Genomic DNA, 71,854 nt, shown 5'->3' with positions numbered 1-71,854 from the left:
TGTCATATTTTTTCTCACTCAGCTCCTAATATTTCAGTTATTATAGATTTAAATGGATTTTAATGGTAATTTTGGCATCAATAACTATTAATTTTAGTTATTTAGGAATCATAAAGATCAAAATTCTCAATATTATTATCCTTTATTGTTGTTACAATCAAATTATTATTGTATTTCCTTGTATTTTGTTATTAGTGATTATTAGTATTGTTATATTTTGTTATTTTCAATCAAATTATATTACTTAAATATGATCGGTTTGATTCTGGGTTGATCCCGATTGGATCCACTGACCCTTGAATCACTATTCTAACCAATTTAGTGTTCAGTCCAGTTTTTTGTTCCTTGTAATGAACAATTGAGTATTGTTTATATTTTTTCAAAAAGAAAAAAATAACTAGAGATGTTACTTTCTTCTGTTCTTATTATAAGTTTCAAATAACTAATTTATAAATAGTAAACAATTAGTAAAAATTAGTTAAAAATAATAAATAAGTTAAAAATAGATTTTTGTTTTCAAATATGTCTTTATAATAAACAAGAAAAAAGATTAAAAAAAATATATAAAAAATATGATAGGAGAAAAATAATTAAAGATAATATTTAAAAAAATATATTAAATATTAAAATAAATTAAAATTAAAATTTATAAAATTCATCATAGAATATTTGCTGGGATAAAGTGTGAGTATTATGAGACGGGGCCAGTACCGTCTGACAAAAAAGGTTGAGTACTCGTTTTGGCAAAGCAGTAGTACAAACAAGAAGAAATCAGTTATAGCAAGCACTGAGCAGGTAGGTGCCGGCAGTGGAGGTGACATTTGGACTTTTGTTGATGTGCTTATGATGAGAAGGCGGGAGTAACGCATTGTACTGCCATAAATTGGCTCTAAATGCTTGTTTGCTGGTAATGGACCGAAATTTGCCATTGCCTCTCTTTTTAAATATAAAACTTTATACCTTATAGTGTGCATTATAAACTATAAAATTTTATTTTATTTTGATCCTAAATATAAGACTCTGATCCACTTTGTCTTTTATATTTATATATTCTTTTTTCAAAGTAGTCTTCTTAATAATGGTAGTTCTAGCTAATATACTTGATTAGCAATGATATTTTAGTAAAGACAACACTTATTTATTACAAATAACTAACTTAACTTATTTCTTTAATCTCATTAAATTAGTCAACTAGCTCTTATATTTAGGATCGAAGGTAGTACATTTTATACAAACTAAATTTCATAATTAGGATATTATTAGTAGGACCATTAGGTCTAATTAGGTCTTCAGGGGCTGGTCCGCCGCATGCTGGTCCTCATAATAATATCTTAATGATGTAAATTTAATTTCAATTAGGCACTAAAAAACCGGATTGTTTAGGAGACCTATTGAGATAGTGGTTTAAATTAGGGTCAAGTTAAGCTAGTCATAATTGAAATAATACAATTTAATTAAAATATATAAAATACTCATCTATAATCATGAAAGAATTGATAATTAAATAAAAAAATATCAATTCATTACTAAATAGAACATTCGTGAATAAAATTGCACACAATCTACTGAGACTAAGTTACTACAGCATAAATGTGATGAGCTGCTATTTTTTCTTCTTCTTTTTTTAAACTCTAAACGTTGTGGTTTGAGGCTCCATGAGAAATAAGAAAATATATATATATAAAAATAAACTCGGTTAGTTTGTTTAAAACTCTTAACTACACCGGATTACTAGCTCACTGTCGGACGACATGGGTTGAGTTTTAATATCATAAATTTAAATGATTTATGATTAAATTTTTAAAAAACATCTTATTATAAAAAGTAAAAGTTATATACTACCTTCAGTCTTTAATATAAGAGCTGGTTAACTAATTTGAATGGATTAAAAAAACTAGTTAAATTAGTTATTTATCATAAATATATGCTGTCTTTTCTAAAATATCCTTGTTAATTAAGTATTTTTTGTTAAAACTACCATTGGTACAAGGATTATTTTGAAAAAAAATAGATTAAATATGGGAGCTAAAGTGAGTTAAGATCTTATATTTAAGATCAAAATAAAAGTCAAATGAACTCTTATAATAAAAGAGGAGATAAAACATAAGATGAAATTAGACTAAACATAAACCGTCCAAATGATGATGTATATATATATTATTAAAAAAAAAGAAGGTAAAATTAAGTCAAACTTGGTCTTGCGTTATTATGCATCGAAAAGCAGTATTCCGAACTTACAGTTGAGAGGTGGTTGGTGAGGCCGAGACACTCTCTGTAAAGTGCTCTGCGGTTCTTCAGGCGTTTACACGTGGTGGTAGATGGACCTACTCAGATGACTCCCTCTGTACAGTTTGTTCATAATGTTATATAGCTTCCTGCCTGCCTTCCTTTATTGGAGCTATAATACCTCATTGCCTCACCTGCCTTCATTAACTTTTCTTCCTCTTCCCGGTTGGTTGTCAAGTCTTTCCTCCAATTTTATTGTCTGATATATTGTCATTGCTATAATTCCGATTCCGCTATTTGTTTGACTGTGCAGAGTAACATTTGATTCGAAATGGCGGTTAATGCTGCGAATCCTGATGAACAGGCAAGTGTTTATTGATTTCTGTTATTACCGATATGTGATGCTTTTTGGGGGTAAATTTGTAATGAGGTTCTGCGATTAGTGGGAGTGATGGATGACTGATCGGAAATTTCTGCTTTTGTTGTTAAGGTTGTTCTTGGTGAAGAGATTGATCATGTGAGGTTGATCACCTTAAACCGTCCTCGTCAATTAAATGCTATTTCACCTGAACTTGTAAGTCAAGCGAGTAAATTCCTTTCCTGGTTTTTCTCTGAAACGAAATTCTTCTAACGAACTTTTCTAGTGAATAAATTCCCTTCAGGGGTGATTTTCAGAGATATGCTAATTTTTAGTTGCTACGGCTGCTGAGTCTTCTTCTTTCTAATGTTATCAGGTTTCGCTGGCGGCGGCATATCTAGAAAAGTGGGAGAAAGATGATAAAGCAGAGCTTGTTATCATCAAGGTTTTTCTGATTCACATGGCTTCTTCAAATATTGTGCAATGTCACTGTTGATTAATCAATTATAAGTACCTATATGATTCGAACAGATTGTGATTATCTTTCTCTGGGCTGTGTTGCTCATTTACTATCACTAAATTGTTCCCTAAAACTTGCTCAGGGTGCTGGTCGAGCTTTTTCTGCTGGTGGGGATTTGAAAGTGTTTTATGATGGGAAAAAAACAAGTAAGTATGTTGTTATGCTGGCTTTTTCATGTTTCTTTATGGGGCACTAGCTTCTTCCTAGTTCACAGACTTTCCCTCTTTCTTTTGGAAGCGAATATCTAGGAGTTATTCAGAGGGAAACCAGTTAGAGCGCATATCTGGATTCCCTAACCTGCATCGTAGCTGCTGGTACTAATGAGTTTCTTCTGAACAGAGGATTCCTGCCTTGAAGTGGTCTACAGAATGTACTGGCTCTGCTATCACATTCATACGTATAAGAAAACCCAGGTTCCTCTTAGAATCTTTGACTTCATCCCACTCTGGTCCTCAAAAATTTGAAGAAGTTTATGCTTGCAAAGTCTTATGTCTTGTAGAATGGTGCTGTTATGTTATAACAGGTTGCTCTTGTTCACGGAATTTCAATGGGTGGAGGCGCATCATTCATGGTGCCAATGAAATTTTCAGTTGTTACGGAAAGAACTGTGGGTGCTTAATCCGTATTATACATTATTCTAAAGCCATGCCCAGGCTAGTTTTATGATTTAATTCTCAAATGCTGACATCTTTAAATCAATTCTTTTATATAGGTGTTTGCCACTCCAGAAGCAAGTTTTGGGTTTCATACTGATTGTAGCTTCTCTTACGTGCATTCTCATCTACCTGGACGATTGGGTAATTTCTAAAGGCTAATAATTCCTTTATCTTGTTCTTCCCTTTCACTATTTTGAATGACTTTTCTCACGCTTCCGTCTCACATGCTGTATAATCTTCATGCGAGCAAAAGTGTCTAGCTTTTGTTGGATTAGTATCAACCATCTGTACAATAAGACTAAGGCTTTGTTTGGTTCAACCGAAGGGAGGGGAGGGGAAGTTAATTAAAGGAAGGGGAGAGGAGGGGAAGGGAGGTCATGATTTTGTTTGGTTGGAAGGGAGGGGAAGGGAGGGGAGATTTCTTGTTTGGTTCATAAGAGGAGGGGAGGGGAGGGGAGGGGAGGTAATTATAAATTGACAAATATGTCATTATCTCTATATTTAGACCTATTTATTTTTTTTATTACAATATTTATATCAAAATTATTATTTCTTACTATATCAATTTCAAAAAAAAAAAAACCAATTACCTCACTTACATGTAAATATGCAGGGGAATTCTTGGCATTGACCGGAGGACGGTTGAATGGGAAGGAATTAGTCGCAGCTGGACTGGCAACCCATTTTGTCCCTTCTGAGGTTAGTTTATCTTTAATATGTGCTCCTCTTTCATGTAATTATGCTAGTTGATGTACAACAGCCACATGGGATCTCTCTCAAATCCTGTTTCACGTTTGTTCAGTATCTAAGAATAGATTCACACATGGGCTTCGGTGCTAAACAGTTCAACCAATTTAGGAAGAATTGATTTCTTTCTTTTTTCTTGATGGATGAAGAAGTTCCTGACAGCTGAATATATATATATATTTATATATATATGTCTATATAGCTATGGTCAATGGTGGGAACGTATTAGTCCAAGTCCATAAATAATTTAAACAGATCTGCAAAATAGATAATGTTAATTGCATTTTATCATAAAGTTATTGGTTTGTCATGAAATTGGTTTAAATATAAGTTGATCGCTATAATCTCCTCGTATCAGAAACTTGCTGAGTTAGAGAAGCGCCTGATTACCTTAAATTCTGGTGATGAGAATGCTGTAAGATCAGTGATTGAAGAATTTTCTTCAGAAGTTAAGCTTGACGAAGACAGCATCTTAAACAAGTAATAATTTTTTATTGATAATGTGTAACTTTTTTCCCATTTGATTTTGTTGTTAGTGCCAGCACAGTGCATCGCACTCATGCCAGTAACATTTTGAGATTTTCAGGCAGTCGATGATTGACGAGTGCTTCTCAAAGGATACTGTGGAAGAAATTATAAAATCATTAGTAAGTTTCTTCCCCGCTCATCTCCTGGTTTCTCTAATTATATAGGAGCTTTATGGCATTATTACGCACCCTTGTTCATTATATAGAATATTTGTGCTTTCTGAAGGAAGCTGAAGCAAGCAAAGAAGGAAATGGATGGATTGGCGCAATACTTAAAGGAATGAAAAGGTCATCACCCACTGCATTGAAAATAACTCTAAGATCGGTAAGGATTTGGGGGTTAAAATAATAAGATCCTAGACTTACGTTCCTGGACTACATTGTTTTGTAAATTATGAACAACGGGAAGCTTCAAATTGTGAATTCAGTTTTTGCGTTTTTGAATGAGCATACTGTTTCTTCAACTCATGCTGCTATTGCCCAACTTCCATGAACGCAGATTCGTGAAGGAAGAAATCAGACACTATCAGAATGTCTAAAAAAGGAATTTAGACTGACGATGAATATACTCCGAACCACGATATCTGAGGATATGTATGAGGTAATTCTTGTTTTCACTGCTCACTAAAACTGGCAAAAGGCAGCTCTGCTCAGTTTATTTTCATGAAACAGCTCTGCTAATTCTTGTTTTCACTGCTCAATAAAATTGGCCCAAGGCAGCTCTTCTCAGTTTATTTTCAAGAAAAAAAAAATTGCCTACTAAAAGCGATGCAAACTTGTCTCTTGATGAACAGGGTATTAGAGCTCTTACCATTGACAAGGACAATGCTCCAAAGGTATTCTCTCCTCCCTCTTCCAGTCTGACTGTGTATCCTTCCCCTTCTAAAAACCATATATATGGTACCTAGACGCTTTTTGGTTTCAGCTTAAGTTGAGATACTTGGTGCTGAAACTGGGGGAAAACTGGTTTTTCATCTCACAGTTTGTATGTTAATACTAATAATCTCACATAGACAAACTTATTAGCATTCAACTCATCATATGATACATCAAAGATAGCAAGGCCGTTATGTCCTATTCTTACTATTTGATCACAAATTATCAACTTCTTTCAGTGGCAACCTCCAGCACTTGACAAAGTAGATGATGGAAAGGTGGACTTGGTCTTTCAGCCATTTGAAAAGGATTTTGAGCTGCAGATTCCGGAGAAGGAGGAATGCAGGTTGGGAATATTTTGAATGATGTGATTCACTGGATATGATTCTGTAGCTTTTATTCAGCAACATAATCAAATGCCTTTCTCTGATTTGAAACAGGTGGGAAGGCAAATATGAGAATTCTGCTTATGCAGCCTAAGATAAGAGGAGCGAACAGGAAGAATATCTGGTTAGATGCTGTTTCTTCCTTGAAGAGTAAGATTACTACGGATATTTGGCTCAGGTTCTTATGCTTAGTGGTGGATATCCATGCCTCGTTTATGGTTGATGCTTTCATGTAATTTAGAATTAGAATAAAATGAGAGGGTTCATGAGTTATGAAGAACTGTCAACCTTGAAGTTCTTAAAAGAGTCAAGATTTGCAATTAATCATTTTAATCTCAATGAAGCAAATAGATAAATCACACTATGGAGTGTCTAACTAACTTAATGGGAAGACTTTTCAATGAACTGACTGGTTGTGTGACAGATAAAATTAATTGGTCAAGCCAGTGAGCTGACTGGTGACGATAATTTTTTGTTTTTTTTAATGATGAAGAGGCAATCATATTGCAAATGATGTGAAGACAATATTTTCACGGAATCCTTTCCGCTTGGCTTCGAGCTGCACAACCGAAATCAAACTGGATTCAAAACTTCCCCGTAACTGTAAGAAAAACTAGAAATAATCCTACCAATATCAAAGCCAAGGATGCAGTTAGGAAGACGGCCATTTCACTAATTTATTTTACTTCCGAAAGATCATTTGCAGTGTTTTCAAACGACCTTTGGTAAAAGCTATTGTAGGATTCTTTTTTGAAGTTAATGTCATGGCATAAAAATCCAATCTAATTTGACAAGTCAGACTATTTAATCAGTTCTTTGACCACTTTAGTTAAGTGTTTTGAATCAGCTAATCAGGTTGGATCACATATATTTTTCTTCCATTATTAAATTTAAAATGGCATCAGTTTTAGTTTTACCAAAAAAAAATGGAAATTGGTTCGAGTTTAAGTTGTACACATAAAAAAAATTGGTTCAAGTTTTCCAAATCTCTTTCAACTTACAAAATTGGCCTTTTTAAAATATATTTAAACATAAATTCCATCATAATAATTCATTTTCACCCACTTTCTGCTTCATGCACGGACTTCTGATAAACAGCAAACGGAAAACCCCTCGCAAGGTCCTTTCGAAAATTAAAAAACAAAAACAAAAAAACAAAAATAAAAAAAGAACATCAAGATGCCATGGAGCAACAAGCCAGTAGCCAATTGCCAAGAGCGAGGGCCAACCTTATCCATAGCAAATATTTGACAGACAAATCTCCAAAAACTTAACACAAATTGATAATTTACAATAACCAAACTCAACTGCCAAGAGCGAGGGCCAACCTTATCCATAGCAAATATTTGACAGACAAATCTCCAAAAACTTAACACAAATTGATAATTTACAATAACCAAACTCAACTGTTATCACTTCTCATTCACAAAATGCATTGATTGTTAGGCTGCCGGTAAACGAAGCAGGGAAAAAAAATTACAGAATGGATTCTTGGAACATCAAGAGGATAAGAAAATATAGAGCATCTCACCTCATCTGCCTCTCACTACTGTCAGATGATTTCATTTTCAAAGGGAATATACACACACTGAGACTCAAACCGAAGGCTGGAACAGAAAAACCTGAGAAAAGAAAATTATGAGGCGCCTTGAAAAGACAACCGATCTCGGAGAGTATCAAAGATTGATGACGCTGCCGCATTTTGTGAAAAAGTCAATTTCAAACGACCGAGTAATTCACCATCTTTAGCCTGAGAAGCAGCGTCCGCGGCTTCCTTTGCCATGCCAATTCGTGCATATGACTGTCCAAGATTGCAGAAAGGATTAAGCAAAACTGCTGTGAGTACAAAAATTGCATAGGGGCAAAATTATAACAAAGCTCTATATCATTGCAAGCAAAGGCTCTAATATTTGTTCCCAAATCTCTCCTTCCATGGTGTTCCTGAACTAGAGTCTGGACCATAACAATGCAAAGGGGCAAAAATTAGTTTTCTTTTATCTGGGGTAATTTGCTGTGGCCTTGTAAGACTAGTAATGTTGTTTGATAGTGAATATTGGGCAATGACAGAACAAGAGCAAACAAAATGTAGCAAAAATAAGAATGTTAAGATGAATGTGTAATCGTATAAAAAGAAAGCCCAAGAAAACTCATAATGATTGCATATTAAGAAAAATAAGCATCGCATCTGTTGAGGGAAAAAAGGTTTAAAAAAAAAAAAATCAGAGTGGCTGATCCTGTTTCCAGGCAATGGGTTTAACGCAATAAAGAAGATGCTTCAGCAAAGGTGTGATAAATGGGATGAACATAAGCAGAGCATAGTTCTCAACTCTCATGATTATGCCATTCAAAGAGAAATTGCAACACATTGGCATTAACATTAGAGTGAGTAGCAAATGATAAAGGATGATGAAGAAAAGGGAAGAAATATAATAATGATAATTGACAAACAGAGAGTTTTATATGCCTCGGTGATCATATTTGTGGTATTGGTAAAAGTTTTGCTTTTCCCTACTTCACCAATCTGGTAATAATACTAGTTGACCTCATGTTTGATTAACATTTTCTTCTACCATTTCTGCGCAGTGCACATATAATGGATTTAACAACTAAGGCACATCATTATTGAAAGAAGGAATTGAGTTTATTGAAATTCAAAGGTAGGTAAAGGTGCAAAAATATGAAACCAGCAACTCCACTTCTGGTTAGCACAACAGTCAAACCTTTGACTAGAATATAGAAGGAGCATCTTGTGGTATGCAAAATTAGGAGTTGAATCTCATATTTATTGTGTCCATAAAATACCTAGGCTCTCAATGATAATCTTAAGCAATAGAGTTGCACTCCATGCATCTATAAAAACATACCTCAGCTCTTTCTCGAGGATCTGCAAGTTTTGGGATATATTTCAAAGCTTCTGCCTTTTCATCTGCTTCAATGCATGCCTCCACAAATGGCCTGTAACCTACAGATCCCACATCATGTGAGCTTTAGAGCAGCAATCACGTATTATCCAGTAGCAAAAATACATGCAACAATTATTTTAACACGATTCTGAAGAAAAGACGCTGCAAACAAGAGACCTTTTAAAACTAAAGCAATATAAATATAATACATAAAAAGTTAGAAAATCTACCATCAGATCTTTTTTTGTTCACTTGTTATGCTCTATCAATTTTCCAACGGCCATGGATTATGGCAAAGTAGAGAAAAATTTTGCTTTGTTCACTTTAGCATTCAGTACATTAAGATATTCGCACTTGGGAACAGAGGATGGGGAACAGAAACGGGAGTCAGAATAATGATTTTTAGCACTGGATAAGATATCCTCCAAGAGGTAATGATCAATATGGATGTGTCATTGATTGATGATCCTCACAATCTGTCCCATTAAAATTAAGAAAATCTCACACCATTAGTATGAATCTAGAGTTGATGCTCACAAATTAACTAGGAGGACAAGCTTACCAATTGGTGGTTTCTTCTCCTTTGAAAATTTTTCCAGTGCAGCCCAATCTTTGATGGTAGCTAAAGCAAAGACTTTCAGCCAATACCATCTCTTTTCAGACACCTAAGGTAATATAACAACAGAAGTTCAATAAGTGTCTCAGAAACCAAAAGTTTAGCTCCACAAGGTATAAGAAAAATATTTATTGCTTAAATTGTATTAACATTATTCAATTGGTTTAAAATGCAGATGAAAAGAACCACTTAAGGCTAGCTCAAGTGATAAGGATCGAATGAGGCATGTATAATGTTGATAATTCAAAAATTCTTGACATAACAAGCAAAACATAGGTGGAAAGGCACAAAAGAAACCTTGCTTTCCATTCAAGAAAAGAAGGTGAAGAAACTAGTTAAAAACTCACCTTAAATTCTGTTTTCACTTTCATTGCGGCTCGGTGATTTCCCAATACAATACACGTACGGATTGTATCACTTATACTTGAATCTACAAAAATGGCTTGCTTTGTGCTCACTTCTAATTCATGCTGTATTCTGCAGCGCAGTAACAGCATCAGAATGTCAATTTTTTTATTCCATGATATTTATAGCCATGTAACAAGAACACATACCCTAGTAAAATCTGAATCCCTGTCTAATAATAAAATATGAATTATCACATAAATACACCAGACTATGCAGTGCATTGCAGCCTAATACAAATGCAGATGTTGCGAAGATTTATAGTATAGTCTAAAGATATAACCAAAATAAAAGTAATATTCACACCTTAACAGTTTTGCATGCTCTTCAGCTGCCTTTGATTCAAAAACATGTTCCTTTGTTTCTGCAAAGAGATTCTGTGCCTTGTCAATAAGTTTTATACGAGGGCCATGAAGTGGAGACCCTTTGCTTGCCATGGGGTTTTTCTCTAGCTCCCATGATTCTTTCCACAGCAGAAAAGCCACATCCTACGAGAATTAACTTCTAGATAAATTTGTAGTATCTAAATGGAAATCTTGTGGTCAACTAGATATTGTGATAGAAGGATAAGCTTCACTAGCGATGCACACATTTAACAAGACAAAAAACAATGACGATAAAACTTATGACAGAATAATTAATCAATAATGAGAAAATTAGGCAGAGTCCCGCATATAATGAAGAGAAAAAAGGACACAAAGAAGAGCTTAAAACCTTCAGGTGGACAGAAAATGTTCACATGCAGGTTGTCAACTCCACACATACAAGGTTTGCCAGATTGTATGAATAAAAGACAAAGTCAAAATTTCTTGGTTTTTTTTCTTTTTCTTTTTTCTTTTTGGGGGGGGGGGTGGGGAATCCTCAAAGCAACAAAACCTATGACAAAAGCATGATGTTCCCTTTCACCTCAATTGAAATATTCATATAATTCAGGAGATAATGACTTACTTGAAGTTGTCCTGTCGATAAGTAGAAGTCCTTCAGAAATTCATGTTTATAGTACCTGAAACAAAAATTTAGCTAGTTTTGCTCCAATGATACACATTTAGAAGAAAATTATCACTTTAAAGCACGTGTTTATAATTGGGTGATTGAATTTAGGAGGAAAAAAATCAATAGAGAGTAAACTATGTGCTGTGTATAAAAACAGAATCATGCAACTGGGTGATTAGCTCTGCAAACAGAAAGTCCCAATGTTATATTCATTACATGCAGAAAGGTCTACTTTTTAGTGAATTTTGCCCTGCATCCATCATTTGTACCTATGGAGATTAATAGTCAGGGATATCCTTGGCTGGAATTCAGTAAAACAACACTGCCTTCCATGCTTATGGTTGCAACCTATTACTTCATTGCACTGACGCTAAGAAAGGCAAAATCCTAGAAATTTTTCCAGCTATATTGTTGCCAGGATATATTGTCAGCGGCATGTATGAGTTCACACATTTTATCAGAATTTTTTCCATCGGCTCATAAGCATACTCCCTCCCCGAAATTCCTAGTCTACAATACTAGAAATCATATGATGAACAGATCTCGTATGACAAGGAAATAATCTAGAACCTACTTCAATGTATATTAAATATCAGCGTTTTAGAACGGGACCAGACCAGATGGTCAACCAATTCAACTGCTGCCTGCTTTGATAAACAGCATTGTTTGAGGCTTTACACCATTTTTGTCGTCAGACTGTTTTGAACTGGCTATTGAGATGAAAACCAAAGTTGAACTGGAAACCAAACCTGGTTTTTGAAAAAGGGACTCAATTATTCTTCCCAAAAATACCCTCATTAAGAGTTTGGAATTTGTTACTACTATGTGAGCTTATTAACTCACTGTGAAATTCGACTATTCAAGTTTATTTTAGCTATTCAATAACTTGATGTTGTATTTCTTATGCATATATTATCACATATGATATTATTTTTTTTAATTTAATTATTACATAAAAGGTTCATTCAGCCCCTGGTTGAACTAGAACCATTAAACCCATGACCCAATTACATTCCCAGTTCAGTATCTGATCCGATTCCATAGACTTTGTTAAATATACTACTGAAGTTCAACCCCAGTCCTTTCACTCCCATATGATTATTTGTTCAAAACTTCATTATCACATACAAACTAATTTCCTCATTTGGCTAGAGCTATCATTCAGCCACCTGGGTTTGCCTCGTGCAGTTGTGCTGTATTTTTCTAGGCCACTTACTGTGCATAAGTTATAAACAAGTCACGTGCTAATGGTCTGGCTTGTATTGTTCCAAAGAATTCCAAAGGTTGCCTCTGCATCAGTAGAAGAATTCACGCATGAGATGTAAACTTGCATTCAAACATAATTATTTAACTATATTCAGAACTCTCTGGAGTAAAACCTTTTGCCATATGTGGAAGAGGACAAGATAAACAAGGTCTGTGTCGCCACTGTCAGTTGCCTTTGTCAAGGCTGTATCTTCTTCTCCTATGCTTAACAAGAGAGGAACCTAAACAAAAGAATTATTGAGCATGAAGATAAAATCTACAATAGAACAAACCATATTTTATGAAACATTTTAATAGAAATTCTGTATCACAAACAGTTTAATAACTTCAACATATCACTGGAAAAACCAGCGAAACAGAATACCTGTTTAGAAGAGCGTGGTTCATGTTCAACAAGCATGGCTGCTAATTTTCGGCGGCCATTCTTGTCTGCATGGGCAGCCACTGCAGCATAGGATATGCCTTTGCACATTTTTAACTAGGAATCAAAAGATGCTTAATTTCATGAGTCGTTTCTTTGCCATAAACAGAATAAATAAACACTACAGAACTCCAATTGTGAAAAACCTTATCAAGCAGAATTTCAAGAAGTGTGGCGTCAGGAATAGTCAATGATGATGTTATCTTTGAACATGCCCAGTGCATTATCACCACTTCCTACACAAAAGCAGCAAGAGAAAATCGAATTCATACACAGAATAGAAATTGCTACGTCAATGATTTCAATAACAAACAACTAATGAGGAACCAGGAATTAAGAACTGCCCAGTGTTTAGTTTTTCCCTCGCCCCCTTTGTTTCCTTCTTGCTTATTCATTTTTCTTGTTTATTTTAAAAACCATCACAGACTTCTTTTCTCAACAAAAAAAAAAAAAACATCACAGAGAAAATAAGGGAACAAATCAAGAAAAATTCATAAAAATATTTCTTTATTTTTCAATCCAATATCTTTTCCATTTTCCAATATGAGAAATGACGCCAAGTGCCAGCACAAGGTAAGGTCAGGGATCACCACAACATCATCAGATGTCTATCCTCAAGTTCTTGTATTTTCCCGCATTAACACCTAGTCATCTTGCTTCCCTCATGCCCGGAGAGAGAATTCATTGACCAACCAGTACCATCATTACGTGCACAGATTCTGAATTACATTATTGCGAGCATTTGAAACTTTCCCTATAGCTAATGTTTAAATAACTCTTGCTGACTTTCAGATGTTTTCACATCATAATTCCCCAATGATAATTGACTACTCTAAGCCCCCTCAATTCTCAAAAGCTCCATGCAAATCCAACTTAGCAACATTGCTAATTCATGTTTCCTTCTATCTTCTGGGATTACAGTTTTTTAGTATGGAGAATCAAAGTCTGAGAATTTACAGTGGTATGATTATGTTTAGGCTCAGTCAATAACTTAAAAAGACAGACATCTACACATATGAAGTATGAACATTAACAGCAATGCAATAAGTAACAGAGGGGCACGGCTTATCATGAATTCAGGAGAGATAAGATCATAATGACAACAATGTGCCCTAGCCCAGGGGCACAGATTGAAAAACCTCAACTTACACAACTGAGAGAATACTTCCAGTTTTAGTCTTGGGCCCACAAGAATGGTACACAGTTGTAAAAAAAATGTAACTCTGGATAACGCCCAAACTAACACTATATATATATACTTACTTGATTCATTCCAAGATATTCTGATATCCGCAAAGCAAGCAGATGTTGATAAGCATTAATCAAGCGCCCAATCAGGACAGATGGCGTGAGCAACTGAGGAAAGAGAAAATTCAGTACAAGTTCAGCTTATGACATTTTTCAGGTGGGAAGGAGAGGACAAGACAAGTAAGCTCTAAAGACCTTATACTGTTGAATACTGAGAGGAATGCCAATCTCTGGGCTGCGAACTGCATTCAAGACTCGTAGAATTTTACACATCTCTGGAATACGATCACGTTGAAAATTGCTGCCAAAGTCAACTGGATATCATTACCGAGAGCAAAAATCAGAAAAATATGCTTATCCTTAAGTCATTGACTATTATTGGGAGCAACAAACTTAAAACGACATGATACAAAGATTTTATAACATTCTTGCCGGTCATTGCTCCAGTAAGTCATAATCAAACTCACCTGCAGAAAGCTTGGCCATAACTGGCTGCTCTTAAGAGAGTCCGCTGCCGCAAAACATCAAACTCATGACCAGCAGCATCAACACATGCTTCGACAGCCTCAGGAAGGGACGATCTTATCAATCTCAAATTTTCATCTGCCTGGTGAATGGTAAGAATATTAAAAACTCATCTGAAATTTATGACATAACTGACTTGCAAATATAAGATCAGATGCATCTTCCATAATCCACAGAAACTGCTAGCTTGATTTATTGTTTTCCCCTTTTGTATAACTAGATCAAATAAGCATCACCAGCCCAAATAAAGTCCCTACCTTAGCACTTCGCCTGTCAAAATGATCCAGGGCATCATATAGTAAAGCTGCAGGTGATGTGCTTCCAATCGTAAATATTGAAACAGTGGAATCAGGGACCCGCTGAAGAAACTCCATACTAGTGTTAGACAATATCCTCACTCCATCACACTCAGGTATGAGAATTATAGGTTCATCATAAAAGTAGCGAACCGGATCTCCATCAGGACCCATCATTAAAAGTATGTCATCCCAGTAAAGCAGCACAGCGTCCATTCCACACCAAGCAAGCTGCCCTGGAGGAAGCGCCGACTGCATGCATGAAAATAGTCATTAAGCTATAGGCATTCAACAAGAAGCTCTAATAGAAAAACTATCAAATAGAGTAAACATGATAACCATCGCGAATGCCTTGTTAAGATTTATGAGGTCCTGCGTGTCACTTATAACTGGTAACGGTAGCATTTAAGAACAAGTGACATCTAGATTGCAAGACCGACTCAGAAGATAATTATTAACAAATAACATGGAATAAATCAACTTCAGCTACAAGCAAGCAAACACCGACTCAATGTGCGCCTCACTCAACTTCCATGACTTTCTTGTGATTGTCGACTTCTATAGCACCCTGCAGCTTCTTTACTGAAATAGATTTTATGCAAAACCCAAGTGTCGGACTTAGTAACAGCCCTCCCCTTTTCTGTTCCTTGGCAACTAAATTAAGTAGCACGAGAGAATCAAAAACCAACCTCACATTCCCTCTCGATGATAACGCCAGTCAGGTCCGAAGTAGTGACCAAAAGTCGGCCGTCATGAGTAAACGAAGCCAGCCACTTCCCATCACGTGACACTACCATCTTCTGCAAGGGGCCCCGCAACACCTCGACTCCTAATTGCTGCACTGCATCTTCCTCCACAGACAAAACAACAGCATCATCCACTCCAAGTAGTACCTCCACGTTTCCAGACATTGTGTACTGAGGCTCGATCACTGCCATACAATGTGGCAACTCCGGAATTGCGGGGTCTGCAAGCTTAGTGGCTTTTGGGTTTTTGAAGTCTGCAATACAGAACAATTGATTCGCCTCAGTAATACACACCATCCCGTTGCCCCAAAACACACATTCTACCACATTCTGCTCGAAACACTCCTTGCCCAGCGAAATGTTCGGTTCCAAAAGCTCGGCATGAATATTATACCGATAAATTGTGCCATCCTGCACGACGCAGACAAGGATTTGATCATCAGTCCAAGCCATGCCAATAAGGCGGCCGCCGGGGTTCTTCCACACGGTTTCCGATAACTGAACGCCAGCGGAGTTGAAAATTCGAAGCTTGCGAAGAGCGGACTCAGCATAGAGCTGGACGATCTTGGAGTCATCACGGATCACGGCGACGGGACCGCCGAAAGGGGCACAAGCAACTTTGTTGCGACTAAGGTCGATGTGCTTCCATCTCATAGGGTAGATTTCAGGCTTCCGATAATACCGGTTGTACAGGAGCTGCCACTCCGCGGCGACAGAGACGTTCGCCATGGGAGAAACTGCGTTTTCGGCAAGGATTAGATGGATTGATGCCTTCTTACAGAAATTAAGATGGGAAAAAGAAAGACCGAAGCCAAAAGGTTGATTATTTACTGCATAAAAAAATGATGAATTGGATTAATCAGAAATCTCAGAAACCTAGATTTCTGCTCCAAGAAGAAATCGGAAAATCTTAGCTAAAGGGCGAAGGAAGAAGAGCAGAAGTAATGCATCGTCGTTAAGCCTAGTCTACAAACTACTCCAAATTCATTCTACTGAGTGTTGTGCTCACTTGACTGGAGAAGGAGATGAAAGAGTTGATTCCAAAATTTTGTTTGATGTTCTTTTTTTCTCCCTTTCTTGTTTTTTTTTTTTTTTGCCAGAAATTCCCCTTTCGTGTTCAGAGCGAGGCGAGAAACACTTTCATGTCATTTTAATTTTTGTTAAAAATATTTTATTCCTAAAATAAATGGAATATAATTGCATTTATGTTTAACACTCTAAAATAAATGGAATATAATTGCATTTATGTTTAACCAAAGGATGTTTAATATAAATATAAAATCTTAAGGATATATAGATCTTTTTTTCCCCAAACAAAACAAGTCATTTGTTGGCCAAAAAAAAAAAGAGGACAAAACAAGTCATTTCAACAGTGATATATTATACCCAAGAAATTTTGTGGTTTTCTTTGAGTTCAAAGAAATTATGTAGTTCAATGGTTAAAAGAGAAATACGCTGTTCAAAGCTTAAATTAATTCCAATAGATTCTTATCACTTTCAACACTAAGTAGCTTTTCCACTTCAATTTCAATACGCCTTGAATTCTTAGAAAAATATAGAGGTCACATTAATCGAAAACCTAAGATCATATCAAATTTTGAGATGCTTAATGCAAGACTTATTTTATCATGTAAATTATATTACAAAATAGATTTTATATTTAGGATAAAATGAGTAGTTATTTAGTGTTTTAGTATTTATAGTTCAAATTCTTTAAATTTTATGGTATACTCTTATTTTGCAATTGAAACAAATACTTTTCTTGGTAAGCATTGATTGGTCATAGTTGCGGAATGTTCAGGAACAGTTTATATACAGAGGCTACAAGCGAGTTTCTGCGTTGGCCCAAAAAAGGACTTTTTGGATGATTAGGCTTTGGAAAATAGGAAGGAAAAAAGGTAAAGGGCTAAAATTTCTAAGAACCCATTTGGTTCAAAATATTTAAAGGAGAATTATAATGAGATTCCATGTAAAAAAAAACATTACAAAACAAATCCCAGAAGTTATTATTCTCTACTCTAAAACTTGTCATTACAGACTGCTCAGGTTGTTATTAGACCTTTTAGTGATTATTTCTCTTACATGTAGGAGTGTTCATAGGACCGGATGGGACAAGGACAACCCCGTCCTAGTCCCGTCCCGATAAATGGGACGGGACGACTTTTCCGTCTCGTCCCAATTGGGACGAGACAAAACTAGAACGGGACAAGAACATCTCATCTTTCTTTTTTTAATTTTTTTAATTTGAAAACTAACAACACGGAAAATGTAAAAAGTTATAATAAAAACTATATGAGAAAAATATATAAAAATGACAAAACAATGACAAAGAAAACTGTTTTTTGTAATCATGAGAGACAAAAAATAAACAAACCTAAAATATTCACTACAAAGAATATCATGTAATTCATACAAAAACAACTTATAAACAATTAAAAAATAACAATTGATAAATATCATTACCAAAATACTATTACAATGACAAATAAAATAAATATATAACAACTAAAAATAATATATTGGGGCAGGATTGGGATGGGACACCCCTATCCCGCGTCCCGTCCCGTCCTGAAACAATTTTATCCCATCCCGCTTTCGTTCCATCCCAAAAGTTTTCGGAACGGGATTGTCCCGTCCCAAAATGACTGGGACAGGGACGGGACAGTGGGACGGGACACAGTTGAACACTCATATTTATATGGGATGATTGTAATTCTCCCAATATTCAATTGGAATAAAAAATAATTCTTAAAAACTTGAAAAGAAGGAAACGGAAAATTTCCCGTCAAGAACTTTTTCCAAATTAAAAAAGAAAATAAGTTAGAAAATTGGAACACTGGCAATAGCAATCCAAGCCCCATTCCTTTACCTCCCCTGGGTATTCTTCCCGCCAAAGCTGCTTTTTTTTCCCCTGAAAATTACTGAGATTTTAAAAAAAAATATTTATGAAAAAAATCTCATAGCAAGTAACCAGCATAAATTTATTATTATTTTTATACTAAAACTTTTTATTGTATATTTTGAGTTATTAAATCTTTTTCTTAGAACACCTTATTTTAATTCCTCCCTTTTCTACAATAATTTTTTTCTTTTTCATATCTGCCTTTGGAGTCTTCTCCCGCAGGGGAGGCACCTAGTCACACACTCCCAACGCAACACGGACTCAGGAACAGATCTCTGGCCAAAGCGGCTTAGATATAGCATGCTGGACACTAAGGCCCCGTTTAGCATAATAGTAAAAATCCTCTATAAGCATATTTCACATAAATGAAAACAAAATTTCTCTCACATATTTGTCTCGTATTTTATAAATTACTATTAAAAAATAGCTTATAACTTATAAACTGTTCCAAACGGACTCTAATATGTACGCAAAACAAGAGAGTCACCTTCATGTCACGTTCGACCGTCCCCTCAGGTTTTTTAATCGCTACCACGTTGTTTATTATATACTTGCGTATTCTAAAACGGGTGTCTGTTATCTTGTCAACTAATGGTTACCTTTCTGAAGTATTAATAAAAAGCAAAATGATACTACCTCTCTTATCCTAAATATAAGAGCTGATTGACTAATTTGAATAAATTAAGAAAGCAAGTTAAGTTAGTTATTTGTAATAAATAGATGTTGTCTTTCCAAAAATCTCCTTGCTAATCAAGTTTATTGGTTAGAACTACCATTATTAGAAGAATTATCTTGAAAAAAAATGAATAAATATGAGAAACAAAATATATTGGAGTCTTATATTTAGGACATAAATAAAAGTCAAACGATGTCTTATACTAAGAACAGAAGGTAGTAGTATATTACTATCTCTGGTCCTTAATATAAAAGTTAGTTGACTAATTTAGGTGGGTTAAAAAAATTTATTAAATTAATTATTTATAAAAATAAGTGTTACTCTGTTATCTTTTATAGGATACCTTTGTTAATTATGTGTATTAACTATAATTACCATTTGATATAATTTTTAACATGTACAACTGCTATAACGATTACTTTAAAAAAATAGATAAATATAAGAGACAAAGTGGATTAGGGTCTTATAGAATGAAATTGAATGTCAAACTAGCTAGGTAATATACAGAAATATTACATTGTAGCATGCTGATGAACCGGGACACACAATGTAGCCTTGTACACAAAAAGAGACTAAAAGACCAATGTATTTGTTCGGGTATGTTTGGAATAGCTTATAAGAAACTTTTCAATAATGATTTATAAGATATAAGTATATGAGAGAAATTTTATTTTGTCTTACGTAAAACATGCTCATAAGGAGTATTTATAATGGTCGACCCAAATGAGTTTTGATTCTGTTTCTTTTCGGGCCAATCACTCCACTGATTCATGACTCGATTTTAGTCTGATTTCTGCATCTTTCAGTGACAATAAAATAATTATATTATACAAGATAGACCAGACACCAAACACACCCAAATATTTGCTCAACTCCATGATATATGAACCGACAGAAACATTTCTAGCTTTTGTCTACTTGCTGTGGCATCGGAAACGTACAGATCGGAGCTTCAGTTTGTCTCATGGGGAATTCCATCTCTAGATTTTCTCATCGTACCAGTACGCCTGGGGATCCCACCATGTCCCCAAGGTTTCATTAACTAATATGTACATATATATGTTTCATTTCATTTATTTTCCATTTCTTCTCTTCTCTCTGTCTTTCTTATTCTCACTTATTTTTTGCTTTTAAGGATTTCAGATTTGGATTCGGGTCCTTCACTTCACACCACTTATGGTTATATAACTGGATGGATTGCTGCTTGCTTTGGTCGAAATAAAGCATCAAGGACTGAACAATAATATAGTCCCTTCAAACAGCACCCTGCTCTAATGATTCTCTTTCTGATAGCCATCCATGACTGTATATGTCATGGCACTCTTAGTTCTGAGATCAAATCTAATGAATTTAAGAATGGTTTTGGTTTGGATGTGTCATGTTTCTGTAGGTGTTGCTTGTGAGCTGCTATTGTTGGTCATCGTCTCTCCAATATGGAGCTTCTTCATCAACGTCTCTTCACTTGTTTTGTTTCTCGCATTGTTGTCCCATCTTGTGGACTCTCAAAAAAGTGTGGAGGGTGAGGCTACTGAAATGACAGACCTTGAAGCTGCAACCACACCCAATCTTTGATTAACCTAAGGTATGCTGGTTTGACAGAGAAAATAATTTTTTTTAAAAAAAAATACTGCTTCCGGTTCTTAATATAAGAGCTAGTTGAATAATTTGAATAGATTAAGAAAACTAGTTAAGTTAGTTATTTGTAATAAATATGTATTGTCTTTCCTAAAATATTCTTGCTAGTCAACTGTATTAGTTAGAATTATTATTATTATAAGGATTACCTTAGAAACAATAGACAAACATGAGAGATAAAATTAATTGGGGGCTTATATTTAAGACCGAAATAAAAGTCAAGTAAGGTCTTATATTAAGGATTGGGGATAATAATTTAAGAAAAAATAACAATAAAATTATACTTCAATTTTAACATTACAGAAATTGAAAAAATTTCACTTTATTACATACTCAGAAGTCTCTTAAAATCAAAATACATTCCTAATCATGTGATGAGTATTGTTATTAGAGTTATCAATACCGTCGCAAATCCATCCTAATCCGTGACAAATTTTATCAATACCATCGCAAATCCATCCTTAATCCGTGACAAATTTTGTCACTAAAATATATTGGCGATGGATTAAATTTCATTCATAATTTTCGTCACTAATCTGTTACTACATTTTGTCACTAAAATCCGTTGCTAATTCCATAAAAAATTTGTCTAAAATCGGTCACAAATCTATCTAAAATCTATCTCTAATTTTGCCACTAGCCCACGCATTTTTTTTATGAAAGTTAGTGATGAAATAAATTTCATAGCCAAGGTTAGGATGGATTTGTGAGGAAATTTTGAGACAGAAACTAATTTAATATCCATCACTAAGTCATCACTAAATTCTATTACTAACTTCTGTTACAATTCAGTCACAAATCTGCCACATATCACACAAATCTATTGCTATATTTAAAAATTAAAGAATTTATTATTCTTGTTTATATAATGTAGAAATATATTTTTAATCATAAAAAAATTGAAATATTTTTACTAGGACATCTTCATTATAAATAAATATTATTAAGAGAATTGTATATATTTGTGTTAAAATCAATTCTTCTTATGCCTTAGCGATAACTTTCTTTTGTTCCTTTAACCTAATGATAACTAACTATATAGGAGAAGATAAGAATTTTAATGACTTTACTATGTGAATTAATGCACATTTCCATTTACGAACTCTAATAAGAAGCCTAGAAGCAAGTCACAAATAACCAGCCATGTTAAACTTAGATAAATGTTTTCACACACAGAAAGTATTGATGTGTTGAATGATCTATCTATATACTTGTTCTTAAAATTATGTAATACCTGATTGAATAAAAAATAGTTAATACAGCTAATATATTTATTATCCCACTTTTAATAATTATTATAGTCACTTAATGGTATGATTTTCATTATGTTTACCCTTTTCTTTTTTGGGCCAGATTATGTTTACCCTTTTCACATCATTATAATGGAGGAATTAGAAACGTTTAGTGCTAAGAAGAATGAATTAATTGGAAAACTAATACATTGATTCTTTAATAGTAAAAATAATGCATTGTTGCATTCATTTCCATTTTTTTTGAAATAAAGGTAAAATGATATTGAGTAAAAAATAAAAGTTCAAAGTAGAATAATAGAAGAAAAACAGAAACTAAAATTGAAAATAGTCATAAAAGAAGTTGAACTAATACTTTCTATGAAAACAAAACGGCAAAAAGAAGGCAAAGAGAGGCTATCCTTCGAAACATTGCAGCAAGTGGCTCCTCTGTATTGATTAAGGACATGTTTGGATTGCAATTCCAAATTGCAGTTGTGTCTTGAAATCTGTGAAATTGAGGTTGCAAATTGAGTTGGATCAAAATTGTTGTTTGGCTGGGCTAACTTTTCCAACCAACTTCTGGCTTTCAACCTCAGTTAGACTCAACGGAGAAAAATCTAACTTTTCAAACAGCAGTTTCAAACGGTGATTATTAAAAATGAGCATTCCAAATTTACCCTCACATTTTTCCCTCTGCCTCATCTCCTTCATTAGCATAATAAGCTTTTGTTCAGACCAAATGAATTTTAATTTATATTCATGCTTGTCTATTATGTATATTTAATTAATTATCTACAATGTGTTTTCAAATTTTTCTTCGTAACAAATATTTTTATTTTACAATTTCACAAATAAATTATTTATATTTTATCATAATAATTTTACATATTTTTAAACTATTATCACATTAAAAACATAAAATTTCAAACACTACTATTTAATAAGTCCCTACTATTTCAGTCATTTTACAACTAAACTAACTTTTCTATTAATCATCTAAACAACTTTTAATTTTTTTTTAACTGACTTTTTAAAAATACCTATCCAAACATAACTTTTACTTTAACTTCAGTTACAAAAGTCAGTTGACTAGAAGTCAGTTTTGTCCAACGCCAATCTAAACATATTTAAGAGTATGTTTGGGATTTGGAGGCACAAACAAGCTTCTCTATCGGCAAAAGTGACTTTTTGGGTTAAAAGTTAAAACGTTGTTTGGGATCATGTTTCTGGAATCTGACTTTTGAGGCTAAATGAGTTTTTAAAATGAAGCCCCGTCCTTGTGCTTCTAGGACACGGTGCGGTGAGAGATGGTGCTCCAGCATTAATTACGTTTTAAATTTTTTACTTGCCCATTTATCCTCTTGCTGCATGCATAATGGTCTCTATTTGTGGCTAGAAAAAAACAAGGACAGAGGTGCTGAGTCACCATTCAATTTGATTAATACTCTATGTATATATTTTAATTTATATATATTTTTATCCATTAAATATATTTAATCAAGTACTCCATCCTGTTCAAAAAATAAGATAAACTTTATCCATTTATGTTTATCTAAAAATTAGTTAAAATCAATTAAAAATAATAAATATGTAAGCCATATATTTTTTTTAAATATGCCCTTATTAATAAAGAAAATAAGTAAAATATGCAATAAATGAATCAAGAAGTAAGGAGAATGTATAATGGGTAAAATTAAAAAATAAAAACTCATTAAATACTCAGACAAAAATCCATATCCTTCTAAGTCATTTTGCATCCAAATTTACTTTTACATTTATTATCCAGACAAGTTTCAGCTTCTCAAACTGGCTTTTTTCCAAAACCCAATCCAAACATAAATGACACTATACTATCTGACTTTTACTCAATCTGACTTCTGTAAAAGTCAGATTGAAAAAAAGTTACTTCTACCACCACTATTCCAAACACACCCTAAGGGGGTGTTTGGATTTAAAAGTGCTTTCTAAAAGCACTTTTTCATAAAACGAAGCAAATTTCTCCGCATGTTTACTTCATATACCATAAAAACACTTTCAAAACTATGGTTCTATTTTTACCCAAACACTCCCTAAACTTCACAGCTTTTTCTGCAAAGGCCAAATTTAGAAGCTGAAATTGGATATTCAGGTGAAGATAGTTGCATAATTCTCATATAAGAAAAATGATATTTTAATATTACATAGCAACTTTTGAACTTGCATGGCTTGGTAAAAAAAAAAGAAGGAATTTTTATGGGGTGAGGCAAAAAATGTTAAGACTCCGTTTGTTACCGGAGAAAAGGAAGAAATGGGGGGGGGGGACACGTTTTTAATAAGGCCGATTTTAAAAAATTAAAGAACTGGGTTTAAAAACATTAAGTTAATTTTTCTTACTCTTTTATCTTATATATTTTTTTAATCAAAATTTTATAATCTTATTTTTTTAATTTTTTAAATCGAGTTTGTTAAAAAAATTTCTTTTTTTTCTTCTCCTCCAATTCTCTCGTAGCAAACATATGGTAAATCAGGGCAAGACAAAGATAAATTTCTCAGTAAAATCAAATACTTCAATGGCATTTTTCATATAAAAATAGTTGAGTTAAAAAGCAAGTAATATTAAATTATAAAATAACTATAATTATATGCTAAAAAAATTTATACAACTTTAATTATTAAGGCCACGTTTGGATCTCCGTTGAGAGCTCCAAACGTGTCTCGAAAAATGTAATAAGTCAGTTGGAAGCTTTTTGAAAGTAAATTGGTTGTTTGGATGGATGACCTTTGTATCTGACTTCTAAAAAAAAGCAATTTATTTTCCAATGCTCTCTCCAGGAGCTTTTTACCGTTTCAAAATACAATATACCGTTAAATAAGTATTAAATGAGCATTAATCTCTCTCACCTATCATTTCTACCGGACCAAGCTCAAGCCCTTCTTCAAATCAAAACAGAGAAACCCGTGCAGCTGCTTTGCATTCGGCCGTGTTCACCTCCCTCACTCCTGGCACTCTCTCCATTCGTTGCTCTCACTAGCGTCTTCGTCCATTGCTCTCTCCAGTGTCTCTGTCTGTGGGTGTCGTCGGCTCTTCTCCCTCCATCAAAACAGATTTGGGTCATTTTTTGTGCCATCACCGGTGTGCTTGTGCGTTGAATTGCCGCAGCCTTTCTCCGCCGCCGAAGGTACCGTGGTTGTCTTTCTTTTCTCTTCCTTGTTCAACTTTCAGATCCTCTATTCTCCTTGTCAATGCTTACTGTGGTTGAAGGAGGATTGCTTTTTTTCTTCCTCCTCTGATTTTAGCTGCTGTTTGACTAACAAATATAATTTATTTAGAGTTCTCAATGATTCACCGAACTGATCTACCACCTTCAATGTATGTGCACTCCCTTGAGAAATCAAAATCTCTTTGTTGCTCCTTCTTCGTGCTTTTGCAGGTGTTTCATATATCCCTATTTGTGTGGTTTGTTCCAGTAACAGCATTCCCATTATCACTTCCGGTACTAGCATATTTCGTCTTTTGTCAATTACTTCCCAACTTGAATTTTACAACTTTGAGTATTCTTTAGACGAGCACTTATCTATCGGTTCTACGATGTCATGCGTTGGAAAATAGAGAAATATATATAAAAGAGATGTGGGTATATATACTTTAAACACCGTTAGCATTTCTATTAAAGAAAAAGGTTGTTGTTAATGACTTTTAATAATTGAATTGAGAAATACATCGCAGATATTATATTGGGTTGAACTGTAGCTTATTTCTTGATGTTAATTTTAGTTTATGGGGTTGCAAAAGCTGATTAACGTTGACAAGGAGACTTTCACATTTATGTGTTATCTGTTTTTTTCAGGGTGAATTTATTTTTATTGAGAACTTTGATAAGAAATATTTGAAATTAATCAATAAAAACATAAAGCAGAGGGACTGATCAAATTTTCAAACTAAATTTATTTTTACTCAGAATTTGATAAGGAATATTTGAAATTCATTATGTGTTTAACGAGACATTAACATCATATGAAAAACGAGACATTAAGCTTCTAAATGATACTTGTGAATGGTGGAGGAAATTCTGAAAAATAGTTCATTGATTGTGTAATCATCCTGGTGAGGCATCCTCGTCAAGTTTAACATCTACCACACAAATGAATTGTATTCATGACTCAATTAGAAATCAAATTGTATAAAGCTTACGATCTAATTAGTTATGTGATTTCATTTACTTCAATTAGAGACCAAATGAATTTTAATTTAATTTATGTTTATATTTGTCTATTATATATATTTAATTAATTACGATCTAATTACTTATGTAATTTTATTTATTCTAATTAGAGACGAAATGAATTTTAATTTATGTTCATATTTATCCATTATATATATTTAATTAATTGTCTACAATGTATTTTCAAATTTTTCTCGGTAACAAATATTTTTATTTTATAATCTCACAAATAAACTATTTTTATTTTATCATAATAATTTTAGATTTTTTTAACAATTATCACATTAAAAATATTAAACACTACTATTCAATAAAATATATGCCCTTTTCAATTATTTTACAATTGAACTAACTTTCTATTCATCCAAACAACTTTTAATTTTTCCAACTGACTTTTTAAAAACACCTATCTAAACATATTCTAACTAAGTGCCCGTTTGAATTAGCGGTGAACAACTGTGATTTTAGATAATTGTGAATTTTACAAGTGATACTGGCTATAAGCGACACTTGTTAATCGTGATTTCTGTTTGGATTTTTTTTTATAAGTGATTTTAAGAATTGTGATTATGTTTGGTTTTCATTTATTAAAATCACTTATGGGTGTATAATTACTAAAAAAGACATGAAGTCAATAAAGTTGTTTACATTTTCATAATTATTATATTTAATAATAAATTTTATTAAATATAGTTTAATAAATGACATGAATATTTAAATATTTTTTTAAAATTATTATTATTTAAAATCACTTACAAAATTTATGTGTAGTACAAATATTAAATAAAAGACCCCATATAAATAAGAGATGAATGAAAATATAAAAAAAAATTTGATTAGCAATTTTAGTAACATCAATAAGGAAATTGAATGTACAGTCAAAATTATAATTAAGAAATAAAATTTAAACAACAAAACTAATTAATAAAAATGATAGTTAATTATTTTCCCTGCATTGCAGAATTTGATTTCGAATTGAGTCTGGAAGACGATCTATTTTTGATGAGGAAACTATGTTGGCACTTGGTGATGGATATGAAACAACATACCTTTGAGAATATTTTCATTTTCATACTGACTAAATTTAAAATCAGTCTTAGTATGCCATCTAATAAAATTGTGGATAGCCATGGCTGCAATGACTATTTGAACTTGTGTTAGAAAAACAGTTTCATATTGTATTTTAAAAAAAATTAAAATAATTACTATTAGAATGAGGGGTAGATTGGAGAAAATTTAGTTACTGAAGATTCATCGGGATTTTTCAAACGCATAAGCTACTTTTTGTTGTTTATCCTAAAAGTGTGGTGGAAAGTTAAAATCACAATCCATCAGGATTTTATAAAAATTATCCAAACACCCTAAACATGCTTCATAAGCATTTATTTAAATTTAAACGGGTTTATTTAAGATTCTATCGTTTAACCACACAGGCTCTAACTTTTATTTTAATTTTAATTATAAAAATCAGTTGGACAAAGATTCAGTTTTAGGCTCAATCCCATCATATCCTGAACCATCAGCGTCATTGCACTCGCCGTTTTGAGCACAACCTTAGGGCACATTATTGCAAAATTGCAAAAGCTTTCTTCCGCAGTCTGCACCGTCAGAGACTTCACCTTCGACTCCATTGTTCTTCACTGCCGCTGTGACTTCAGCCTTCTCCTTTCCCTTCTCACTCTGTTTGCTTCTTTCTTCCTCTTTGGGCAAAACCCATTCGGCCATACAAAAATATTCGACGGAATCTCCTCAATCATCTTCCTCTGTCACCCACATGGACATATTCCTCCAACTTCCATCACCAGCGGCGTCGTCCCCACCGTAATCACCGTCGGCCTTCCCCTCGTTCTGCCTCGGCTTCTTTCTTCGACCACCACAGCTCGATCTCTAGTCTCTCTTCATCACCAGCCTCAAGGTGAGTTTTTTGCGCAAGGTGGTGTTGTCACGCCGCCTGATTCTTCTTACTATGCACTTGCTTGTTTATTTTGTAAAACAATATCAATTTTCGGTTTGCCGTAAATAAGTTTAGGTGCTTTGAATGTATTTCTCGTATGTCTGTGTTTGCTTCTAAACTTGCTTTTTTTGGGGTGTGGATGCTTGTGTCTATTCAAAGTTTTCATTTTTCAAATCATCCATGAAGCCGTTCCCCCCCCCCCCCCCAAATGATATTTCTGAGGCTTTTTGTTGAACGAATTGACTGTTAAGTTTTGCTGCTGTTAACTGTTTAAGTTCTTTGTGAATAAAGAACTTTGCCTTTGCTCGGATGTAAAGCTGTTTTTCATTTCAACTTCTTGTCACCTAAAGCCATGTCTCATGTTTGGATTATTGAGATACTAATTTATGCTTCTGTGTAGTGATTGGGTTGTTTTTAATAAGATAATTGTCATTCTATTAGTATTAAGTGAAGTTGCCATCAAATTGCAGTACATGTGTTAGGAAGGTTATTATTTTATGCGCTCTTTATGTGTTCTGAATTTAGATAAAAAAACCTTGACTTCACACTTGGTTGCGGCTGGAGCACAAAATTTCACCCAAAAAAATTCAGCACTCAGGTTACAAAGGTTTGGGGTTGCTGAAAACTTGCTGCATTTTGACTTCACATTGCTGAAAACACTCATTTATTGAATGGAAGTCCCACAAAATCAAAGATGGATGTATAATAAAGTAGATCTGAGCACTAAATGGTATACGCTAGATTTCCAATAAGTTGGCGAGGAGTTACTTGCCTATGCTCTAAGATCACCTTATTCTCAAACATGGGGGAAGCTTAGGTGTCCATGTATAAAATGTAAATGTAGGCCATATCTAATTGTTAATGAGGTCAAGACACACATCTATCAATTTGGATTGATGCCAAAGTATTATATATGGAATAGTCATGGTGAGACAGATTGAGTCTAATTTTTATTTTTAACTAGTTTTCTCTTAAAATTGGTGTGTAATTGGCTATTATACTTCTTCCCTCTTCATTTTGATTACTAACGACTTGGATGCTTTGGATTGTGTTGTATTACAATGTTGGGTTTGTTGCCCTTTGGCATTTTGTTTATTTATCTCTTTATATTATCATCAGTTTGGAAAATTCTCAAGGTATTTTGATGTATGATTTTGTAAATGACTTGGCTAGTATCTGGAACAAAAATTAAAAGGGTATTATGTCGGCTTTGCATATTTCAAAGATTTCATGTCTCCACTGAGTGTAATATAAGTCTGCCTATGTTGATGTGCGTTTCAAGTTGCTTTTGAACTGGAGATTTGAGGTGATGGTTTTAGAGGGCATTCTATTTATAAGATAGGCTGGTATAAGTATGTCCCCCCAAAAGAATTGAAGAACATTGTGAGTCATCATTAGAGTCTATCCTGATAAGAAGATCAGAATCTTATGGATTGAGTCTAGATATTTGATCATTTAGTTGTTATACTTTTATTTGTTTCTGATTTTTCTTTTACTTGTTTTCATATTGAGATTGGATTTTCGATTGAGATTAGATATTGATTCGGGTGATGTGATTTATTTATGTATTTCCAGATTTGTTGATTTTATTTTTCTACAAACAAATAAGAGTGAATTTCCTAGGCAGAGGTAGTTAGGTAAACACACTTTCTTCGCTGGACGCAGAAGAGGGAACTACCACATATAGATAAAAATGAAAGTAGTTGCGTTTGAGAAATGCTTGTGAGAGATGAGAAGATAATTATAATTATTGTTCTTTAAAGAATTAGTATAGAATTGAATATTTTAACTTTTGTTCATTTTTTAAATAATAGATTGAAAATAATTCTTACTATGTTAGGTCAAAGTTGATGAATTGTATTATACATAGTTATTTGAATGAATTTGTGCTAGTTGTGCATAGAGCCTGAATCACAGTCTTGAGCTTTTTGCTTTTTCACTCTGAATTTTTCTGTTCATCTAATTTTTTTTTCCTTAAGTTTTTTAGAATTCGTAAATTGAAGCTCTAAATGGGGTCATTGAAGAGGAAGTTTCCGGACAACGAACCTGATGAAACTCACCCTTCCCAGAGGCAACAGGGAGAATATGCTTCAGAATTAGTTGATGAACCTGTGGCATGTGTGCATGATGTTTCTTACCCAGAGGGTTTTGTTCTGTCTCCTCAGTCTACTGCTGCACAACATTCTGAGCCTGCCAAGAAGTTCCCTTTCACTCTTGACCCTTTCCAATCTGAAGCTATCAGTTGCCTTGAAAAAGGCGAATCTGTCATGGTACTTTCCTAATATGCAAGATGAAAAATTGGTCCCAAAGTTGTTGGCTTTTTTTTTTTTTTGGGGCTAATACATTTGATTTGTACGAGGAAAGTAATTAAATTGATTATTTTGGGCAAATCTTGTCTATCTTTCATGTAGATAATATTTATCTTTTGATGCTATGAATTTCTTATAGGTATCTGCACATACATCTGCGGGAAAAACGGTAGTTGCATTATATGCTATTGCTATGTCTATTCGTAATGGACAACGAGTGATATACACTTCACCTATTAAGGCTCTAAGCAATCAAAAGTATAGAGAGTTTAAAGAGGAATTTTCTGATGTTGGTTTGATGACTGGAGATGTAACAATTGATCCCAATGCTTCTTGCTTGGTGAGTCATCTGTTTAAATTGTTACATGAGCCACATTATATAATTTACTTGGATAAAAGGATTGTTACGTTTTTGTGTATATGTCAGGTGATGACTACAGAAATCTGGCGTAGCATGCAGTACAAAGGATCGGAGGTCACAAGGGAGGTGGCTTGGATCATTTTTGATGAGGTACATTACATGCGTGATCGTGAAAGAGGTGTGGTTTGGGAAGAGAGTATTGTTATGTCACCAAAGAATTCCCGTTTTGTATTTTTATCTGCAACTGTGCCAAATGCGAAGGAGTTTGCTGATTGGGTTGCCAAGGTGATACATGCTTGCTTTGATCTGCTGTTAGTTGGTTTGCACATGTAGAGCTGTTTCTCAGCAACAATGCATCAGATCCAATTCATATACTCGGCCCTATTAATGAATACATTCTGTTACATCATTTAGATGCATACATAACCTTATTTGCAAGTTCTTCTCTTTTTTCCCCCCTCTCTTCTCTCTCTCGCATTTTATTTGTTTGTTTATTTTTTACTTAAAAATTGGGATTGGGGGATAACTCAATAATAGAACGAACACTTACTTGGACAATGAAAAAATTGCAGAAGTTATACATAATATCATATTGGAGTTTTGAAAGTGTATTTATTTATTTATTTGAATAAAAACTGTATATCCATTGATCACAAAAGGGAAAATCTAGGGTTGAAAGTGTGTTTACACCTTGTCACTAATTCATTTCTATATCATTTATGTTAAGGTTTTGGGCGTAAGCTAGTCATATAAAGTGCGTTTTTGTATTTGAGTTTTGATGTCTTTTTATAGTTTGACTGCAATTCTCAATTAAATCACCAATGACTTCAACCATTTATAATAATGTAATAGGAAAAATAAACTGCATGAATAATTTTTTACTTGGAGTTTCAATGTCTTCTGGAATTTTATCTAGAACTTCTCTCAGTTAATTTTCAAGGATTTGACCATACCGTAAACATTTTTGGCTCTCTAACGTGAAGGTTGAATCTTTGGCATGTGATACTGAAAGAGCATTCATTTATCATATTATCTATTTACTTTGAACATTAAAAGAGTTGCGACTAGGTATTATTTTTCCCTAATGCATTTTAGCCGACTGAATTATTGTCTGGTTTTTGTGGTGATCATTTAGATGGTTGGTTTGATTTGGTAGATTACTTGCAGGTGCACCTACAGCCTTGTCATATTGTTTATACTGATTACCGACCAACTCCTCTTCAGCATTATATTTTTCCTTCTGGAGGTGATGGGTTGTATTTGGTTGTGGATGACAAGGGAAAATTTCGTGAGGACAGTTTCCAGAGAGCTTTAAATGCCCTTGTTCCCAATAATGAGGGCAATAATAGAAAGGAAAATGGCAAGTTGAAGGGCTTGGCCCTAGCTAGAGTGGGTGAAGAAAGTGACATATTCAAGATGGTGAAAATGATCATTCAGCGCCAGTATGATCCTGTTATACTTTTTAGCTTTAGCAAACGAGAGTGCGAGCTTCTTGCAATGCAGGTGACAACTTGCTTTGCAATTTTTTTAATGATGGTTATCCTCTTTAAATCTTTAGTTTTCTGCTGGCTTATTTGCTGTAATAGGCGACAGAAGGCTGTTTCTGTTCTGAGCTGCAGTACGTTTGGTGTTACCAGCTTACATCAATGATCTTCCTTGTGTTTTCTTGTTTTTGTTTTTGTTTTTTAGATGGCAAAAATGGACCTTAATGGGGATGATGAAAAGGAAAACACAGAGAGAATCTTCTGGAGTGCTATGGATATGCTTTCAGATGACGATAAGAAGCTACCTCAGGTAAGTTACATTCTCTAGTTTTCTCTCTTTCTCTATACCACATGTTTCAACGATTCATGATGCACTTTTCTGGTGTTCAATGCATCATGGATTGTTGAAACGAGAGACTTTAGGTTCTTGTACAAGTTTGAACTAAATGGAGTCGTTTGTACAAGGAGGGGCCTGATTTGAAGACAAATTGGGCTGTTCTTTTGTACCTCATATTTTTGAAAGCTTAAGCAGGTTTAGGCGGTGTAATTATTGGGATTTATTCAATGAGGTGTAGAACTTTAAGTGTTCATTTGGTGGTTTTCTGGCTGTGTTAGGACTAGGAAATAGAATGAGAAAAGAGGGAAGAAGGGAGGAGAGTCTAAAACCAGGATCTGAAGTTCTAGATAGAGAGAACAGGTTACTGCATAATACCTCCATTCGTGATAAGCTTCCTTACATAATGGGTTTTTATAGTTTGCCGCATAACCAACAATAATCAACAAGTAACGCTATTAACTTAAGACTAAAAGACATTAACTGCATAAAACCACCCTAATTCACACGCTTAGCCAGAAGTGGCTTTTGAACCCTAATGGGTTGCTTTAAAGCATTATTTTGATAAGGGGAATTTGAGGTTGATGGGTTGTTTCAAAAAATCTAGCAAGGAACACCTTTTGTTGGTTTTTGATATGAAACAGAGCAAGAGATGAAGAACACAGTAAGGATTGAATGACGTACAGATAGGGATAGTTGATGAGGATAGAAGTCATGCATCTTTTCTGCCACATAAAGCAAACTTTTAACTTCAAACCAAACTACAATATCTTATCATAAGTGATTTTTGACACTCCCCCTCAAGCTGGAGAATGTATATCTGGCATTCCCAGCTTGCTTTAGAGTCCTTCAAACTGCAATCTAGCAAGTAACATTATCATAATGTCTCCATCTTGATTGAGAGACCGAACATAGGATAACTTGATCATGCCACGTTCAACCTCTTCTTTGATTAAGTGTTTGTCAATTTCCACATGTTTTGTCCCGCCATGGTATGGCGGGTTTTTTGTCATTTCAATGCCAGCCTTGTCAACCGTAGTTGTACTGGAGCTTGACATGGGGTATTCAGTTCTTTGGTGGTGTCAACACTATCATCCTTTCTTTGTTAGCTTCTTCACGTTTTCTGCTATCATTCTTACCTCTCATTGCTCTATCATTGGTTAAATATGTTTATGACTTGGGTTAATTTTATCCCTTCGAATGTTTGAATCCTCCTCTTTCATGGTCTTTTTTGAATTTAAAGTTTCTGACTAAGCTTTGCTTTCTCTATATGCGAATGCTCCTTGCATCTTGATGCTTTGATGTGATCCTCTCTCTTGTATATATTCCAGTCCTCAGAACGAATACAAACAACATTCAGATCATATTTGTCTATACCATCAAACATTTTTAGTAATCCTAGAAGATTTCACAAACTAAATCTGTCTCAAATTTAAAAGTAAACAAATATATGGATGTGACCTTTATTCATTATTTGACGCTGTCTGCATAAAAGAACTGCTTTATTTTAGTAGAGTATCATAATTGTATACTTTCATATATGGATGTGTTAATCAATTTTTCTGGTGTATAATGTATTATAGGTTTCAAACATGCTGCCCTTGCTGAAACGTGGAATAGGAGTACACCACTCTGGCTTGCTCCCAATTTTGAAGGAAGTGATTGAGATATTATTCCAAGAAGGGCTAATTAAGGTTAGTGGAAAAATTAATTGGATAAAGGTTTTACTTTTTGTGTATTTTCATATATTGTAAATAATTTTAGTTTCATTAAATTCTTAAATTGTTTATTTCATAGTTGTTAAAATGTCTTATTAAATGCCAGCATAATCAGTGTATCAGTAGCCATTATAGAATCTATTGGCAAGCATTATAGGCTATTTGTTATTTGTTCATTAACTTTTTATTTTTCTTTTGTCTTGAATACCAATATTAATATTATGAATTCATAAACCACCTACATGCCAATAAGAAGTTTCTCCGGGGCCTTTTTTCCTTAGTGAAATTATTCTTCTTGTCTGATCTGCTAACATCACTCCTTCAGATTTGGGTACAATCATGCTATGTCATGTCAGCCCCCCCCCCCCCCCTAATAAATAAAAAATGGTTGATTTGTTATATTGTCAGACATATTGAATATATCTATTTTTTAGTGTTTGTTTGCCACAGAGACCTTTAGCATTGGTTTGAACATGCCTGCAAAAACGGTTGTTTTTACAAATGTCCGAAAATTTGATGGGGACAAGTTTAGGTGGCTATCCAGTGGTGAATATATACAGATGAGTGGTCGTGCTGGTCGACGAGGTATTGATGAACGGGGAATATGTATCCTCATGGTTGATGAGAAGATGGAACCTTCTACTGCTAAAATGATGCTTAAAGGTGCAGCTGACAGTTTAAACAGGTAAATTGCTTATCACTGTGTACAGCATGCATTACGTAATGGTGTTGCTAATAATAGTTGTTGACTTTGACGGCCTTTGGTTTTGTTTACATTAGCTCTGGACCTGCTTTCTTAAATTTCGGTTTCAAATATTATTTATATTTCATTTCTTTAATATAATTATTGTTGAAAGCAGTATACATTTTCGCTGCTACTTTTCTTATAGTCTGCTTATAAACTATCTTCTTAGGTCCTAGTTTTTTGTTCCTTTATTTTTGTAATATCTACATAATAAGTTACGTTTCTCAAGGTTCTCTTGACCTACGTTTTGGTATCTGATCTATCTTAAATAATCATAGCCCTTTTATAAATTGTGCACTGCATTGTGATTTGTAAAAAGATAGTGAAATCAATTCAAAGACCTTCATATTTCCTGCTTTGTATCGGAGTTGGTGGTAGCCATGCCTTATCCATGACCGATTTTGGTTCAACAATAACCTCCTAAGCAAATGCTCTAGATTCAATATCTTGGTCTTCTAGTGGGAAACAATCAAACCAAACCTCAAACATCCGTACTACCTAAATATGTTATGAAAGTAGATAGGAAGAGGAAGCTGAGGAGAAATTAATCAGTTGCAATTTCTGTACACAATTATGTCCTTCAAAAAAGTTTGACAGTAATAAAAACATATATCCTTGGCGGGTAACTTCGCTATTTCTTCTAGCCTTAATCTTTTTGCATTTTTTCACTACCTCTTGAATGCCCAGTCTTTGTTGCTCAAAAAACCACTCAACTTGATTCTGTTGTTGCGGGGGAAGTCTTTGTCTTGGGTCAATAGATGTTTTTACCCTTAAGGGTGTTTTTGGTTCGACGAAGGGGAGGGGATGGATTTTAATTTGGGGGGGTCGGAGGGGAGGAGAGGGATTTTAACAAAAGGAAGGGGATGTGGGGTTTTAATGTTATCTTGTTGAGGAAGGGAGGGGAGGGAAGGGAAGTAATTCTTATATAAACAATTTTACCCTTGTATTTTGTTATGATAAAATATTTTTATATGCATTTTAAAATGCTTATTAATTTTATTAATTAGTTAGAATTTTAAAAACCTGTCACCTTACTTATACATGGTAAAATATTTTCACATGCATTTTAAAAATGATTTTATTAATATTAACATGCTGTCTTATTAATTTTAATATGCTTTTAAAATCTTTTATTTCTTTAAATGTGATAAAATTAGAAAATTAATTTGAAGAAAAAGAGACAAGACCTTAACTATATGACAAGACCCTCCATGTATTGGGAAATAAAAAATATCATTTTAGCAATGTCATATTATAGTTATGATATATATTAATATATATAAATAATTAGTTAATTAGTTGACATGTATACAGTGTCATATTATAACTGTAATGCATATTAATATCTATAAATAATTAGTTAATTAGTTGACATGTATACATATCATATATATGTATATGTATAACTGAGCATCAGGCAAGTACGTAGTAACACTGAAGGGAACATGAAGGGAACGAAACGAATGTTAAAAGAAAAAAGAAAAAAAGTTACTAGGGGTACCGCTGGAATATTAAACAAATGTCATGGGCATTTTTGTTTATATCTGCATATTATTTCTCTCCCCTCCAAAAGCCCCCAGTTTGGGAGGGGAGCACACAGAGAGAGAGAGATTTTTAGCTTCCCTCCCCTCCCCTCCTTCCAGCCAAACACACTCTCCTCCTCTCCTACCCTCCCTTTCCCTTCCCTCCCCTCAGAAAAGCCCCAACCAAACAAAGGGCAAGTGACTGGGGCCCACTCACTTTAAATTTTCTGTTAGTAAGTGTTGCTTTGTATATTATGTTTAAATTTTCTAGAATATGCTTATGGTTTCCATCATTCCTTATGATTACTTAAATAGGGATTTCTTCTCTATGTGATGCTGGAATGTGAAATAAATCAAGGAATTATCCTGTCTTGCATTTCGTTAGATTTTGATGTAGTGTCTTTGTTTTATTTACACACTATTAAAATAGACCAATTCAATATTATATTCTCACTTGGATAATTTTAAAATGAATTATTATCTATTAATTACTTTTCCCATTTGCATCAGTGCCTTTCGATTAAGCTACAACACAGTTTTAAATCAGATGCGATGTGAGGATGGTGACCCTGAAAATTTGCTTCGCAATTCTTTTTATCAGTTCCAAGCTGACCGTGCCCTTCCTGATCTTGAGGTTTGTATGTATTTATGGAGGCTTTCCCCATTTATGTTTCATATGTAATTAAATTGCACACAGGCCTTCACCAAAAAAAAAAAAAATTGCACACAGACCTGGTGAAACTTTCATTAAATGTATTTCAAGAATAAAAGCAGTTGAAGCGCCATACCACTGTATGAGGATGAACATCTTCCAAGAACCACAAACCAAAGAAAACTTTGCTAACTTGGTAGGGACCTGATTCGGGAAAATAAAAAAAAAAAAACAGAGGAGAAGGAAAATAGTTTCTAATAGGAAGGGTTGCAAGTATCTCACAACACTCACTAGAAGACTGATGGAGAATCTTCGAAACATATGTACTCTCTGAAAAGATGTCCTATCTTATTCCTGAGGCTAATGAGCCTTTAAAAATGAATTACAGAGAGAGAATATGTTGATAATTCAAAGATAATAATCATCAACTAAATCTGGAACTAACTCTAACGTTAAAGTGGGGTATCCCACTTATTTCTCAACTGAAACTTGTTAACAGAAAATAATAAAAATACTGAAAAACAGCTATTCCATATCTGATTCTTCCCTGCCACGTTTACCCTTCCTTGAATAAGTCAACTTAAATCTGTGAGGTAGCGTATCATAACTCAAGGGGGGAAAATGAAGCTGTTATGTGAAATTCCTTTTTGTGGTAGCGGTTTCCTGTTTAACTGAGTGCTGGATGATGTTATCACGTAAAGTTATTACTTATGCGTTATTCCTTCATATTACATTAAAGATCTTGGATGATCTTTGTTCTTTGGGTGAGTTTTGCTTGTATTTGATATGCCATTATTTTCATCTCAGCATCTGACGTACCTAGGTATTTTTTATATCAAATGTTGACACTTAAATTTTGAACACAGACATCCGGGATACATCCATTTTATTGGGCATTCATCACCATCCCAAATAATTGGCACCTAACAACTTTGGACTTTTAATGCTGTTAACTTTTAGGGTAAAATACACCAATATCTTATTTTATCTCAATTACAGTGACCCCCCTTCTATCTTCAAAACTTACATAGACCTTCCTTGAAATCAAAAGTTAACTCATACATTCCCTTTGCAACAATGAAACCTAGATGGTGTACAGCTCTTGTATTTACAATTCATCATGCTGCTTTCTTGAAATTATCGATTTCCTTGTATTGTTGATTTGCATATTAAAGAAAAATTGGAATCGTTTTTCCTATATCCAGAAACAAGTTAAGGGTCTTGAAGAAGAGAAGGAATCAATTATGATTGAAGAAGAGGACAAATTGAAGGACTACTACAATCTGCTGGAGCAGCATAGACTTCTGAACAGAGAGGTTCGTGACATTGTATTATCTCCAAGGTACTGTTTACCCTTTTTACAGCCTGGGAGGCTCGTATCTCTCCAGTGTAGTTCAAGTGAGGAGGATGTTGCCCCGCCATTTGTTGAGGACCAGGTGACTTGGGGTTTGGTCATTAATTTTGAAAGCATCAAGAGTGTATCTGGAGGTAGGAATGTCTATGCTTCCTAGTTTATCTATTCTTTCAAAGTCACATAACAGTTCGTCAATTGTAACCTGGTCAAATATGCTTCCCAGATAGTGCAAGCATAAAACCTGAAGATGCAAATTACACTGTTGATGTTCTTACAAGATGCATGGCGAGAAAAGAAAAATTTGGGAAAAAAATTGTTAAGATAGTCCCCATAAAAGAGCTTGGAGAGCCTGTAGTTGTCTCAGTTCCTATCTCTCAGGTAACAGATGAAGCTGAAATATGTGTACTATATTTGCTGACTCCATCTTGCAATTCCGTTTACTATCAACTGTTTGCATTCTAGAAAATTACGGCTCTGTTAACAGGGGATAACACACATATATATGAATTCCAACCACTACGCTAGTAAAGTAGAGTTCAGCAATGATCCTAATCCTAGTTCCCATACCCCACAGGTGGTTATCAATTTCCATGGTCCCCATTACCCATCCATGAATTGATTATAAGTTACCTCATCACACTGGAAGAAAAAGGCTTGCCTAGGCATAATTTTGGAGTGTGAGCTACAACAACAACAAAGCTTTATCCCACTAGGTGAGATAGGTTACATGGATTGCATGACGCCATTGTGTTCTATTCAAGGCCAAATCTTTGGATATATTGTTACTTGAAAGAAAAATAAGACACAATACTCTCACTGAAGAATTCCCAAGGCCTTTCCCTCACATCCAACTGCCCAAACACAATTTGGGACGACAAACCTTCTGGGCCTATTACTAGGAAATCTGGAAGGATTGAAAGTGCTGGCTGAAAACAATTTATCTAATCCTTTCACTTCCTGGTTGACAGATTTTCTGATATAAGACATAGATTGTATGGGATTTGTTATCTGATTTAATATACAAAGATTCCCAATTTTTCTTGGGATCCTTTGCCATTTTGCAAGTGTAAGCGTCAATTTGGTCTCTATAGATGAAGAATTTGGGGTGGAACTGAGCAAGTTTTATTCAACAAGAGCTAAAACATTTATAGGAAGGGATTACGTTTGGGTTTAGCGACAGATTGCTATCCTAATCTTCCTAAAACCACGGAAAGAGAAAGCAAAAGATATTCTGCATATCTGAACTAATTTTGGCCTAGAAATACAGGGCCCAAAAACTAAATAAATAATTAAACACTTAAATAACGACATTCTCCAATACTCCCCCTCTAGTTGGCCCATCGATGTTAATCATTCCCAGCTTGGAGTTCAGTTTCTTGAATCTGTCCTCGCTAAGTACTTCAGTTAAAATATCAGCCACCTGCTCCGTATTGCGTATGTAGGACAAATTAATGGTGCCATCTTCAATCTGATTGTTAGTGGAAGCTGTGGTCAATTTCCATATGCTTGGTTGCATCATGTAAAACAGGATTTTGAGAAATTCTTATTGCAGCTTTGTTGTCACACCACACCTTAGCTGGTTCATCAATTTCAATTCCAAGCTCCCTTAGTACTCTTCTAATCTACACAACTTCACAAATCCCATGCGACGAGGATCTGAATTCTTCAACTGTGCTTCTTGCAACAACACTTTGTTTTTTACTTTTTGAAGTCACGAGAATGCCCTAAACATAACTACAAAAACCAGTTTTTCAATCAACGACATATCCTGCCCAATCAGCATCAGTGTAAAGATTGATGTCCTTTCTTTGTTCTCAGCAAAGAATAAGCCCTTTCATGGTGTTTTCTTGAGGTGCCTTGATATTCTGTATAGTGCATTGAGCATATCAGTGGTTTCACTCGCATCGTTGTTGAAGGCCCTTAGTTGGCTGAATTGAAGGTTCTCCATGGAACGTTTGCTCTGATACCATGAAGAATTTGGGATAGAACTGAACAAATTTTATTTGATTAGAGCTAAAACATTTATAGGAGGAGATTAGGTTTATGTTTAGCTGCATTTGCTATCCTAATCTCCCTATAATCACAAAAAGATAAATGAAAAGATATTCTGCATATCTAAACTAATTTTGGCCTAGAAATACGGGGCCCAACAACTAAATAAATAAATAAACTCTTGAATAAGAGCATTCTCCAACAATAGATATAACCAGGAATGCTGGATCCTCTTATCCTCTTGTATTAATCATTTGTCTGCCTTCTGCAAAGGACAATCCTTTGTCAAGTTCATTCATTCTCATGCATCCGAGACTCACTAGCACCAAGTATTTCAAATCTATCAAATTACTTGAATATGAATAAATCTTAGTATTCATCAGTTTGCAAGTGATAGGCATAGTGCACAAGGAATCACGTCACATTACCAGGCATTCAATGATCTGTCCCTTGTTCTTGTCTTCCCCTAGGAGTCATTCCATTTAGGTTGTATGCTCTGGGGGTGCCTTTGGACCTCCGGTCTATCAACTCAACTTTGAACTTCCTATCTATTCATGCTTGCCCTTGCCTCCCCCATTATCAATAGCTGCTACCATTGTTGTCAAATTAACAAGTCAACTAGATGGACTTGGAGAGTTGATGTTCTTAGCTCAAATCAACATGTTGGATCACTTTATGCGGACCCTCACAAACTTGCATAGACTCGAGTGTGACCAGATGGGACTCGGTAATGCTGGACAAACTTGAACATGGTGGGTGAGTCTGAATACAGTATTGAGACTTGAGACTGATAAGACCTCACATTGACAAGTTTGTACTCATGCCATCTTTTTTTGGGAAGTGCATCCTTTTCCATCACATACACATACAAATATGGTGCAAAGTTTATACATATAATACATGTGTGTGTTACACATACACGCATAAAATACATCTCAAAGGGACGATGCATTAGAATTGTAGTCCACTAGGGAAACGTTTAAAAAGCTATGTTGCTTAACAATGTAAAAATTCAAGAAGTGTTAACGAACTACAACAAGTCTTATCCCATTAGATGGAGTTGGCTATATGGATCACAAGACGTTATTATGCTCTATCAATAATCAAGTCTTTAAATAGGTTGTAAACGAGGTCTTATTCCATGACCTTATGGAGTGTTCTCCTCAGTCTTCCTTTGCCTTTTTTAAAAGGACTTCAAATTGCCTAATCTATCATTCTTGCCTTCTATGTACATGTCCAAACCACCTCAAACAATGTTCAACCACTTTCTCTTTAATAGGCGCCGCACTTACTCTTGTTTTGATATTTTTTTTCCGAATCTTTTATTGTATGACTACACATTCATCTTAACATCCTTAGTTCTAATACCTCAACTTGATGCTCTTGTTGTCATTTTTTTTATATTCTAATTATTTAATTGTATACTTTTAATAACTATTTATTAATATGAGTAAACTCTTGTGAGTTTCCAACACGATCCAAGTTTATGACTCCACTATGAGTATGACAATCCAGGCCACTGGAACTACCAAAAAACACACACAGATATGTATGAAGAAAAGCTTAACAGGGAACATAATGTAATGAGATTACCACACTGAAACACCATGTAAACGAAAAATAGGCCAAGAAAATGAAAGCACACATTATTGTCAAATTTCCCAAGCTCTTTTCCTCTCATACAGCTAGCCAACACAGCTTGTTAGGGCGATACTCTTGGGCCTCTTACTGGGTTATAGTGGCCCTTCTCTGTCCCCAGCTGTAGGAGTAGGTGGAATTGCATCAGCCATATAAGGAGTTGATTCTGTAGTACCATTGAGAAGGAAAAGGGGAAAAGTCATAATCTGATGGGGAGAAAATCTAATTTTATTGGAGCACACCAATGCGAAGTTTCTGAAAATCTAATTTTCTTGGAGCACCCCAATGCGAAGTTTCTGTAGGACAATATAGTATGGACAATTCAATGCTATAGTTCAACACTATATACAATTTGACCCTCAGAGGCCTTGGCTATCAAATATTCTTATCTTTTGTGGTTATGATGTTTGCTAAACTGTTTTCTGCCTTTTGTTCTGAATAGATCAATACAGTAAGCAGTCTGCGTCTATATATTCCAAAGGATCTTGTGTCACTGGAAGCTAGGGAAAACATGCTGAAGAAAGTGTCAGAAACTCTCTCTAGATTTGCTGATAAAGGGTTGCCCCTTCTAGATCCTGAAGAAGATATGAAGGTTTTTCATCTGTTTATTATATCTTCTCTTCATCCTTTTGGGCTTAATTCCATAAAAATTATGGTAGTTCTGAGTTCTGACTTCTTTTCCTTTTAGATTCACAGCAGCTCATACAAAAAGGCATCCCGGAGATTAGAGGCTTTGGAGAGGCTGTTTGAGAAGCATGAAATCGTAAAATCTCCATGTTTGAAGCAAAAGCTAAAAGCTTTGCATAAGAAGCAAGAACTGGCTGCAAAGATAAAGTCAATTAAGAGAACATTAAGAAATTCTACTGCTTTGGCTTTTAAGGATGAACTTAAGGCAAGAAAGAGAGTTCTTCGGAGGCTAGGGTAATGCAATTTGTTGATTGCTTCAATACTTTCATCATTGTAGTGTAATATCTTAATTGTGGTATTGATGTTTTTGCAAGTCTACTGATTGATTGGGTATTTGCAATGATCTTCAATTTTAATTTACAGATATGTCACCAGTGAGAATGTTGTGGAATTAAAAGGGAAGGTTGCTGGTGAAATTAGCAGCGCTGATGAGCTGACCCTGACTGAACTCATGTTTAATGGGGTCCTAAAGGACATAAAGGTAGAGGAAATGGTTTCTCTGCTCTCTTGTTTTGTATGGCAAGAGAAAGTCCATGATGCTGCTAAGCCCCGCGAAGAACTTGGCCTGCTCTTTGCTCAATTGCAAGAAACTGCTAGGAGGGTTGCACAACTTCAGCTTGAGTGCAAGGTAATGACTGAATCCACTGCTTCCCTGGCATTAGATTATTTGTTCATAACTGTGACTGAATCCATTGTTTCCCCGGCATTAGATTATTTGTTCATAATTAACTGTGATTATGCATATTCTTGTACCGAAACACAAACTAAATCAGGTTCAAATTGATGTGGAGGGTTTCGTGAGTTCGTTTAGGCCTGACATTATGGAAGCTGTATATGCATGGGCAAAAGGATCGAAATTCTATGATATCATGGAAATTACTCAGGTTTTTGAGGGTAGCTTGATTAGGGCAATTAGAAGACTTGAGGAACTTCTTCAGCAGCTAATACAGGCAGCCAAATCCATTGGAGAAACGCAGCTTGAGGCTGAGTTTGAAGAAGCTGTTTCAAAAATCAAGAGGGACATTGTATTTGCCGCATCCCTCTATTTATAGGGCAGTTTCTAGCAGAAGAGAGACAAATGATGAATTACCCTTAGCGTGGAATTACCCACCATCAATTTTGTAGTATTTGACCGTATAGTCACAAACATGCCAAATCATTTTAAATTATTTGTAGCATTCGATTCTTGCTGCCCTCATGCTTTTAAGGGTAGCTTCATCAGAGCAATTAGATAACTCTAGAAGCTTCAGCAGACGACACTGGTAGCTATGTACATTGGAGAGAGGGAGTTTGAAGCCCGAGTTTGAAGAGGCTGTTTTAGGTTATCAAGGGGGATAGTGCAGCCTCCCTTTTTTTGTACTTGTTTCTAACAGAGGACACACACAAATGACTAGTATGCGTGCAAGCAGAAGTGGAATTTCCTTCAATTTTGGAGTCTATGTACAGTTGTAAACCATTTTAAATTATTTGTAACAGTCTATTTAATTGATGCGTGCATAACTACTTGGATGTGCGCCTATTCTTGGATGGTTGGCAAAGTTGGTATTTCTCGGATGAACTGATGAAGCACATAAGAAGGAAAAGTAAATTTTTTTAAAAGATTTTTTAAAATATTTTTGCTTGGTTAATGCGACTGAGTCCTAACACGCCTTGGTGGTCAATATCAAAATTTTATCAAGAAATGCATTATACGTATGCATCTTCAGGTCGTTTTATTGGGAGAGCTTTTATTGAATCTTAATTGACTAAGTGGGTGCAAATGCAATAAAAGAAGGGGTTGGCCTTCCATAAGCTAGTTTCAATGTAATCTTCTTGAGTTGTTTCACTTTCTCCTTTTGGTCGAGACTCTTGCGCAAATATTAGCATTGGTAATATTACTCCTTTTCACTCCCAAAAAAACAAAAAGGAAGAAGAGGAAGAAGGGGTTGGCCGGTTGGGTTTGAATTAATGTTAACTATAACTGAAGAAAGTTAGAGTACCAAAATACTTACAAATTTTTTTACCTAAGATACACTTAATATTGTGAACTTTTTCGAGGTGTGAGAATACCCATAAAGTTCAACAAGAAGCCCAAGCAGACAAATTACTATGTCATCAACGGATAAATGAGATCGATGAGAGCTGGGATGAAGGCAAAATGAGGGATTGTCAGAATCAATTTTTAGCGCCTTTTGTGTGCAATAATAGGGGTAACAAGGTCGTTTTACATTTTCATTTAATTGCAATCCCCTACACTCAAGTTCCTAAGGTACTTCTAAGTAACTTGCAATTTTTATGAGAGTTTTTTGCTGTTATTTTTGTTCCTTGAGACCTTAGTGCAATTATTCAATGTTTCTAACTTCGTTATCCTTTCTATCTAGTTTTTAGTCTCTGCTGTTGCTTCTTGTGTTAAAAGTTCCATGTGGCTCACAAATCCTTTCGCAGGGGTTCTCGGGGTTACTGTTAGTGATGTTAGTTAGCATTGTAATGAAGACCTTCCCTCTCTGGCCCGTTCCCCCTACACCCACAGACAAAAGGTCCCGGCTCCACACACAAAAATGAAATGATCTAGGCGGGCATCTTTGGATTTATTTTTTTCTTCTTAGTTTTTGAAATAATTATTTTAATTATCATAGAATATAAAATAAAACTAATTTCTTAATTATTACTACCTCCGGTCCTAATTATAAGAACTAGTTGACTAATTTGAGAAGATTAAGGAAATAAGTTAAGTTAGTTGTTTGTAATAAATAGGTGCTGTTTTTTTTTCTAAAATATTCCTACTAATCAAGTGTGTTGGCTAAAACTATAATTATTAGAAAGATTATCTTGGAAAAAATTGCATAAATATGATAGACAAAGTGGATTGGGATCTTATATTTAGAATTAAAATAAAAAGCAAACTAGGTCTTATATTAAGAACCGGAGGTATTATTTTGTTAAAAATTGATTTTTATTTAAAAATAATCAATTGTACATTTTAAATCTGTGTTTGTTGAGACTATATCTCAACCATGGAGTTAGATCTAACGAAAGAGTTAGTAAACTAAGGCTTAAATTCCGCTCAATAATGTTTTAATCAAGATTGGGTCTAAGCAAATTTGCGAACTTCCGAAGGAGGCAGGCAGCAAGACGGCTTTATATACCGCTGAGGAATGACGATACAGACAAGAACCATCACATGTTCATGACTGTATTGTCCGGCTGTTTCAATTTGTTCCCTGCAGAACTGTCGTACCAGTACTGTTGGAGATACGTCATGCCTTCCAGCAGGTTAATTACTATATGTCATCGATCTCATTTATTTTGTCACCGTTTTTCTTATTTTGACATCTTCTTTTGATTCGCTTTTCCTGTTTTGTTTAGCAAAGGGTACTTTCAGATTTGGATTCTGGTCCTTCACTTCACACTATTTATGCTTATATGATTGGGTTGTTGCTTGCTTTGGTGGTAATAAAGTACTACTTCCAGTCTTGATTATAAAATTTTGTTTATAGTCTATAAACAATGTCTTATCGAAAGTAATACCAAGGATTGAACAGTAGTCCCTTTAAACAACACAGTGCTTTGATGGTACTTTTTCTGACGGTCATGACTGTCTATGCCATGGCACAGTTAGTTTTGAGATCAGATCAAATGAATCCAAGAATGGTTTTGGGTTGGATGTGCCATGTTTCTGAAGTGTTGCCTGTGAGCCACTCTTGTTGGTCATCGTCTCTCCATTATGGAGCTTCCTCATCAACGGCTCTTGTTTTGCTTCTCACTTTGCTCTTCTGCTACAATTATCTCTTCCAACCATCTCAGAAAGAGGAGGACCAAGCTACTGAAATCACAGACCTCGAAGCTGTAATAACTCCCAATCCTTAATTAAGGTTGTTTGGCTTGAGGGAAAACGGAGGCGGAAAGAAGAAAAATTTTAATAAGTTGAATTTTTTTTTTAAAAAAATGGAGAGATAGGGTGGAGATTTTTTTGGGTTAAGGTAAATTTTAACAATAAAATTTATTCTAAATAGTACTAGACACCATAAAATTTATTTGGATGCAAAAATATACATGTCATGAAATTATCAAAAGAAGGCATATGGTTAACACTCGTTAGTTTACTATTAGTGGGGCTTACGGAGACAGTTTTAAAGTGCATTTTTAACAATGAAATTTATATCAAGGAATACTGGGCATTATAAAGTTTACTTGTGTGTAAAAATATAAACGAATTTTCTAAGGAAAAAAAAGCAAAATTCACCAACTCTCACAAATGTTTGTTAATTTTATTCTTTTAAATCCCCCAAATGTCACATTTTTTCTCCATTCATTTTCACTTTCAAGTCTATTCATCTCTGTTTCATCATAGTCAACACATACTCTCTTTGTCATGTCATTTTGGCTCCAAGTCTTTTATATGTATTTACCCAAGATGATGGGTTGCATCCAAGTACTGTCTCTAGTTTAATATAGAACGTAGCTGACTAATATGAAGAGATTAAATAAATTATTTTAAGGTATTTAAATAAATTATTTTAAAGTATTATATTTATTTTTTTTCTAAATTAATTTTTTTTGGCTTATAAACTAATATATAATCTAATGATGTATGTAAATATTTTAGAAAAATCATATAATATATGCTATAATTAAGTAATTATTTTATTTCTTTAATTTTTTTTTCAAATTAGTCCATTATACTTAGGAGAGGAGAAAGTGGAGAGAAGTGGAGAGAAAACATGATATTTCATTAGACCTAAAAGAATAAAGTTAATTGACGTCTGTGAAAATTGATAAATAATGTTATTCTCCCTTTTAGAAAGTTATGTATATTCTTATACCCAAGTAATATGCCCCTTGATGTAAACTTTGTTGTTAAAAATGTACCTTAAAACTAACTTTGTAGGCCTTACTAACAAGAAATTAATGGAAGTTAACGGTGTGAAGTCAAATGCTCCTTTTGAAAACTTCATATATTTTTTTGCATCCAAGTAAATTTTATAGTGCCAGTACCTCTTGGTATAAATTTTGTTGTTAAAATTACACTTCAACCCCTTTTTTAATGAATCTTCTCTCTCTTTCTGCTAAATTTTTTGTTTATTAAACTTATAATAAGTTTTTCACCCCCTCCATTTCTCTTAAACCAAACAAACTATAAGTAGATGTTTGCACCATTTAAATAAAATTTCATACAGTACAAAATGTAATATGTGAATGAATTTATATTTTTCAGGCCTATTTTGTTTTAAAAAAAGGAAAAAAAAATAGATGTCAGATCATATATGTGGTAGTGAACTCAAATTTGATAGCCACACTGTGGATTGTGATTTTCAATAGATGTTATACATTGAGTACTGATTAGTTGCCAATATGAGAACACTTAGTCATGAGATACAGAATAATATTTTGCATTTACATTAGGAATATTTGAGGCTTTTAAATCACAATATGTTTTCAATTCAGTGTTATGAGCACACATAAAAATTTCGTAATCTAAAATGTCATTATCTTTCTTGTGGGGGAACATTCTTCCTTTCCCTTAACAATAATCATGTTCATCACATTAGAACTCTTACTGCAGGCCCAAAGATTCATTAGGATTATGGCATGTCTTCAATTTTAAAAAGTGTTTATAAAAGTACTTATAAATCATGACCTTATAAGTTATGAGCTGATTTTAGTAACTGAACCAATTTTTATTCCTATCACAAATTTTGTAGTTTTTCCAAGCCCAAAAGATTTTGGAATTTGGCCAAAAATAAGCTAGTTTCAACTATAATTTTGTTCGTTCTTGTCGAAGTTTTTGGAGTTTTACTAGGCCCAATCAATTTTGAAGTTCACCCTAAAAGAACCTTTTTATTTTGCTAAGAACATGTGTCTTTCTATTAGAGATAATTTTGTTCAAGATATTGTTAGACATTAAATATAGATATCTTTCCTAATGAGAACTTAAACTTTAATTTACCGTATTGTGAGAAATTAGTCCCTTTAACTAAACTGTTGGTGGACTAGAGAAATTTACTTTGAACAAATGCCAGTTTTTTTTTTTTTTAAACGCGAATTTAACTTTCTCGTTAGCTAAAATGTCATCCATTTCGTTTGAGTGTTTTTGAGATAAAATATCAATATCAATCATCAAAGTTGAATATCATCATCGTTATCATTTACGCCAATAATAAAATAACACATCGTAGCCTTTTGCTTTTTCCAGTTAAACCAGTCACGTGCTCACATTTCTTCCTCATATAAATAATTAATTTACCAAAATTAAAAAAATAATTAAGTTAAATATTTATAAAAAAGAAATGTGGTTTTTTTTCCTAAGATATCTTGTCAATTATTTATATTAAAATTTATACTTAATTAATGAAAATTCTCTTTTAATATATTTAATCAATATGAATGGATTCGGAAAAAATTGTAAATTTAGAAAATAAAATTGATTAAGATATTAAATTTAAATTTGGAGTAAATCTTTCAACTAGTTTTGATATTTAGAACTGGATGAATTACTAAGTCAATTCGTTTAATTTGTTTTGAGAAGTTGAGTTTTACAATAAAAACAAAAGTTCTGGCGTCATTAAATATATTCCCAAGCTTATCAACTTTATAAAACTTTTTTTTTTTTACTAGCTCAACTTTATAAAACATTGACTATAGCTAGAGAATGATAAAGACATAAAGAATCAATGATTATAAAGAAAACATACGCTGTGAAAGTTTCAAATCAATCACAGCTTTTCTTAACCCCCTTAATTATTAATGTGCGGGTTAAATAATTTGACAGAATCACTTAATCTTTCTACATTCATTTGAAAATTACTAAGCTTACATTAAATAAATCTCGTAATCTTCGAAGCAGGTCATCATCATCTCATCACGTGATGTAAAAATTATTTATTTATTTTTACTCGAGTAATATTATCTCTAATCCTTAATATTAAACTTATTTGACTTTTAGTTTTATTTAAATATAAGACTTCAATGTACTTTGTCTTTTATATTTATCTATTTTTTTTTCAAAATAACTCTTGTAATAATAGTAGTTTTAATTCAATACACGTGATTAGTAAAGATATTTTAGAAAAGATAACACCGATATATTACAAATAACTTATTTAATTAACTTTTTTAATTTACTCAAATCAATCAACTGGTTTTTATATTAAGAACTGGAAGTACTATTTGTTATCAGAATTTTCAATCAAAAGGTGGGACATTGGTCATGTTCATACTAAAATGTTTAGACTTAACTGTAAAAGCCTCTTAGAATTAACTATAAAAGCCTCTTTACAGTTTTGCTAAAATTACATCAGCATTATTTATTTTTAAATATTAATTTAAATATATTTTTAAAACTTACGTAATTCCACCCAATACAAAACGTTAAATAGCCCAAATATCTTATAATTTTTGCTAAATTAAAAAAATGTTCTTTCTATATTTATAAAAGACATCCAAGCCTCCTTCCAAGATTAAAAGAGAGATTGTATAATCCTAGCAACATTTAAACGACCATTATATTTTATTCAAATTTGTGTGAATTTTGAAAATAAAAGAAAGATTTCATTAATTTTACCAAGTTCAGAAAAAATTAATTATGTTTTTATTATTTTTAATAAAATTTATGTAATTTTAATGCAATTTAAAAAAGTTCGATATAAATTAGTTAAAATTATAATAATATACAAATCATTAGTGAAATTCATTGTGTAAGATTCACATATATTGGGTAAAAATCAGAGCACCAATCAAAGAGAGAATTCACAATAAAAGTCTAAAGAAAAAGTTGAAGACCCTTTTTTTTTTTTGGGGTACAAAGTTGAAGACACTTGATTCAAAGAAATGATTATAAGTGGACATCTGAACAAACCTGCAACAATTATGATGGGCTCATGTGTTGGGTCTGTTGTGGGCCACGGGCCCATCAAGTCTAACAACGTCTTATAGTGGTTGCGGCTATAATTCACGTATGTGACATAAAGCTAACCTTTAAAAAAATTCTCAAATCACCACACCAAGATGAGATCAATTAATTAATATAATCATGGCTATAAGTGGTAAACTAAATAATCTTAATGCCTGTTTTAGTTAAATGTCATTATGAAAAAAAGCTTATTTTAGTGACTTGAAGTCTTTAAATAATCATGCTTATTACTTTATTGGGGTTTCCCCCACATGAAGTTAAAAAGTATAATAAATAATAGAAAGTGGTTTATGTAAATAAATAATAATTATAAGCAGCAAAGGTGAATCACATTCAAAGAAAAATCTATTTAAATTGGATCCTATCCTCTTGAAGGAAATAATGCAAAAAGTGTAACTTTGTGTGACACTTGAATTTCATAATTATTCTCATGCACTTTTTTTTTTTAATTGAGGGATGTTATTGAGGGATCCAATAAAGAAGATGATGAAACTTTAGGTAGATGTTTTGAAATTCTTCTACAAGTCCGTAGAATTGAGGTGAAAATATGTTTTGAATTAAAAAAGTGTAAAAATTCTTAATACAATTAGATACTTAATATTAGCAGCAAAATGTTCCAATTTTGATAAGTAACTTGTTTTCAAAATGTTATTACTCAAAATTTCATGTTGACCTAAAATGTTTGGGTGTAAATATTGAAAGACTAGTTGCAAATCAGCTGTAAATTATGAATCTAATGCAAATACTTAAGAAGTTGTTTTGTAACTAACATTCCATGATTTACTACTAATCTTGCAATGTATAGTTGATTTGCAACTAATCTTGCAATATTTACTATCGAGCTTTCTGAATTTTCAATTAAATTTCTAAAATTTAAAAAGCCTTCATAATTTATAATTTATTTGCAATTAATCTGACATGATTTATAACTTATTTTCTTTCACTGCTCTTATTTGTCGTTTTCTCCCTTCATTTTTGGTATAAAATATCTTAATACTAAAAGGACATAATAATTGTTATTGGATTCCAAATGGAGGGCAGCTTTCTCTTCAACTTTTACTGGTTTTATCTTGTTCAAGGTATAGTTATTTTCTGAGGTTATAGCCTTACAGGTGTGATCAAACTTAAGAAAAGCATTTTATGCCACTAAGTTACAATAAGTTAGGCCTATTTTAGTCATATTTATTATTAATTAATAAATCTATCCTTCGTACAGATGCTCTGCATGAAAAATTGAATAAATTACAGAATTTTTTTTAAAATGATCAACTATAGACTTTTTTTTTTTAGTTTTACTTTCTGCAAAAGCAGCTTTGGCTATATACTCCTGATCCACCGCCTGTACATGGCTCTGCATGGTCCTTTCTCTACTTATTCTATTCTCTCACAACAAACAAAAGCAAAGCCGTGTCACATGTTGTGTGTCTGGAATAATAAATAAAAAAAGTTATATACAGTTATTAGCTTTTATTGTCTAAATCAATGATTAAAACGTTCAGTCAATACTCGTAATTAAGAGTTAATCAGGAACGCAAGCTATCTACAAGTGGACCTAATTAAATCAAAATAATTATGTTCTGATTGAAAGTCATAAATTTTTAAGCTAATGATAAGCACCCCATCCAACGCAAATTGCAGAGAGTATTAGAAACGTGATTCTTGAGTAAATCAAAGTTAGCTCAGTACTAGGGTCAAATAAAGTTTTATTTTTTTTTCATTTAATTATGAGAATAAACTGATTTGGTTTTATTTGTTTTGTCTTTTTATTTGTCTCATATCTAGCCTTTAACATAGAATAGAACATTGCAGAACCACACAGATGAGTGTGAAGAAAATATTAATATATCTTGGTATCAGTGCGAGTGGGTTAATCTTTGTGCCTCACAATCATTATATATGGACGAAGACCGCCTGCCCTTTCTCCATAAACAATAATTATTTCTATGATCTGCCATACTGTAAAAAAAAATACATATTGATGAGCTTTGGCGTTATTAGCAGAACATTATTTTGAAGATCTGGGCATCAAGCAGCAAATTTAATGAAGTCAAATTCCAATTGTGATCAGCAACACATAGTAAGTTCACTTGTTTAACTGTACTAAATGCCAACCGAAAGGAAAAGGCATGGGTTGAACATGAAAAAAGAAGTCATTGTTTGTGTCCAAAATCTGATTTTATTGACCACTCCAATAGAAAAGCAGGTTATTTTCTCTGTGTATGGCTGATGGAGTCTGTCCAAGCATGTTATGACTCATCATGGTGTAGTGGGAAGCAAAAGATAATGTTTATTAGTACCAAAAATCTACAGCCAAGGAAGACCCACTTTATCATTCTGTACAAATGTTTCACCCTCCATTGAAATCTGACACACTTTTGCTCTGAAAGTCCACCTTCTCCTCCATGATCCTTAAAAAAAAAAAAAAAGCGCTTATCAGAAGTTGAACCCCACAAGTTTCAAATCCCATTTCATGTCACATCCCCACATTCCTTTTTCTTCATTAAGTACTTACCATCAAGTTTCATGCTCCAATATATATATATATATATATAGAAGGTTGGAATTCTCAGAAGAGAGTAACACAGTTATGAGAATGCTTCGGGTTTAACAAAGGGAGAAGAAATGGGGTTTCTGCAAAAGTTCATTTTTTTGTTCTTCATTCTAAGTCTTGTATCTGCGATGCTTCTTTCTGCTGTGAGCTCATACCCGGAGAAAATGGAAGTTACAGGCAGTCATTCTAGCAGCAAAGACAACAACATTAAGGTATTCAAATTTTTCTTCTCTGCATTTTCTTCTTGGCTTTGAATCTGACATTTTAGCATTCTTGATTGTGTTTATGAAGATGAACCCTATGCTTGTGTTTGACATTACATTACATGGATTTCTTCTGTGGGCTTCAATGGGATTCTTGATGCCCGTGGGTATACTTGCTATCCGAATGTCTAATGGTGAGGCTAATCAAAGAAGGCTCAGAATGATTTTCTATGTTCATGCAATTCTGCAGGCAAGTCTTTCTGAATTTCTTCTCTGCTTTCCTCTTCATTATCACTTCCATCTGCTTCAGAATTTTTTTTTTCTGGGTTCTAAATAAAAACTCACTTTTTGGTACACATCTTATATTTACTGAGCCTAAGTTTATTAATATAAATCCAAGCAAGGGCTAACGCCTTCTAGTCTGTTGACAAGGACCGTAATGAATGATGAAGAGACAAGGAACATATTTTTTTTATAAAATATTTTTCTGCATGATTGAAAGCTTCTAGCTTTCTTGATTTGGTTTTGGAATAAGGGGTTTTGAAGGGAGCACAATTTAACTGTTACTGTGGCCCAACTCAAAGTCTGAGCTCAAAAATAATTAAAGCCAGAAGCGAGAACATCCCTATTAATCATTTATTAACAGAAATAACTATCTATAAGCACTGATTATGTTTGGCTTTGGTATATAATAATATGTTTTTCTTTTGTATTAACAGAAAGTTGCTGTACTTGTGGCCACAGTAGGAGCAATCATGTCCATAAAAAACTTCAACAATGCTTTTAACAATAATCATCAAAGAGTAGGAGTGGCACTCTATGGTATTATCTGGCTTCAGGCCATTCTTGGTATTTTTAGACCTCAAAGGTAACTTGCTGTTTCAGTGATCCCTTATTTCAACTCAAAAAGTTAGATCACACACACACACACACACAGCTGAAACTTCGTCTCAATTTGCCCTCATTATTCAGTTAGTTCTGACTTTGATAGTATGTTAATGACCACTTAAAAAGTTTCAAGAGAATATTTAAGATTAATTCAACAAATAGTATACACTTGAGCAAAATGAAAGATTCTCCCCAAAAAGTTGGTTGTTTTAGGAGAGAATCTTTTAGATACTTGGTATCTCAGAAAGCAGTTTATACTACAAAATGTAAAACTTAAAGATCTTTATATTACCTTGATCTCTATCTATTAAACTAGCTACCTTTAGAAGTTCGATTTCTAGATTAGGAATTGCTACCTCTTAGTTTGAGCTTGGTAATATAGCTCGAACACAAGATAATGATAGGTTGAGAAACCTAGTAATAGATTTGTGCTTTGTGGACATTGGCCGGTCATACTCACACACAACAACTAAGAATTTTCTAAAGCCATCATTTTATATCATCTCTTGATTGGAAAGTTTCAGTTTCCTGATTATAGAAGATGAATCAAAAGTGGTAATAATGTTTTCAGGGGGTCTAAAAAGAGGACTGTATGGTTCTTTCTGCATTGGATACTTGGAACTGTGATTTCCTTCCTGGGAATTTTGAATGTATATATAGGCTTACAAGCCTACCAAGAGAAGACATCAAAAAGCATACGAATATGGAACATACTGTTCACTGTTCAGCTTGTTATCGTAGTTTTCTTCTACCTTCTTCAGGACAAATGGGTTTACTTACAGAAGCAGGGAGTGATTTTGGGCAACGAATGTTCAGAAATTTGTTCAGGTATCACGCAAAAGGAAGTGAAGGCTGAGTCTCGTTGAGAGGGACTTCTCTTACAGGTTTTAAACTATGTGGATATATATTCTTGAATAAGTTGTTATTGTTTTCAAAACAGGATTGACCTTTCAAAGATTGTAAACCACATATCAGTGACTTAATTCTTTTTTGTAATACATTGGATTTGGTAATTAATATAAGAGTTAATTTGAGAAATTGACTTTAATCTCAAATATAAGAATTCAATACACTTTGTTTTCCAGATTTACAATTTTTTTAATGAAAATATTCTTATTAATTGAATATATTAAAATGTTCTGACCATCAATGCACGTAATTAAAAAGAATAGAATAAAGAAGTCAATATCTTTTTATTACAAATAACTGACTTAACTATTTTTTATAATATCCTTAAGTTAGTTATCTATTTCGTATATTAATAAGTGAAAATAGTATTTGAATTTGACCGAGCAACTTTGTGAACTTTAAGCATCATTCATGTTAGGTAGATCAAAAGATGCAGCTAATTTGTGAGATATCATGCCCTGCTGTCTATTGAGATCTCGTTCATAAAGACTAGTAGAGTATGATATTTTTAAATTAAAAGAGAGTAATGGGAAGTATATATTTACAAGAAATATTAAATACTCCTTCAATTATTGATATGTAAGACTTAATTAATTAATTTGATTATATTAAGGATGTTATTTAAATTAGTTAAGATGATTTTTTTTTTAAAATATCCTAAGCATATTTTCTAATTCCTTCTTTCCCTCCCTCTCTTACTTGATTATTATTGGAGAATATCAAGAAGAATAATTTAAAAAAATATTGATAAACATGTGAAGTAGGTCTGACATATAGAACTGATATTAACTCTCTAATTAGGTCATACATTAAAGATGGAAGGAGTATTTTATACTCACTCTAGTTTTTTTTTAACAAGACCCTATTAACTATTTTCTTAAAATTAAGAAAATTAATTAAATGCCATAAACTCATACAACATTTCAAAATTAACTTTGAATTAGTATGACTCATTGAGGAAAGACGGTGGAACAGCCCGAGGGATACGGAGAATTTTGGAGATTAGTTATAAATGTTTCATTAAATTTTATAGAGAATCTTTTATTAAGATTCAAAATATAAATACGACCAGAGTTTTGTATTTCCTATATAAACTATTGAATTTTAATTTGTTTAAACAAACAGTGGTTGGTAAAGTGAGGTTTAAATCGTGTGGATGAAAAAAATAATCATGTTAGGATTAAAAACTAATTTTGTTAATACTCCTTTATTTTATATAAAAATAAATAACTAAAGATTCCACTTTTAACAAACGGGCTGTGAGGATTGCAGAATCTGATGCCAAGCAAAGAAAACGAAAATGACAGCATCTTCATTCTGCTACCATAAATGAAGGGTGACAGCAACTCGTCTTTCTCCGTTTAGCTTCATCATGGACAGAGATCAAGAACAGGAAGAAGACGAGGCTGGATCTGTGCTGCGTTAATGGCGAAAGCTGGTAATAAACGCAGTGTGGAGGAGAAGCTGCAAGATGAAGGGCATCATCCTTACGCCTTTCATGTCTCTGGTCCTCGCAATTTCGCTGCCCTTATTTGCAGGGATCTTCTCAATCTAGTTGGTCAGTAGCCTTCTCAAATTCCTTTTTCTGGTCTAACTAAAAAGCAGATGAATTTTACCTCCTTTCTCATCGGCTTCATTGTGCGTTATTAACCACGCGAAGTTAACTTTTTTCCCCTCCCTGTCATAACAAGCTTACTCCCGGTTATTAAAGAGTTCTAGAATGAAAAGGTACAAGTTATGTTTTAACATAAAAATGGTTTTCAAGATTGAAAGAACTGTGATGGAATGAAAAAAAGACAGGTGAAAATGAATTCTTTTTTGCAGAAAGCTTTTGAACTAGAAATGGATGCTATGTAGTGCAGATCAACTTTCCCTATTGGTTATGGGTTTAATCAGTTATCAGCCACATTTAAGTTATCAGTGTAGGAACAGCCGTGCACTTTTTATGGATATGGTATTTGGAATTTCCTGTGTCTCGTAATTTCTATCGATTGTCAATTTGTTGGTGAAATGGGTTTTGGCGTATGAATGTAGTAAAGCAAAGTGCTTTACCAAATGGGTTTCTAAAACGTTCACTTGTTGTTTATGGTGGAAGGAACTATAACCAAATAGAAAAGACGTGTGGGAGTGAACCCTTTGTTATTGAATCTGTTTGAATTGAAACACATGCTACATGTTATAGAATCAGTAAGTAAATTCTTATTGATCTGGATCTTTGTTTCTTCTTCTTCTTCTTCTTCTTCTTCTTCTTCTTTAAAACTTCCAACTCTTTCGGGGTCCTTGTCTATTGTGATTCTGAGATAAGCTTCTTGGATTAAAACCTTGCGTTGGAAGTTGTTTTTAATTGTTTTTATAAGAGAAACATTTCTTGTACTTCTGCATAATTAAGAATTTTAGATATTACTTCCATAAAATTTTTGACAAATAATGCATTGTTCTGTACACTTTAGTCGACCGAATCGAAGGTCCTCCATGGAAGATTTGCTCTGATACCTTGAAGAATTGGGGGTAGAACTGAACAAGTTTTATTCGATTAGATCTCAACCATTTATAGGGAGAGATTAGGTTTGGGTTTGGCCACAGTTGATATCCTGATCTCCCTAAAATCATGGAAAGATAAAGGAAAAGATATTCTGTATATTTAAACTATTTTTGGCCTAGAAATACAGGGCTCAACAACTAAATAAATAAATAATTAAACACTTAAATAACGGCATTCTCCAACAATAGATGTTATGTTGGAACCTCTTATCCTCTTGCATTAATCATTTGTCTTCCTTCTGCAAAGGACGATCCTTTCTCAGGTTCATTCTCTCCCATACATCCAATACTCGCTAGCACCAGGTATTTCAAATCTATCAAATTACTTGAACCTGAACAAATCTTAGCATTCACAAGTTTCAAGCAATAGGCGTAGTGCACCAGGAATCAAGTCGCAGTACCAAGCACTCACTGATCTGTCCCTCGTTCTTGCCTTCCCCTAGGAGTCATTTCACTTGGGTTGTACCCGAAGATAGTAGCACCTTCGGTCTATCAACTCAGTTCTGAACTTCCTATCTATTCGTGCTTGCCCTTGCCTCTCCCATCATCATTAGTTACTACCATTGTTGTCAAATTAACAAGTCAACTAGATGGACTTGGGGAGTTGACATTCTTAGCTCAAATCAACATGTTAAATCACTTTGTACAGACCCTCACAAATTTGCATGGACTAGAGTGTGACTAGATGGGGCTCGGTAATATTGGACAAACGCGAACATGGTGGGTGAGTCTGAATACAGTATCGAAACTTGAGACTGATAAGACCTCACATTGACAAGTTTGTACCTATGCCATCTCTCTTGGGAAGTCCAGTTTTTAACATTGCATACAAATAGTTATTAGGAGGGGTGTGTGTGTGTGTGTTACACATACACCCATAAAATACATCTCAAAGGGACGGTGCATTAGAATTGTAGTCCACCCAGCCCTTGTGGCATGAAATTGGGAAAAAGTTTAAAAGCCTATGCTGCTTAGAAATGCAAAAATTCAAGTGTTAACAAAGAGATATAAAATTTTAATACAGCCACAAAAATATATTTAAATCAAATTGTTGTCATTTTTTTACTTTAATTATTTAATTTTATATTTTTAATAACTATTTATTAATATGAGTAATTTTTTACGAGTTTCCAACACAATCCAAGTTTGTGACTCCATTACGAGTTTGACAGTCTTGGCCACTGAAACTACCAAGGAAAAACAGAGAGATAGAGAGAGAGAAGCTTCACAGGAAACATAATGTAATGAGATTACACTCAAACACGCGTAAACAAAAAGTAGGCCAAGAAAATGAAAGCATACATTGTTGTCGCCACAAATTTCCCAAGTCCTGTTACTGGGTTATAGTGGCCCTTCTCTGTCCCTAGGTGTAGGAGTAGCTGGAATTGCATCAACCATATAAGGAGTTGATTCTGTAGTACCATTGAGGAGGAAAAGGGAAAAAATCATAATCTGATAAGGAGAAAATCTAATTTTCCTGCAGCACACCAATGCGCAAGTTTCTGTGGTACAACATAGTATGGACAATTCAATGCAATAGTTCAACGTAATATACACAATTTGACCTTTAGAGGCCTTGGCTATCAAATGTCCTTATCCTTTGTGGTTATGATGTTTTTTTTTTTTTTACCAGACTTTGTGGTTATGATGTTTGCTAAACTGTTTTCTGCCTTTTGTTCTGAATAGATCAACACAATAAGCAGTCTGCGCCTATATATTCCAAAGGATTTTCTGTCATTGGAAGCTAGCGGAAACATGCTGAAGAAAGTGTCAGAAACTCTCTGGATTTGCTGAAAAAGGGTTGCCCCTTCTAGATCCTGTAGAGGACATGAAGGTTTCTCATCTTTTTTATATCTTCTCTTCACCCTCTTGGGTTTAATTCCAACAAAATTATTGTAGTTTTGACTCATTTCCTTTTAGATTCACAGCAGCTCATACAAAAAGGCATCCCGGAGATTAGAGGCCTCGGAGCGGCTGTTTGAGAAGCATGAAATCGTAAAATCTCCATGTTTGAAGCAAAACTAAAGGCTTTGCGTAAGAAGCAAGAACTGGCTGCAAAGATAAAGTCAATTAAGAGAACATTAAGAAATTCTACTGCTTTGGCTTTTAGGGATGAACTTAAGGCAAGAAAGAGAGTTCTTCGAGGGCTAGGGTAATGAAATTTGTTGATTGCTTCAATACTTTCATCATTGTAGTGTAATATCTTAATTGTGGTATTGATGTTTTTGCAAGTCTACTGATTGACTGGGTGTTTGCAGTGATCTTCAATTTTAACTTACAGATATATTACAAGTGAGAATGTTGTGGAATTAAAAGGTAAGGTTGCTGGCGAAATTAGCAGCGCTGATGAGCTGACCCTGACTGAACTCATGTTTAATGGGGTCTTAAAGGACATAAAGGTGGAGGAAATGGTTTCTCTGCTCTCTTGTTTTGTATGGCAAGAGAGAATCCATGATGCTGCTAAGCCCCCCGAAGAACTTGGCCTGCTCTTTGCTCAATTGCAAGAAACTACTAGGAGGGTTGCACAACTTCAGCTTGAGTGCAAGGTAATGAATGAATCCACTGCTTCCCTGGCATTAGATTATTTGTTCATAACTAACTGTGACTGAATCCATTGTTTCCCTGGCATTAGATTATTTGTTCACAACTAACTGTGATTATGCATATTTGTACCGAAACACAAACTAAATCAGGTTCAAATTGATGTGAAGAGTTTCGTGAGTTCATTTAGGCCTGACATTATGGAAGCTGTTTATGCATGGGCGAAAGGATCGAAATTCTATGATATCATGGAAATTACTCAGGTTTCTGAGGGTCGCTTGATTAGGGCAATTAGAAGACTTGAGGAGCTTCTTCAGCCGCTGATACAGGCAGCCAAATTAACTGGAGAAACGTGGCTTGAGGCTAAGTTTGAAGAAGCTGTTTCAAAAATCAAGAGGGACATTGTATTTGCCGCATCCCTTTATTTATAGGACAGTTTCTGGCAGAAGAGACAAATGATGAATTACCCTTGCGTCTCGGCGTGGGATTAACGCCCATTAATTTTGTAGTATTTGACTGCCAAATCATTTTAAATTATTCGTAGCATTCTGTTCTTGCTGTCCTCATGCTTCGAAGGGTAGCTTCATCAGAGCAATTAGATAACTCTAGAAACTTCGGCAGACAACACTGGTAGCTATGTACATTGGAGAGACGCAGTTTGAAGCCCGGGTTTGAAGAGGCTGTTTTAGATTATCAAGGGGGATGGTGCTGCATCCCTTTATTTGTACTAGTTTCTAACAGAGGACACAAATGAGTAGTATGCGTGCAAGCAAAAGTGGAATTTCCTTCCTTCAATTTTGGAGTCTTTGCATGTTACAGTCGTAAACCATTTTAAATTATTTGTAACAGTTTATTTATTTGATGCGTGCATAACTGCTTTGATGTGCGCCCCTTGGATGGTTGTCAACGAAAATATTTCTTGGATGAACTGATGAAGTACATAAGATGGAAAAGTAATTTTTTAAAGATTTTTTAAATATTTTGCTTAGTTAATGTGACCGAGTCCTAACACACCTTGGTGGGAAGTATCAAAATTTTATCAAGAAATGCATTATACTTATGCATCTTCAGTTCGTTTTATTTGAGGAGCTTTTATTGAATCCTAATTAACTAAATGCATACAAATGCAATAAAAGAAGGAGTCGGGTTTGAGATTAATCTTCTAATATACTTATGAAATTTTGTAATACCTGCTAATACTTAAATGGGTCGGGTTGTATATTCATATTTTATTTGTTATCTAAATTTATTTCAATTTTTTGCGTCTCTTTGTCTTTTACGTCAGTTTCTCAATTCTTTCAACTTTATACAGATGTGATATTTTTTATGGTCAAATAACCCAAATTTGTATGTACATATGCTCTCTCTCCATATATATGTGGCTCATTTTATTATTTTATTTTAAAAAGTTATATTTTAAAATACAAAGCAAAAGAAGAATATTTTGGACCAATAGAAATGAGAATTTCTTAAAATAATAGGGGCCGAGAATACAATCCATATACATATGCCTTATTTTTTATTATTTTATTTTATAAAAGGAAAGTTATTTTTGAAAAATACATAGAAAGTTATAAATTTTCAAGAAAACATATCATCATTGTTTCAATAAGAAGTGGCGAAGAATACAAATAGAATGACATATTCTAATTGAATCAAATATGTAATACACCTTATAAATATCTTTCAGTTATTTCAAATCTAATCATACGTAGTTACACACTACAGTGTGCTTTGCACAGGAGAAAAATTTAGTTTTAACTGTAAATAAAGAAAGGGTGAACGTGCAACAATATTTATAAATTTTTATCCAAAATGTAATTATTATCATGAGCTTCTTTTAAGTGTAAAATACCCAGAGTAAACATGATACCGTCGTTAAATTTGCATTTGTAGTTAAAGGTGTAAAAGTCGTTGGAAAGATTAATACGCGGGATGTTGCTTTTGTAGTTCTCCTTGGCTTCATCAGATTAATCACTGTCTAATGTAATTTTTACATACCGGCGGATTTAATACAAAAGAAAAGATTAATAGCAATAGTAGCTTTCGTTAAATCTTAAAATGTTATACCAATTTATTAAGATAGAATTGTTGTCTATGTCATGTTCTCTCTACCTTCCCCAATGAAATAAGTTTCAATGATAAGAAGTTATTATTACATCGCGCTATTTAGATTTGACCTGGGCGCTTTATATTAAATTTTGTTTTTTCACTTTTATTTTCTTTTAAAAAAATCATTTTAATGAATACAAAATCTCAAATAAAATAATCTATTAGGTGCCAATTTTTTTTAAAAATAATTTTTTATTTACAAATCACTATTAGTTAAGAGTTTTACATTAAAACTGTTGAAATTATATTGTATTTAAAAAATATAGATCTCACTACAATGATGAGATATTTATTATCGTATAAGTATTAAAATTGATTCGCTTCTCCAATATTTCAACTCCTGGATAATTTAAAATGTTCTATTTCACACATGGGTTTCCGTGTTAAAAACTTCAACCATTTAGGAAGCATTGATTTCTTCCTGTTCTCTTAATGGAAGAAGAAGTTTAATACCCCTATTATTAAAACACTCAATTAAATTAGGTCTTAATTAATTTGTAGTTTAGGATTAATTTAAGTTATTAAATTCAAGAAGCAAGTTATGAGTTTCTCTAGCTAAAAATTTAGGTGATGAAAAATGCAATAAAATGGACCTAAACTAAAATGTAAAATTCTAATTCTAAATGCAAGATGAAAATGTACTAAAATCTATATAAAAATTAAATTAAACTAAATAAATACAAATGTAATTTTGGGGTTTTTTTAGAAATTAAAATTAAAATGATAAGTAAAGAAACTTAAGTAGAGAGCAAAGAAAATTAACAAGTAAAAGTAAGAGGTTTGTCTTCAGATACGGCAGAGGGAACAATTTAGGATTCACATAAAATTAACTTTCATAAACCAAATCAATTAATTAGACCAAAGGAAGTGACAAGAGAGTGGAATTAATAGGTTTAATTACCCTAATTGATACAAAAAGAACCCTCAATTTTAAAAATCCTTAGACCATTAGAAAACTCATAACGGTATAAGATTGGTTAATTAAACTCATTAAAACCAATGACAAATGACTCAAATTAATTCTGGAAACTATACTTAGAATTATCCATTAAACAATTAGATAATTTACCAACTCAATTAAACAATCAAGAGGCAAAAAAATCCAAATTTGCAATTTAAACCACATTGATAATCAAATTGATAATAAAAACTCAATTATAAATTCAAGTAACAATGTAAAGGTTGATAAACATAAATTTTTACAAGTATTTTAGCACAAATATAATCTAAATATTAATTCAATTCAAAAATAAAAATGACAATCTAAAACTAAATTATCTCATAAAAATACAACTCAAAATTATTTAAAATTAAATAATTTCAAATCTTTAAATTTAAATGATAAATCGAATATCACTTTCTTATAGTTTTTAAATGCGAGCTTAAGGCTCAAGTGTTCTCTGTGTCTCTGTGAAATTGTCTTTCAATAAGCCCAACATCAAAGCAAGTTTTTTTTCTCACCCCCGACTGATATTTTGAAGACGCGAGACGAAGACCTAGCCGGTTTATCTGTGCCACGTAGAATTAGAAGAGATGGTTAAGTTGCTGGGCCTAGCCCCTTTTTTCTCAGGAAAAAAAAACTCTTTTTTTTCCAAGCCGGATGAAACTCGCGGGCACGGCCGATGAAGAATGGGAAAAGGAATGATGAATGTATGGGCACGTGGAACGGAGGGATTGGTGATGGCTAATAGGCTTTTTGTGGGCCTGGAGTAAGAAGGGAGTGGTTGTGGAGTGACATGGCGAGAGGGGATGTTGTTTGGTGACCGTGAAACGAAGGGAATATAAGGCAAAGCGTGAATAGTGATTATGGAATGAGTGGAATATTTTAACGGAAGAAAAGAAAATTTTTTAGATGCAGAGCTCAAACCTATTAATAATTAATTAACCCAGTTGATATTAACTATTAGATTGTGCTTGAATTATAAGAAATAATCTTACATCATTCGATTTTCTATATGTTTTTTCTTGACCTATAAGAATTTAAGTGTATCTATTAATATAGATTATATCCAAATGTAACATATATCAAAATTAAATTGAATGTAAAAAAATGAGGCAAGAAATTGCATTAAAAAGCACAATTATCCAGCAGATCTTGATCCAAGCTTGCTCTGAAAAGGCGATTACAAGCATTGCTCCTGCTGGTCACCACATTTGAACCAAATATCGTTTATTTTCTATTTCTTCTCTTCTCACTAGTTACGACCCTTCTTGTTTTTCCCCTTTTGGTTTATTGCAGGGTGGATTTTTTAAAAAACCTTTAAGAGACAATTTATTCCTATCATAAGGTATGAATATTTTTTCAACAGATAAATCACACATAAATTTTTTTGGTCAATGATCGAATATAGAGTATTCCTTTTAAAAAAGCTATTTCAACTTATAATTTTCTTTATCTTGTTAAGATTACTCAATGTGTGATATTTTTGGGTGGGCTAACTGGGTTTGTTAACTATATATAAAGGCCGAAAAAAGGAATTAAGACTAAAGTTAAGTTTTATGATGATATGATAGTTGGTTTTAAGGATAGTTCTTCTTGGGGAAAAAAACACAAAATAATCTTACATATAGTTCAACATGTATGAACTGTGTATTTCAATGGTTGAAGGCAGCAAAAAAAAAGAAAAAGAAAAAAGAGAGCGATACAGTTTAAAGCTTCAATTAATTCCAACACATAGTTGTTACTTTTAATATATACAAAGCAGCTTTTATATTTCCATATGCCTTGCATTTTTGAAAAAATATGGAGGTTACATTATTTGAAAAATCCGAGGTCATATACGAAACTTGAGAAAGTTAAAATTAAAATTAAAATAAAATTAAAACGAACCACTTTTTGGGATGAACCACGTAAAAAATATTACACCTGTTTGGTTAAACAAATGTATTTTGATGAAAAGAAAACGAAAAAACAAAACGAAAAGGAAAATTTTGGGTTGAGCAGCAACAGAAAGGAAGAAAGCTTTGATCGTTAAATTTAGGTTTGGTTGGATGAACAAGGCAAAGAAAAGGGGAATGTGTTCGGACTCAAGGTGTGTTCTGTGGGACCTCCGTGTCTAGATTTTCTGACTACCGTGCTTCTCCGGGTCATCACTCTGTGGAGAAATTCTTACGTGGACCGGGGCGCACCATTTCAGTCTCATCTCACTATTTTCGTTATTTTGATATAAGAACCAAATTAAAAATTAAAAAAAATATAAATACCTGCAAACTAATTTTCCTTTGTTTATAGAAATAAATAATATTAAAATAATATAAATAAATATATCCTCGTAATTCTCTTCTTTTCCTTTCAGAACCTCATATTCACCTTTAGATAAAAAAAGAATTATCCAGATTTAATATTTGATAAATTATTATTACAAACATAAATGTGTAAAATTAAATTGTTCAAGTTTGATATACACAGTTCCTACCTATTTTTTTAAAAAATCATAATGGATAAAATATTATAATAAAGATTTTATAAAATATTAAATAAGAACTATTTATTTTTTAATCTGAGGATATAGATAGATTTTGAGAGGAAAATGAGAGATGAAAGGAGAGCGACAGATTCTACTTCTGAGAGGAAAATGAGAGATGAAAGGAGAGCGACAGATTCTACTTCCATAAAGATTGTGCGAAATGGATCGCAACGCAATGAATACAATACCCCTGAACTTGGGAGATAATTGCGACTCTACTCAATCAGCCTATAAATAATTCGCCGCAGCCCAAGCCAACACCCCCCACCAAAAAAAAAAGCCATTAGAAGCACATCGGACTCTTTCGCCGGCAAAAACTCGCCAATCCAGCGACCATGCCTTCCCGCAGGTTAATTACTATGTCATCGATGTCATTTATTTTCTGTTTCTTCTCTTCTCGCCATTTTCCTTATTCTAATCTATATCCTGTCTCAATTTGTTCATTAAAGGGTACCTTCAGGTTCGGATTTTGCCGCTTCCTTACTTGCCATTTATGGTTATTCAACCGGATTGCTGCTGGCTTTGGCGGAAATAAAGTTCCAAACATTGAACATCAGTCCCTTCCAACAACAACCTGCTCTGATGATTCTCTTTCTCATAGCAATCACTATCTATGTCATGGCACTGATCCTAGTTCTGATATCAGATCACATCAACCAGCCACAGTTCTCCAGTTTAAGAATGGTTTTGATTGTGATTTGCCATGCGTGTGGAGGCGTTGCTTCGGAGCTTCTCTTGTCGTTCATTGTGTCTCCCATATGGAGCTTCATCATCAACGTCTCTTCAGTCTTGTTGCTTCTGGCATTGCTCGTCTCCTACTATTATCTCTTCCCACCGTCTCAGCAAGAGGAGCAGCAAGCTGCTGGAGTCACTCACCCGCAGCAAGCTACTGGAGTCACTCACCCGCAGCACCCGCAGCAAGCTACTGGAGACCATGAACCTGAAGTTGCAATTGATCTCGATCCTTGAATTAAAACGTCTGTTTGGCTTGAGGGGAATGGAGAAAAGAACAAATTTTGATAAGTTCATTAGAGATGGAGATTTTAAAAATATATATATGAACCTCCTGCGCCTTTCCTTCTAAATTTTTGCCTTTATTAAACTTATTAAAGTTTTTTCACTCCTCCATTTCTCTCAAACCAAGCAAACTACAAGTGGATTTCTGTACCATTCAAATAAAAACAAGATGAAAAAAATTGATCCTTTTTTTTTTTTTTTTTTACCTGGTCCGAAAGAATGATATAGATCATAGGTGCTGTATGGAAGTCAAAGCTGAGAGCCACACTGCTAATTAGGGGATAAGATTTTCATTTGTATCCCAATTTGTTTTTGTTGTTATTATTTAACTGTGATTACGTTGTTTGTTGTACACTTTGCATCCTCTCATGGGGGTCTATCATCTTCTTAGAGAATGTTTGGATAAAAACCAAACTATGGTTTCAGAAGTGCTTTTACGATTTATGAAATAAATATGTGGAGGAGTTTGCCTTATTTTACGGAAAAGTGCTTTTAAGAAGCACTTTTAAGGGTTGTCAAACACCCTCTTAATCTTTACTTGGCCCAACTTATTGAAATGCCGCTGGCTACGTGGCTTCCTTTTCTTTTCCCTTTTTTTTTCTTGTTTTTTTGGGCCACTTCTACTCTCAACGTCTTCAAAGCGGAGCCTATACGGTATGCAGAACGCTACATGTGCAATTTCTTATATTCCGGTCAAACTTTTTGGAGCTTAACGAGGCCCAACGAATTATTGGACTACAGCCCAGAAGAGGTTAGTGTAACAAATGCTAGTTTAACTTTGTCGTGCTTATATTTTTTTTAAAAAAAAAAAACTTTGTCATGCTTACCCCCAAAGGGTCGAACTCTCTCATTAAAAGGAAAGGATTCGATCCTAAGGAGTGTCACTTTGTTATGACTCCAGTCACGATGCCGGGGAAGACATCTTCATAGTTTAGTGAAACTGGGAGAATTATATCCATTGGGCCGGAACAGGAAAAAAAGGCTTGCTTGGCTTGTCCCCGTGCCCATAGAGACAGGTCCCAATGGATCAAGCGTTAGGTGCTTTGCCCTTAGATCGTGGGTGAGCCCAACTCCTTTCCTAAAACTATTGTACCAAAAAAAAAACTTTGTTATGCTTGAATTGAAGATATGCCTATATTTAATACATGATAGTATCTCGAATAAAATTGGAAGGATATTAAAAAAAAATTCCTTGTTAGCCCGGGAAAAAGAGTTTTTAGCCTAAGGCCTAAAACAAAAGGTCAAATATATATATATATATATATATATATATTTTAATAACCTTCAAGACACTATTTATCAGTTAAATCACGCACAAATTTTTTGGTCAATAATCGAATATAAAGTGATCCTTTAACAATTTCATCCATTTCCTTCAAGCGTTTTTCTAGATAAAATGTCAATTATTTCACCTTTAATTTCTTCCCCATCAACTGGATCGAGATAGGATGGGGACAAGACCGAGGCCAAAAAACTCAATAATGGAAAACAAAAGCATAATTCGAACCAATCTCATCCGTGGTTTTGTGGAATGAACATTCGATGATGCTGTAGGTTTCGAGATTTGGTATCCTCACTTGTCTCCTACTCCGTTCATTCCATTCTCCTTCATATAAAACAAAAACTAAAGTGGGAATACACCGACAGAGAAGAAGAGAAAGCACATATAGAATTGAGGCGAGAGAGAGACGGAGGGACGCAGGCGACGAGAGCGAGCAAGAGATTGAGAGAGAGATAATAAACGAGACTACGGAGAACGGCCGCAAGATATAAGACTACAAAAGAAAACGCACCTCAGGAGGACGACGGCGTTAGGACGGACGGAAAGTCAAGGACGACGGCGACGACCTTGAGAGAGGGAGAAAGGAGAGTCGATCTGTGAGAAAAGCAGAGAATCTAAAACCTGAGATCTTGTTTTATGGGCAAATTATTGGCTGAAGTAACATTTTTTTTTTTACCAGCTGAAGTAACAAGATGCGTAAGCATCACCACGTTTAAATTTGGGGGGGGGGGGTCAGAATTAATTGTCAAATACTGAGCATTTATTATTCTTATTTACTGTTGAGAGAAGATATTTTTTTGAATAAAGTAGTAAGAAATTTTTTTTATATGAATGTATAATTTTATTAAAAAAAACAATAGTAAAAGACATTAGGAAAAAATTAATCTCTTTCAATTTAACCTACTTATAACTCATATTCTTTTTAAATATGATTTGGTTAGACTTAATCTCTAAACTTTTAACTAGATTAAAACCCAGTCCTTTTTTTTTTTTTTAAGAAAAGAGCAGTTAATTTTAAAATGATAGATTGGGAGGATTTTTTTTTAATTTAAAAAATGAATCTCCTCTCCCTTTCCTTGTAACTTTTCTCTTTACTCAACTCCCAACAGTTTTTGCACTCCTCCATGTCTCTTAAACCAAACAAACTACAAGCGGATTTTTGTACCATTCAAATAAGTTTCACACACTGAATTAGTATTGAATGAATTTATATATTTTAGGTCTATTCTATTAAAAAAAAGAAAGAAAAAAAAATAGATCTCAGATCATATACGTTGTATTGAACTCAAAGTTGAGAGCTGCATTGTTGATTGGGCAGATTGCTTTCCAATAAATCTTACTTATTGAGTACTTAGTTGTCAATATCAAGGCACCTAGTTGTATAGTTGTAGTTTGCATTTTGTTTTTGCCAACAACAACATTTTGCATTTACGTCATGAGTATTTTAGATTTTCTAAATCAGAAGATATTTTCAATTCAGTCTTAATAATCCAAAAATGTCATTACTTTGCTGGGGCTTTCAACTTTATTATTATCCCGAGTCAAAGTGATTAAAGAAGCAGGAGACCAATACAACGACGAGCAGCATCTTCATTGCGGGCGGCTCTGTGGTTATTTAGGCCCAAAACTTTTATGCCCAAGTCTTCAAATCGGCGCCCTTTGTGGTGGACGACACATAGCAACTAGGGGTGTTCATGGGTAGGGCTGGGCAGGGCATGCCCCCTGCCCGATGCCCAGCCCGAAAAATGAGCGGGCTGCATTTTGCGGCCCGCTGCCCTGCCCTGCCCATAGAAGCCCTAACCATTTTCAGGCTGGGCAGGGCGGGCTTCCAAGCCCAAATAGTGATACCTTGGTGAAAATTTTTTTAGTTAAAGTAAAGGTATCTTATAACAATTATAAAGAAATAAATACTTGAATAAACAATAAATTCAACAAATCAATAACTTTGCTTTGTCTTAAATTGATATATCTTTTAATATAACACTAAAATGAGCTTGCTTTTGCATCTTTGTAAGACAACCAACAATAAAAACAAACTAAAAGATACTAAACCAAATTAAAAAAAATTAAAAAGATACTAAGAAGGAAGAATTACGCATACTACTAAATGTATTTATGGCAAATAAAAGAGGGGAGAATAATATATATTATTATATATTATGTATTATTATAAGTATTTTTGGCAAAAAAAAAATATAAATATATATATCACGGGCAGGGCCAAATGGGCAGGGCAGCATACCATGCCCGCAGCCCTGCCCTGCCCATAATATGCCCAGCCCAAAAATGCCCATTTTTCTTTGGGCTATTTTTTTTCCGGGCTGGGCAGGGCCATTTTCTTGCGGGCTCGGGCGGGCATACCGGGCTAGCGGGCTTGATGAACACCCCTAATAGCAACCATTTATTTTATTTTATTTTTATTTTTGCCAAAAGTACAGGTTTTTTTTTTTATATTCGAGGTAATTCTATTTGAAAACACTATCAAGTGCTAAATGTGGATACCTCTTCCAGCGGGAATTCGAATCTTGATTGGCTACGTTGTGAATAACCAGTCCTTTTCACTAGACCCAATCCTTATTGGTCAACCTATTTTGCTTCAAGTCAAAGTGAGTTTCACTGAGGCCCACAGAGATTTTGGAGTTCGGCCCAAAAGAAGCTAGTTTCACAAATGCCAATCAATGTTTGAATTCTTTGGGAGAGATACCTACTAACTTACATTTAGCACCTAATAGTACTTTAAATAAAATTGTTGCCAATAAAAAGATGCTTATACATGGCAAAAAAAAAAACCTTTACATTATTAATGAGGATTGGGTCTAACGGAAAATATTAGTTCCTTACAATATGGCGAACTAAAGTTTGAATCCCCACTAGGATAGGTTCCAACATTTAGTGTCTGAGAGTATCTTGAATATAATTACCGTTACAGGAGAATACATGTGGGTAGCCAAAAAAAAAATCATTGTTAGTTTGTACCAAAGAAAAAATTCATTAAAAAAAATGTGTTTTTGGCCAAAAAAAAAATAAAATAAAGATGGATTTATTTCAATCATAAGCTATTAACATGGTCAAAGTTGGCCGAAACTCTTGAGTTATTGTTCGGTACAAGGGAAATGGAGGGAAAAAAAAGAGGGAAAAAGAAAATTGTATGAGCTCTACTTAAAAATTTAAAGAAGTGAGGTTTTAAAATGTTAATAAAGAAAAAATAATACAAAAGAGTGATAAAAATTAGTTAAAAGTTTTTAACGGCACTTTCTAATTTTTTAAATCAAACTTGTTAAAATTTTTTCTCTCCTCCCTTCTTCTCCATTTCCCTCATGATAAACTAACCCTGAGAGACAG

General features: G+C 33.8%; 4 protein-coding genes and 1 long non-coding RNA gene across 7 annotated transcripts; 4 read left to right on the top strand and 1 right to left on the bottom strand.

The window, feature by feature from the left end:
• Positions 1-2,301: 2,301 nt before the first annotated feature.
• Positions 2,302-6,702, top strand: LOC114744313 (3-hydroxyisobutyryl-CoA hydrolase-like protein 5). Its single transcript, XM_028932483.1, has 15 exons — positions 2,302-2,590; positions 2,717-2,800; positions 2,961-3,029; positions 3,187-3,250; positions 3,444-3,517; positions 3,628-3,711; positions 3,817-3,901; positions 4,374-4,459; positions 4,866-4,987; positions 5,094-5,154; positions 5,261-5,359; positions 5,534-5,635; positions 5,829-5,870; positions 6,150-6,256; positions 6,351-6,702. The coding sequence occupies exons 1-15, from the start codon at positions 2,558-2,560 to the stop codon at positions 6,388-6,390; spliced, it is 1,152 nt and encodes a 383-aa protein (XP_028788316.1). The 5' UTR covers positions 2,302-2,557; the 3' UTR covers positions 6,391-6,702.
• Positions 6,703-7,639: 937 nt separating this feature from the next.
• On the bottom strand, positions 7,640-16,733 carry LOC114744330 (protein VACUOLELESS1-like). 2 transcript variants are annotated; one of them, XM_028932500.1, is made up of 16 exons: positions 16,547-16,731; positions 15,659-16,452; positions 14,931-15,221; positions 14,616-14,755; positions 14,344-14,449; positions 14,164-14,256; positions 13,047-13,136; positions 12,844-12,957; positions 12,593-12,700; positions 12,430-12,503; positions 11,169-11,223; positions 10,527-10,708; positions 10,163-10,292; positions 9,762-9,864; positions 9,161-9,258; positions 7,640-8,097 (listed from the first exon to the last, which is right to left on the bottom strand). In XM_028932500.1, exons 2-16 carry the CDS (start codon positions 16,442-16,444, stop codon positions 7,933-7,935), a joined length of 2,535 nt encoding a protein of 844 aa, XP_028788333.1. In that variant the 5' UTR covers positions 16,445-16,452; positions 16,547-16,731; the 3' UTR covers positions 7,640-7,932. The 2 variants fall into 2 exon arrangements, with proteins under 2 accessions (XP_028788333.1, XP_028788334.1); XM_028932501.1 differs by having other exon boundaries at positions 7,640-8,129; positions 15,659-16,733.
• An 11,210-nt stretch (positions 16,734-27,943) lies between these two features.
• LOC114744321 (DExH-box ATP-dependent RNA helicase DExH9) lies at positions 27,944-44,613 on the top strand. Of its 2 annotated transcripts, none has more exons than XM_028932491.1 (15): positions 27,944-28,277; positions 30,304-30,586; positions 30,765-30,965; positions 31,053-31,271; positions 32,154-32,489; positions 32,676-32,780; positions 34,388-34,498; positions 34,957-35,207; positions 37,301-37,424; positions 38,648-38,930; positions 39,020-39,174; positions 42,869-43,018; positions 43,115-43,347; positions 43,477-43,741; positions 43,887-44,613. In XM_028932491.1, exons 2-15 carry the CDS (start codon positions 30,326-30,328, stop codon positions 44,163-44,165), a joined length of 2,973 nt encoding a protein of 990 aa, XP_028788324.1. In that variant the 5' UTR covers positions 27,944-28,277; positions 30,304-30,325; the 3' UTR covers positions 44,166-44,613. The 2 variants fall into 2 exon arrangements, with proteins under 2 accessions (XP_028788324.1, XP_028788323.1); XM_028932490.1 differs by having other exon boundaries at positions 30,296-30,586.
• An 8,960-nt stretch (positions 44,614-53,573) lies between these two features.
• LOC114744314 (cytochrome b561 domain-containing protein At4g18260-like) lies at positions 53,574-55,509 on the top strand. The gene is made up of 4 exons (XM_028932484.1): positions 53,574-53,764; positions 53,844-54,005; positions 54,475-54,623; positions 55,215-55,509. The coding sequence occupies exons 1-4, from the start codon at positions 53,624-53,626 to the stop codon at positions 55,507-55,509; spliced, it is 747 nt and encodes a 248-aa protein (XP_028788317.1). The 5' UTR covers positions 53,574-53,623.
• Positions 55,510-56,872: 1,363 nt separating this feature from the next.
• LOC114744322 (uncharacterized) lies at positions 56,873-60,410 on the top strand. Its single transcript, XR_003740086.1, has 4 exons — positions 56,873-57,110; positions 59,780-59,927; positions 60,014-60,245; positions 60,375-60,410. It is a non-coding gene; the product is annotated as an uncharacterized LOC114744322 (long non-coding RNA).
• Positions 60,411-71,854: the final 11,444 nt, after the last annotated feature.

The sequence above is a fragment of the Neltuma alba genome, unplaced genomic scaffold (assembly GCF_004799145.2).
Source record: "Neltuma alba isolate B1F8T4 unplaced genomic scaffold, ASM479914v2 tig00004331_pilon, whole genome shotgun sequence".
NCBI lineage: Eukaryota > Viridiplantae > Streptophyta > Magnoliopsida > Fabales > Fabaceae > Neltuma > Neltuma alba.
This window is presented reverse-complemented; position numbering and strand designations above follow the sequence as displayed.

Excerpts from the sequence above, each read along its gene's own strand:
- LOC114744313 (XM_028932483.1), top strand. The coding sequence starts at position 2,558 with ATGGCGGTTAATGCTGCGAATCCTGATGAACAG. Across the intron at positions 3,902-4,373 it reads TCATCTACCTGGACGATTGG|GGGAATTCTTGGCATTGACC; the intron begins GTAATTTCTAAA and ends GTAAATATGCAG. Across the intron at positions 5,636-5,828 it reads TATCTGAGGATATGTATGAG|GGTATTAGAGCTCTTACCAT; the intron begins GTAATTCTTGTT and ends CTTGATGAACAG.
- LOC114744330 (XM_028932500.1), bottom strand. The coding sequence starts at position 16,444 with ATGGCGAACGTCTCTGTCGCCGCGGAGTGGCAGCTCCTGTACAACCGG. Across the intron at positions 14,756-14,930 it reads TTGACAGGCGAAGTGCTAAG|GCAGATGAAAATTTGAGATT; the intron begins GTAGGGACTTTA and ends ACCATTCACCAG. Across the intron at positions 12,701-12,843 it reads AACCACGCTCTTCTAAACAG|GTTCCTCTCTTGTTAAGCAT; the intron begins GTATTCTGTTTC and ends TCTTTTGTTTAG.
- LOC114744321 (XM_028932491.1), top strand. The coding sequence starts at position 30,326 with ATGGGGTCATTGAAGAGGAAGTTTCCGGACAACGAACCTGATGAAACT. Across the intron at positions 32,490-32,675 it reads GCGAGCTTCTTGCAATGCAG|ATGGCAAAAATGGACCTTAA; the intron begins GTGACAACTTGC and ends TTTGTTTTTTAG. Across the intron at positions 43,742-43,886 it reads AACTTCAGCTTGAGTGCAAG|GTTCAAATTGATGTGGAGGG; the intron begins GTAATGACTGAA and ends AAACTAAATCAG.
- LOC114744314 (XM_028932484.1), top strand. The coding sequence starts at position 53,624 with ATGGGGTTTCTGCAAAAGTTCATTTTTTTGTTCTTCATTCTAAGTCTT. Across the intron at positions 53,765-53,843 it reads GCAAAGACAACAACATTAAG|ATGAACCCTATGCTTGTGTT; the intron begins GTATTCAAATTT and ends GTGTTTATGAAG. Across the intron at positions 54,624-55,214 it reads GGTATTTTTAGACCTCAAAG|GGGGTCTAAAAAGAGGACTG; the intron begins GTAACTTGCTGT and ends TAATGTTTTCAG.